We start from the raw sequence: 69,571 nt of genomic DNA, 5'->3' as shown, positions 1-69,571 counted from the left end.
CTGTCAGAACTGCTGCTGCACCTTCTGACCAATCAGAATCCAGAACTCAAGCGCACTCTGGTTAAGTCTGTCTTATTATTCAGTGCATGTCTCATTAATATTTTCACAGCTGCAGCAGAGAATACATCAAATCCTGAACCTGAGGGGCGGCTCGGTTAAGATGGTGCGGCACATCATGAGAGGTGAGTTAGTGTCGATCAGCATCCTCTTCACTCCTCAGCATTGGTGATCCTTGATCTCTGGTCAGGGTCAGTCCTCACTGCACGTTTTTGTGTCGTCCTGATTCACACACAAGCCTCACAGCTGGTCACGATTCAGCATGAATCAGATACTGCGAATAATCACAGCAGTCGTGCCATTTCAAGTAATTAAGCCCCCCATTTGAGCACGTGTCCTCAGAAGCCCTGATCTTTCTGCAGCGAGCGCTCAGACAGGCTGGTCATAAATGATTAATCACACCACAAAGCTCACATCTGGGTGTTTTGACTCGGCAGAGAAGGCCAGCTAAATGTCCCCGTCTTTCCCGCTACGAATACGAGCCGTCTCATTAGCATAAACTCCGAGCACCTTTTGAAGTGAACTGCATTATTCATTAATACCCCAGAAATATTTTTTTAAGGCAAATTTTAAACCACAGACCATCAGTTTCCATATTCAGTTGCACGTGTTATACGACAGAGTAATTTTTTTCGCTTCATTTTTGCTCATGTATATAAACTGGACTGAACAGCATGAACAGTCTTCAAATATTTGGAGTTTCCAGATAAGTTCCTGAATTCTTGTCACATAATTACTTAAGTTTCTTAATGTGTAAGATGTGACTGTGCCAAACGTCACACCTCTGTTATGTAACGTCCCAAATACTGTAGGTCACAGCACAAATTAGACCTTTTGGAACCAGGTTTGGACCGTAAGAGTCTCAGGTTTGGACCGTAAGGGTCTCGGCCCGTTTTGCACCGTATGTTGTTCTGAGCCCATTTTTGAACATTGTCTGGTTGCAGCCTGTTTCGGACCATAAGTTTTGTCTCTGCCTGTTTTGTATTCTAGGTCTGAGCTTTAGACCGTAGGCTGTTCTGGGCCCTTTAGTTCTGGTTCCTGTTCTAGTCTGGTCTGATGTTTGCAGTTAGATTCACCTTAATGTTTTTTTCAGACCGGGGTCCATTCTGGGTACAGAATGCTGTGGTGCTGTGACTCACCTGGTACCAGTCAAATGGGAGTCATACCCGTCAACGTTCGACATCAGATTAGACCGTACCTTTGAATCTTAACACTTTAAAGTGTATTTTCACGTTTCCTCCCGTCATCAAACCCGGCAAACGGAGAGAGGGATTAAAAAACAAAAACGATCCTCAACTTTAAGCTCAGAATTCTATCATTTTATTTTGACCTTGTCCGTTAGTGACGGAAGCCACGATGGATTAAAACATGTCCTTTATATTATACACCTTCATTGTCTTTGTACCGTCGGTAGATTCCAGATCTACTAATATTTTTTTTTAAAGGTGCAATTTTTATAAAACTGTCAAGAACATTTTAATAAACACTCTTTAGTGAATGCAAAAGGCATCTCTTTTTCCTCCCTTTCTTTCGGGGAGCAGCTTGCGTGTGGGAGGCTCGCCGTGGAATCGCTGCCACCTCTGTGATAAATTGAAATTTTCTGCTGCGGGTTTGTAGCAGCTGTGGCCTTGAGCAGGCCTGTGGAGAGAAAGCACTGCCAGGACCACACAGCACAGAGGTACCGTAGAGCAGCGGTACTGCTGGCACTTTGCCCTCACTGTCGAGTTAAGAGTAGCAGCAGGGTGCATTTATAGTCAATGGTATACTTCAACCAAATGTGCTAACAGTGAAAGGAAGTCATTAAAGGACAATTAGTGTTGCTCTGATTCGGGCAGGCTAAAAGGAAACAGGGTCATAGTGGAGTTTCTTATTCGTATGTATTCAGTCGTCAGACGTTTTTAACCTGAAGTGACTCTCAAGCTGATGGAACACGACGCAAGCGCACAACCAAGTAATTAAGGGTTAAAAGCCTTTGCTGAAGGTTCACAGATTTTCTGTCTGTCCTAAAACTGATTTCTGATCATTAGCACACACAAAAAAATAGTATTAAAGCCACAGGTTCTGGTAAATGTGTGAAAGAAAGCCACTGGTTTAACTGGTTTAACCCACATTTCAGTTATAAATACTGAAAACTCTCACAAAGATGCATTTCCTTTGAGCGCTTAAGGGTTAAGATACACTCTTAAGGGTTCTTCAGTTGTCCTTCTGGAGAAGTCTCAAAGGGTCTATGTACAGTAGCAGTATGTCCTCAACAGAAAGGGTTCAAATATAATACAATTCAGAAGCTAATGACCCCTTAACTGACCAGTAAAACCTAAAGAACCCTTGAAGAAACCTTTCATTTTCTAAAAGAGTCTGATGGTGCTTCTGGTTCTCCAGTTGACATTCCATGCAAAGATTCCACAGTCCATTTCACGATTCCATGGTTCCTTATTCCACTTACAGATTCATAGCAAGGTTCCATTTGATGGTCATGTCATCGGTTCAGTTCAGCTGTTCCCTACTATACCAAAGTTCCTTTTGACAAAGGCTTCATACCAAATGTGTATTTGATGGTTCCTGTGGAAATCTTCCAGGGTTTCACACCAAGGGTCCTTTTGACGGTTCTCCACAAGGTTCCATGTGATGGTTCCAGTGGAAATCTTCCAGGGTTTCACACCAAGGGTCCTTTTGACGGTTCTCCACAAGGTTCCATGTGATAGTTCCATACTGAGGATACCGAGGCTTTTTGTTTGTTCCTCTGTTATGAGTGCTGATTGCAGGCGCACTATTCCTCTGGTCAGCATGCTGTCAGTGTGATTGGGTTTTTCTTTTTTCTTTTTTTTTTTCTTCCCAGGCAGGATTTCATCAAGCAGCATGTCGTGGGTCAAGTGTGCAGCTCCAGCCACTGACCCATCAAATACACCCGCTGATTTATTTTTTTCCTTTCTTTCTCCTTTTGTTCCATCGTCTGCTGTCTCTGGCTCTGATCCTGTTCACACGCTGCTCGATCCCTGAGCTTCTCTTCTACTAAGTGTTCTAGATGATTGAGATTCCAGTCTGAGCTTTGTTAATGTACAGTTGTGCTCAAGTTCGCAAATCTTGGGAGAATTTGCAAGATGTCTACCTTTATTTAAAAAAAAAAAAAAGAGTGAGAAGGCAAAACTAACTTATTCTATTTCTTATAGGACTCGAGTTAATATGGGGTTTTGCCCCCTTTAGCATCAATGTTAGTATGCAGTCTTCTGTAATAATTGTGCATGAGCTCCGTAATTCTCTCAGGTGGTAGAGCTGCCCATTCTTCTTGGCAAAAGTTTTTTGGTTGTCTTGCACAAACTACACATTTGAGATCTTCCCAAAGTGGCTCAGTGATCTTGAGGTCAGGAGACTGTGACGACCTCCAGAACCTTCACTTCACTTTTCCTGCTTTTTCCATCGGAGGTTCAACCTTGCCTTTTGCTTCGTTGGAACATCCGAGATCGTCTCGCGCGCAGCTTTCGTGTTGAAGAATGCAAATTGTCTGCCAGCATTTGCGCTCACACGGTCCCAAACCATCAGAGATCCACCACCATGCTTTACAGTGAGGATGGTGTACTTTTCACAGCAGGAATTGTTGACTTCTCTCCAAACAAACATAGTGTTTACGGTTGTGGTCTCATCGCTCCACATGACGCTGCTCCAGAAGCTGAGAGTTCTGTCTGGTGTACTGAAGAAGGGTCTTATTGTGGCATGGACACAGTAACGACTTTCTCCTGACGACTCGACCATCCAGGTCATTTGTGTTCAAGTCCCTCTTTATTGTGCTCCTTGAAACAACAACCCCTTTTTTTTTTCCCCCAGAGCAGCTTGTATTTCTCTCAAAGCTGTTTGTGGGTTTTTCTTAAAGTTAAAGTGACGTGACATATGGCTAAGTACGGTGACCCATACTCAGAATTCGTTCTCTGCATTTAACCCATCCAAAGTGCATCCAATTTAACCCATCGGTGCCTTGCTCAAGGGCACCTCAGTCGTGGTATTGCCGGCCCGAGACTCGAACCCACAACCTTAGGGTTAGGAGTCAGACACTCTAACCATTAGGCCACGACTTCCCCCGCTTTGTATCCTGAACAATTCTTCTGGCAGTAGTGGGTGAAATCTTTCTCGGTCTACCTGACCGTGGCTTAGTATCAACTTTATTTTCTGAGTTTGAATAGAACTGACTGGCATTTTTAAGTGTTGAGATCTTTTTATATCCTGCTTTATAAAGTTCCTCTACCTTTATTACGCAGGTCCATTGGCAGTTCTTTCATCTTCCCCATGGTGCAGTATCCAGCCAAGTCATTGCATCACCTCATGAGCTGAGAAACTCACTGACTATTTATGTTCAGACACTAATTACAATCACAGCGAGTCACAGGTGTGGAAACGTCCCTTTAATAGCCAGTTAAACCCTCTGTGTGTCGACCCACGTGTTTATAACGAGGCCAAACATTCATTAAGTTTTATAAAGGATTCAAACAACTACGTGATAATTAACGACTTCACGCCACCACGATCCTTAAGTTAGAAAAAAAATGATTTTGCATTATCAGTTGTTTTCCATATAAATATCAATGTTTAACAATTTCTCTCAGCGTATTGTTTTGAGCACAACTTTACATGTATATGTTCGTATATTCGCCCTAAATTAAAATGCAAGCGAGCTGAGATCGTTTAGAGTCTTTGCAGCTTTATAAAACCCAGCCAGCGCTTATTACAACAAATTTATTGTTAATCAAGTCATCAGTCCTGTTGTACTTCCTCTGTGTAATCAAATGTGTAACTAGGACAAAAGAGGAATCGCACCACGCCGTTGCTGCAGAGATTAGGAATTTAATTAGCTAGTGGTGAAGCAAAAGTCTCCGGTCTTTTCGGCTCATTTTCGAACAGATTCACAGCAGGAGGTTCGCTGCCTGGCTCGGGCTTCCTGCATCAATGAGCGAGCTCGCCCTTGATAAGAGTTTCACGTACACTGACATTCGGCTGTTCCTCACCGTGATCTGCCTGTGTAATTGTGTGTGTGTGTGTGTGTGTGTGTGTGTGTGTGTGTGTCAGAGAGACAGAATATGGGATATGTAAGTTTGCAGTACCTTTTAGCTCAAGCAGGGATTATCCTCCTCACCGCTATTTATGCCGTATGCAAATATGCATCTGATTCAAGTCGGTGTTTCTGTGAAAGAGACAGACACCGCAAGTGAGAGAGAGAGAGAGAGAGAGAGAGAGTCGTGCTCTTTAGCATGCCTGACTTTTTTCTTTTTAACTCTTACTTCTTTTTTAAGCAGGTTTGAAGCTAGTTGTGATTGGGCTAAGAGAATAATTTGTGTGTGTGTGGAGGTGTGGCCTGTCTGCCTATCAGAAGGAGGTGTGGCCTCTGTATGTCAATCACACATAGTGAAGGAGACATTTTCATACCTTAGTGTTTATATATATATATATATATATAATTTATTATTATTTTTTTTTAATCATTTAGTCCAGCAACTCCGTCCAGGGTGTATCCTGCCTTGATGCCCGATGACACCTGAGATAGGCACAGGCTCCCCGTGACCCGAGGTAGTTCGGATAAGCGGTAGAAGATGAATGAATGAATTTAGTCCAGCACTTACACCTGCATTTGTGGAAATGTGTACACACACACACACACACACACACACACACCCCTAGAAAGTGCCTTGGTGAAGGAATAAGAACAGAGAAAGCGGTAAGTGGACATTGTGCTGAGTGTGTGTCAGAGAGAACACAGCATTAATAGTGTTCAGATAGAGAAGGTGAAGTGGTGTGTGTGTGTGAGTGTGTGTGTGTGTGTGTGTTCACAGGTACAGATTTAAGTGCTGCAGCTCTTAATCGTATTTGGCCTTTTAAAGCAGAGCTCTTAGTCTCCACTCGTCCTGTCTGTGTGAAACTGCAGACTAAAGCATTTTGTGTGTGTGTGTGTGTGTGTGCACTTGTATGCACCTAAACTCTGACAGCTTGAACATAACTGTGCATATTTCAAATGATGGACTACGCCGTGCTCAGTCACTCACTGCACCGAGTGCTTTTACTCCATTTTAAATAATAAATAAATAATAAGCGTTGTACTTTCAGCCCGTGCGTCACTTTATAGTAACACACTGCTCCTATACCAAGCTCATGAAACGGCCAATTACGTGATACATCGGTGTCGCAGCACATCTCAGAGCTCGAAATCAAGCACTTCTTGTTTGGAAAACGCAGATTGTATCACATTTGTTTGGTGTTTTGCAGAATACGCAGAGAGCATCGGCGACGGCAAGAACGAGGAGTACAGGCTGAGCGAGCAGAAAAGGATTATGGAGCTTCTGGAGGACTTCTGAATCTCCAAAAAGGATCACAGATCTGACCAAAAGTGACTGATTTCTGATTTGTCTGTAAATATCCTGTTTGATCAGCTGACGTCGTGACCCACGGCTCGTGTTTCTGGCAGCACGAGTGTCACGAAGGTCGACGCCGCACCGTGTTTCTGCCGTTTATGTGCTTTTTGTACATTTTGTACACGAGTCATTTTTAAACTGAAAACTGTAAGAAGAACAAGGGACATGATGTAATTAAAATATCTTTAACATGTCAGAGTGACTAAGTGTTAATGCCTGTGTTGGTGTGATGATGTAGGCAGCCATCTTTAAACTGCGTTCGGTTCCACGTTCGATACCAAGCGATAACTAAATAAAAAAAATCCTCATGTCGCTAACACGTGACCTCGAACTGATGTGAACGGATAAGACGAGAAACCTCAAACAACTGGTGGAGTGAACAAACAAACACACACACACACACTCGTTTCACTTCACGCTTCCTGGAAATCTCCTGGTAACCTTCCTGGTCTCTGTTTCCATGGAGACTCCACAAAGTGTTTATTATTTCCAATTGATTTACTAATAATACCTTCTGTAAATGGCATCCTTAAAAATAAACTACCGTCATGTCTTTGTTAACACATTTATAAGGCCTTTGTTAGATGTAATTATTTAGAGGTATGAATTACGATGTAAACACTGTGTTGGAAATCTTTCCGGATGGTCGTCATCATCATCATCATCATCAGAAGAAGAAAAATGACCGAAGAATCAGGGTACTGAGAGCCAGATTATAATGTGGTAAAGGCTTTTATACTGATGTGTGTGTTTAAGAGGACTGTATTAGAAGCCCAAGGCTGAGAGAGGAGGAAAAACACGAGCAAGGGCAGAACTTGGTGGCCACGTGAACAGTTCCAGCTCTCACATTAAACTGAAATGTTCTTAATAGATAAAACAAACATAATCTCATCAATGTGCAGCATAAGCAGTGCTCATGATGACGCTTTATCGTGAACGTTTATGGCGTTTTGGCAGATGCCCTCATCCAGAGAGACTTTATCTCATTTTATACAACAGGGTTAAGGGCCTTGCTCTAGGGCCCAGCAGTGGCAGCTTGGTGGACTCGGGGTTCGAAATCACAACCCTCTGTTTGGTGTCCAACATCTTCACTAAGTTACCACATCCAGATATTATAAAACCAATGTTATGGAATCCCAGCTTATGTTTATCTCCAGTTCCTTCTGCGTCGTGAACCTTACGTCTGTGGAGTTCATCGCAATGACGTACGAAAAGTTTGGAATAAAGCCGTATGAAGGTGTTATAACGTTAGGAATGTATTCATAGGTCTTTATACACAGTGGCGGAGCCAGAGGATTGTCTGGGGTGGCATTGAACACCCCTGACATCTGATTACCCACCCCGGGTGCCACCCCGAATTTTTATTTGATAGCATTGGAAGTTTGATGGTCATTTCACCTATCAAAAGAAGTCTTCGTTTGACGTTTATAAATTCTAAAATAGATTACGAGAGATATATTCTACCTCTAATGAGCAATTATGGGATTCATCCATGCTCCTTGTTAGGGTAATTTGTGTCAGTCTGTGGACCCCCTAAAGTTGCCTTGGCCACCCCCAGATCACCCCACGTATAAAACTCTACTTCCGCCACTGACAGAAATGAGAAGCTCCACAATGTTACACGTAACTTTAAAAAGATAAAAAGTATTTCGTAATCATCGGCCGACGGTCATGAAGTTCAGGGTCGTGTGAGCGTCTCTGCTTCATCACTCCACCCTGAGGTTGATTCTTTTCCTCTAAAATCACAACAAAGTGTTTAAATCATTTATTTGTACAGTAACCCTGCTGTGCTGTGATGACCTACACGTTGATATTATTATTATTACCAAGCTGCATGTTTCCTAAAATAGAACTGAATAAAAAAAATCCACGTGTAAACCGCGGTGTCATGTGAACTCCCCGTTAGCAGTTAGCTCCCTAAACAATTTTGTATTACTAGTGTGTGCTCTTTTTCGTCTCGCTCTTTTGTTTCAGAAATTGCCTCCGGGCCCCTGGTGTGGCTTTAATGGTCAATAATTTGATGTTTGTCCAGCGGTAATGAGCCAGCAAGTCTCACTCCTACGCTAATGTCTAGCGTGCTGAGCTAGCGAGTTAGCCCGAATGCACAAAGCACCATCTCTATTCGTCTCTTGTTCTCTCACTGTTTATTGCTGTTTCCTTCTCTCTCTCTCTCTCTCTCTCTCTCTCTCTCTCTCTATTCCTCTTTCTCTCATTCACTCTCCCTGTTTGTTGGAGGTGAAACATTTAACAGTTAGCGCAACATCTGAACGGTTGAAGGTCACTGGCTTGTAAATGCAGCCAGATTTTTCTTAACGCTGTCTTTTGGGATCCTCTGGTAATGTGGTACTCCAGAAATCTGAGTGTGTCTGAAACATCTGACTAATCCCCACTCTACCTGGTGCAGGACGGTTTCCTGTGGGTGGAGTCACGCTCTTCGCCATATCCCTGGTTTGATGTCAGTCTGCAGGATGAGCTTATCATACCTCAAGAAGTTTCTCCCAGACTTGTTTCGATCGGTTCTTGGTTTCTGTGATTTGTTTAGTTTCGTTCTGTACCTATGAACGGATCAAATTTACAATTTTTTTTTATATTAACTAAAACTCCATCGCTGTGGAATGTAAAAGAGGACGTACAGTTATGGGAAAATAATCCACTTCAGGAGGAACAGTAATTAGTTTCCTGTAACAGTGTGACTCTGTGTAACTCCGTGTCTAACTGCTTCCTGTTTATCTTTTCATCCCAGTGTGTATTCTGTAAAAAGCCTTAACTTTAATTGTTTAATGCAGAACATTCTGGTTCCAAATGATGATTTTGTTTGTGTGTGTGTGTGTGTGTGTGTGTGTGTGTGTGTGTGTGCTATATAAAGTGAGAAGAGAAGAGCTTCAGACTGAACCAATGGGACAAGAAACCCATCTGTTGCTTCCAACAGGAAAGCGGTGTACGTCTTAGTGTTTACACTCGAGCCTGACTGGTATCGATGGCCCTCAGGCAAAGCACCAGATTCCAAATGCAAATGAGCGTTAAATACAGAGAGAGAGAGAGAGAGAGAGAGAGAGAGAGAGAGAGAGAGAGAAAAGGAGGATGCCAGTCACATCCCTCTGGTGTCTCGGTGCTTGTGTTGGCACAGCAGGCCTGGGGTCACCTCTTCACGAGGAGGAAACATCTGCTCCACTTGCTCCTCTTCATTCCAAACTGCACCTGTAATAAGACGAGCCCTAATCTGCATATTAAATTGGCAGGAAGTTGTGTGACTCATATCGGTGATTATGATGACAGCGACGGTGCTCCGGCTGTAATTTCACACCTCAGAGGTGCTGGAATAATTGCCTTTTCCGCCTGGCTGACTTGTAGTTCTTTGTGCAGCTAAATTGAAACAAAACGCAGACCAAAAGGACGAGTTAAAATTTCATCTCGGTTTGTTTTATGTTTTTATTTGACCACTGAGCACGTGCTCCGGGATAACCCACGTGACCCAAGTGACTTATGGCATGTACACCTTAATACAGACATTGTTTCTATCTATCTATCTATCTATCTATCTATCTATCTATCTATCTATCTATTTAAGAAGATAGCCAGGAAACATCAATATGATAATAACAACTAATATTTATTCATTTATTTAGCATAAGGAGCAATTTAGATAGATAGATAGATAGATAGATAGATAGATAGATAGATAGATAGATAGATACTGATTAGCATTATTTTGTCATGCATTTGTCTATTGATTAATTGATACATTAGTTGATTACTGAATTCACATGATATTGAAATAACAATATTTTATTCTGTCCATCCATCTGTTCTATAAAGCTTATCATACACAGGGTCACATGGAACCTGGAGTCCGGGGACTCGGTCAAAAGGCACACACACATACACACACACATACACACACACATACACACACACATACACACACACATACACACACACATACACACACACACATAACATTTCTTTGCTCTTAATGTTAGTCTAATGTGTTATAACGCTGTAACAATTTATCAATTTAATTATCTATCTATCTATCTATCTATCTATCTATCTATCTATCTATCTATCTATCTATTAAATCCCTATATTATCATGTCAGTACAGTAGATTGACAGACAGATAGACTTAGTGTTGAATATCTAAGAAGAGATCACTCCGCCTCACTCCGCCTCACTCTGCTGTATCCCTCCGCGGCGCGCGTTAGTCCGTGTCTCAGGCTCAGAGTGCAGTAACGGAGGAGCGACGGAGAGACTGCAACACACAGCTCTCTCTCTCTCTCTCTCTCTCTCTCTCTCTCTCTCTCCCCCATCATCACACCGGCACCACAGTACCTCGTTTCCCGGGTGTGGATCTATCCCTGGCTCACGGTTTGGCCGTGAATGCGAGGCGGTCGGTTCCTCTAGCAGAGGCGACATGAGCGCGTTCCGGCTCCTGCTGCGGAGTTTCCACTGTGTGGGACTCTACATCCAACTTAGTGGCTCTTTGTCATCATCCGCCCAGGTGGAGAACCGCATCTCCAGCAACGGTGAGCTATTCACACACACACACACACACACACACACACACACACATAGACACACACACACACACATAGACACACACACACACACACACACACAAACACACATAGACACTCACACACACAATCACAACCACACACACACACACACACACACATAGACACACACACACACACACACACACACACAAACACACATAGACACTCACACACACAATCACAACCACACACACACACACACACACACACACACACACATACACACACTCACACACACACACACACACACACACACACACACACACACACACACACACACACACAGCAGGTAGACTAATGGAAAGCTGCACTTACTAACTAGATGAAGGAATGATATTATTATTATTATTATTATTATTATTATTATTATTATTATTATTATTATATATCCGGTGTGTTTGTAGATGAAATGAAGGTTCACTATAACTGACTTGACTATATTCCTTACTGTGATTAAATCTAAACCTAATTCATTTTTTTATTACTTTAGATTTATTATATATACAATTATTTTGTTTTACAGGATATGTATGTGTATGATCTATAGTATAGTGTGTGTACATACATACATATATATATATACTATTATTTATTTGTTTATATTTATTTGTTTACTGCACACTTCCATTTAGTTTGATCTTATCTCTATAATATTAATTAACATTTCGCTTTATCTGATATGAGTGACTCATTTAACGGGATGGTACTGATCCGATACGGCAACAAACAGTGCATCGGATATCAGAGAAAACATTCTGAATATCGGATCATGTGACATATAAAAGGCTGAAACTGGACTTAAATGTGTCTGAACTGGAAATGTTTCCATATAAAGAGTCTTTACTGAGTTGATTATATTTATGATTCTCGTTATCTTTTTTTGTGTGAAAAGGTTTAACGGTGAAGGTCTAGCTATCATCTCTCTGAAATGTAAATAAATAACATAATAATTATATAATAATAATAATAATAATATATATTATTAAGCTTTGTTTTTATATATAAATTAATTATATATATATATATATATATATATATATATATATATATATATATATATATATAGTCTTTTTTATTTATTTATTTATTTATTTATTTATTTATTTACAAATTCATCAAGAGATCAATGCCTTTAAGCCTTTTATATATAATACGTAGTTCAAAGGTTTTTCTTCTTAAATTATTTAAACTCTGCACTCTATAAAATGAGTACTGAACAGTACCTTTCCCCGTCACCGGGTTTGGAAGACTTACGGGTTCGTCTCTTGTGCCTTCGGTGTTTATCTAGTGAAGTTTATCTTTAAATAATTACACTGAAAGCTAATTAAAGGGGCGTCAGTGAGTCTTAAGGTACTCTTAATGTGCTGCAGATCAGTTTTAAAGGTCCACTGCATTTAAACTACCACATGCAAGATATATTCTTATTTATTTATTTATTTGTTTGTTTGTTTGTTTGTTTGTTTGTTTGTCTCAAACTTTATGATTTTGAGCTGACCTTTATTTAATGATTTTTTTTTATAAATTGAGGCACTGAGTGAGTCACAGGACTTTCGGTGCCTCTAAATTAATTCAGGACTGAAGGAGTCGGTTCAGAACTCTAGACTATAGATTCTTCTATATTTTGACTGTAATGCAGTATTTTAAGAATTAAAACAAGAATGTAAGAGATAACTCAGGATTGTAAGGGTTCACTCAGGGCTGTAAGGGTTCACTCAGGAGTGTAAGGGTTCACTCAGGAGTGTAAGGGTTAATTCAGGAGTGTAAGGGTTCACTCAGGAGTGTAAGGGTTAATTCAGGAGTGTAAGGGTTCACTCAGGAGTGTAAGGGTTCACTCAGGAGTGTAAGGGTTCACTCAGGGCTGTAAGGGTTCACTCAGGAGTGTAAGGGTTCACTCAGGGCTGTAAGGGTTCACTCAGGAGTGTAAGGGTTCACTCAGGGCTGTAAGGGTTCACTCAGGAGTGTAAGGGTTAATTCAGGGCTGTAAGGGTTAATTCAGGAGTGTAAGGGTTCACTCAGGAGTGTAAGGGTTCACTCAGGGCTGTAAGGGTTCACTCAGGGCTGTAAGGGTTAATTCAGGAGTGTAAGGGTTCACTCAGGAGTGTAAGGGTTCACTCAGGAGTGTAAGGGTTAATTCAGGACTGTAAGGGTTCACTCAGGGCTGTAAGGGTTCACTCAGGAGTGTAAGGGTTAATTCAGGACTGTAAGGGTTCACTCAGGAGTGTAAGGGTTAATTCAGGAGTGTAAGGGTTCACTCAGGAGTGTAAGGGTTCACTCAGGAGTGTAATCGTTAATTCAGGACTGTAAGGGTTCACTCAGGAGTGTAAGGGTTAATTCAGGACTGTAAGGGTTCACTCAGGAGTGTAAGGGTTAATTCAGGACTGTAAGGGTTAATTCAGGACTGTAAGGGTTCATTCGGGACTGTAAGGGTTCACTCAGGTGTGTAAGGGTTAATTCAGGACTGTAAGGGTTCACTCAGGAGTGTAAGGGTTAATTCAGGACTGTAAGGGTTCACTCAGGAGTGTAAGGGTTCACTCAGGACTGTAAGGGTTAATTCAGGACTGTAAGGGTTCATTCGGGACTGTAAGGGTTCACTCAGGAGTGTAAGGGTTAATTCAGGACAGCACAAGTGAACTGAGGACTTCAGGAATGCAGTTAGGACTCGGTTAGTGCCGGTTAATTTCAGGACTGAAAGAGTGAATACAACACTGTAGGAGTTAATCCCAGAGTATTGGAGATAATTAGGTACTTTAGGAGTTCAGTACTGTAAGAGTTCATTCAGGAGTGTGAGTTTGGATTCAGGAGTGTTGGAGATTTTGCTATGTTGTTTTCAGGTTATTAAAGTTTTAATCCCAAATCCACACGGACCTGCTAATTGCTTCCTGTGCTCGAAGGATCTAAATATTATTGTGGATGAAAAAACAAGCGTGAAAGTGAACGATTCTAACGAGCCACATGTGATTATGGGAATATTGCATCCCTCGATGTCACTGCTGATTTCTCAGAGGAGCCAGGGAGATTCATGTTGTGTGTGTGTGTGTGTGTGTGTGTGTGTGTGTGTGTGTTCACTGCATCTATAAAACCTCTGCAGTTGTTTGGGAAGATAACACAGGAAATGTCTGAGGCTGTGCTCCAATAGTGCTCTTAATGCTCCCTTGATGATTCGCTGTCTGCGTCTTCACTCTGATTGGTTGGATCCCTGCCACCATTTTAAGTGCTGCTCTATTATTTAATCAGATCAAAAGAATTTGTTAGATGAGCCCTCCGAGGGCTGAAGGTGTGGACTGTCAGAAGTTACCCCGAATGCCTTGCAATCGGATACCTTTTACTTTTCAATAAAACCGACGCGATGTTCTTGTTGGTGTCAGATCCACTTACGTCAAGTAAAAGGGGCGTGGCCTTTGTTTCTGTCAATCCTGTTCTAGGAGGCGGAGTCTTTTAATGACTTCTTTAAAGATTTTTTTTGTTCTGATGTTTGTAGATTAATTGAAGGAGCTGAGAGGGATCGTCGTCATTACAGAGTCACGTGGCCTCGAGATTAGACCAGATTTTAGACCTAAGAATTTATTATTCATTATCAGCTGTTTTAAAATCTCTTTTCTTCGGTTTAACTCTTCTAAAAAAAAGAGTATCGGATTTTCTCAGGAGAGAAGAAACACACCGCCGTCAGTCATTAATCATCATATAAACCATATAAATCCCTGACTTTAGCCTGAGGTTTTAATCCAGCTCAGATGTCCCGGTTGTTGTTGAGTGTTGAGTGTTGAGTGTTGAGTATGTCACCTAACTCTATAAAGCAGAAATAGAAAGCCGCTTCGCGACACCTGCTTGTTTTGGCTCGGCCATATTTAGACTCTCGACGTGCTCGTTCCCCTCCAGTGATTTTTCTCTAATGGCTTTCTCGATTTCTCAGCTCTCAGTAATATCACGCAGCGCAGATCAATGCCATCACCTTTTATATTCCGTAGGGAATCAAAGTAACTAGCTCTATTTAATATGAAAAAAATTGTGCTTTTCCTCTCTTAATAACGCACAGGAGTGAAAAGCGTATTGTTTTGTTGAAGCTTGTGGCCAACTGGGAAGTTAATCGACCCGCAGGGAAGGTTTTTACAAAATGTCTTTTGGGATAAAGGCACACAACATGTTACGTCAGGCTTTGAAAAGATCCTGACGCGACCCACGCGGCTGTTTTCTGGTAGCTGTATGAGAACGTTGCGCAACACACAACAATTATTGTAAACGCTTTAAACCTTTATTTGTGTGTCGTTGTCAGTTCACTTTAATTCACTTTAATTCAATTCCAGATGAACGATCCGGATTTGAGAGTGGTGATGAAGAACTGTAATTCAGTTTGATTAGTTTTTATTTATATAGCTCTGTTTGTATATAAGTGTGTATCCAGTGTGTGTGTGTGTGTGTCTCAGAGGTGGAAGTAAGTCGCACATGTGCAAGTCACAAATAAGTCTCAAGTCATGAATGTCAAGTCAAAGTCTCTAGAGTCTTTTTTTAATAGTTGTCAAGCAATTCTTAAGTCTCAAATTTGTGACTTAAGTCTGACTCGAGTCAAGTCGAGTCCCCCATCTCTGAGTCATTTAACTCAAGTCTGAGTCAAGTCTCAAGTCATGAATGTCAAGTCGAGTCTTTTTTTAATATTTGTGAAGCAAGTCTCAAGTCTCAAATGTGCGACTCGAGTCAAGTCACATGACTCGAGTCCCTTAACTCCGGTGTGTGTTTACAGTATATGTCCCGGAATTTTATTTCTAAACTGTAAGAGAAACGAACGACGAATAAACGTTCATTAAAAAAACGCCTCGGTCCTGCATGTGCTAATGCTTTGAGATTAGCCTGAGACCAAACTAGCAAGGCAACAAAAACAAGAACCGAAAACTGTGTAAATGTGTGTGCAGTATGCAGCGCTGCAGTCTTTCACATCATCAATTCCTCCCTCATAATAGCAGGAATGTGAAGAATATGTGGGAGCGACAGGACCGAGAGTGAGACAAAGTGCTGCTGACAGAATGATAAAGAGGCAGAGCGAGGCTAATGTAACCACCTTAGCAAGCCTTCGCTAGTCAACCAGAATGCAAACTAGATTCAACTAGCATTTCTTTCTTCTGAGAGCTGAAATGATTACATATTGCCTTCACATGTGCTGAATTATTTTGAGTTCCTTAGAGTCAGATAATCAGAGACAGGCTTGAAATGAAATCGTCAAGCTAACGAGCCACTTAAGAAAACGGTGTTATATTTTTCACCGCGTTGTATCGAGACCTCGTGGGTCAGAAGCTTTCACACAGCTTTTCACACAGATTCAAAAGCAGCTACTTTTCTACCGTTTGATTGTTTTTCACTGAGATGTTGGCATAGATTAAGCTTTGTATGCTTTTGTGTGCGTTTGCCTGAGAGAAATAACATCACGTGTTAATATTTGGACATTGTCTTCTAGTCTGCTCCTGAACCGTTTCTTTGTTCTTTTAGCATTTTTGTATTTTTTAATCCACACCAAAAACGACGCAGGAGGAAACCTCAATGAAAGATTTCACATTATTAAACTCATCTACTGATAGAGAAACAGTACGCTAACGCTAAGTTGACGCTGTTAAGCGTTAGCATCGTCTGCATCGTCTCAGCTGATGTAAACGTGTCTCTGATTTTAAACGCCATCCTCGTCACTGATTCATTAAAAATTTTTTTGGTCATTTTTTTTACTCGGTGTGTAAGTGCTCTTCTTTGTTTTGACGATCGCGTTGCGGACATTTTGACAGTCGCGCTTGCTGAATTGTTTAGAACGATGTCAGTTTCTGTGAGAAAACTACACTTAAGTAGAAAGAGTTTAAACTTCTTCTTTAGGCTGACGGACTGTTTTTACCGCTTACTTGCTCCTTACGTACACCGATAAAACAAATCTCTCGGGTTTTCTAACGTCTCTTACGATTGTGTCTTGTCTTATAATGATTTGCACCCAACTGTCTGTCTTTTGTGCCTGTTTTAATGAGATTCCTATCTCGAAGCATTCACCTGTGATAAGTGTGTGTACAAAAACAGACATGATTACAGAATTGATTGCTTTTTAATTCTAGTCTTTATTTGGTCTGTTTCTTTTCTGAAACCCCTGACCAAAAATGATGCAGACAAACAGAAATCACACACCGAAACACTCACAAGCCGGGAAAAGAAACATGGCGGCGAAAAGCTGTTACATGACACCTTGCAACGGTCTGACAACGAGCCATCAGAGTCCCTGAGAGGCAACATGAGCAGTCAGTGGCTTTGTTTAGGCTTTACACACTGTTTCGGTCAGCTCTAATGTTGTGTATTAATAATATGTGTGTGAATTAGTTCTGAGTGAAGTATAAAAAGTGTAATATGACATTGTAGAAGGAAGCATGAGTTTGCTGGAGCTCAACCAATCAGAGTGTAGCATTTAGTCACATGATGGGCAATTTCAATTGGTTTCATGTCAATTAAGAAAATAATTGACATACAAATGAAGGAGGCATGACAATTATTCTGTCAGTAGAGGAGGCGTGGTCTCTGACTTTTAGTCTGAGTGAAGGGGGTGTGGCTTAAGTGACTTAGTCTGATAGAAGGAGGCGTGGCCTGTGAATGCTCATCAGTCACAAAGATGGCGTGTTCTCTGTGCTTATTATTCGGAAAGGAAGAGGCGAGGCTTTAGTGCTTGTCAGTCTCGGAGAAGGAGGCGTGGTTTTTCACACTTCCAATCGTAACACTCTTATGATACTGTACTGAAAATATGAAATAAAAGCTCAGGATCTTATCAAATCGAATTGTTTGCTGCATCAGATGAATCTTTCTTACTTTAGATTATTGATCATGTATTAAGATACACATTTTATCATCTCAGAAGAAGTAATACACACCCACGTTTTACACGCCCACCTGAAGCGTGTCGCTGTATCAGTGTTTCACTGCTTCCTCAATTATAGAACTGATGACAAATGATTTGAGAAGAAATGAAACCCAGCAGAATTTTTATTAAACACACTGCAACAAAATAATTGTAAATACTTCCAAAATACTCCCACGTTCTGCTTTATGTTAGTACACACTGGTTGTGGAAAGTCAGGAACACCAGACAAGCGATTAAACGGCAAAATCGTGTTCTCTGGATCATCCCATTTCTCTTCTCTTTTCTCTGGAGAGATGGAATGCTTTTCACTTCAGAAGCCAAATCTCAAGTAGCTGGGTCAAGCATTAGACAGCCAGTTCTCCCTCGTCTCTCACTGTTTTTATCTCCCTCCATCCCTCGCTCGGCAGGCCGCCCATCTTGAAGTGCTCCTGTGGAGAGCTTGTGCCTCCGAGCGCTTCTGATCTGCACTTGGCATTTTCTATTTCACGTCATGGTGCGTTTGGGAAAGAGGACGACACAATCGTGCTCAAAGATGGTAAAGAGTCTTTATTCCGAGTTGATAAAGAGTCTGAGGACCATATGGACTCCACACTTTGGTTCATTATCTATTGGATTTGTTTCAGGGTGGATATAAATATAGTCTCTTCTCTTCTGTTTGTCTCTGCTCTGTGGCATCCTGTCATGGCTGCTTTCTCTTCACAAGTCCACCATCTTCTCTTAATGTGGAAGAGACATAAATACACACACGGAGGCGGACTGATCTTCTGAAGAGCCTTGAGAGCTCCATCCCAGCAGCTTATCTCACTTTAGACACATTTCAGCCAGCCTTGGCATCCCACTCCTTCTGGGAGGCTCCTGGCAGCCACTTCTGGCAAGGAAGAGAGAGAAAAAGAGATACAGTGCTGATTCTCCTCCTTTCATCCCTCTATAAACATCTCTCGCTCCGTCTCTCTGCCTCCGAGACCGAACCACGCTGTCTCACCCCCTCTCCTCACCCATTTGTTGTTTACCTCCGAGCTCAGAAACCTCAGGAAATCCAGAATGCACTGGGAACAAGAGGGGATTCTTTTGTGTTGGTGTTGGCTAATTAGGCCATGTGGTGTCTTTTCGAGGACGGTAATGAAGATGCGCACAGCACACAGCTCTTCATATCTACTGAGTCACCTCACTGTAATGTGCTGTAATGTACTGACAGCACTGACCATGCTAACACATTCTTCTTTCTCTCTCTCTGCTACTCACACATGTATTATGAAATAACGAGCTGGCAGGTTAAGTCAAAATTCACAGCTATCTAGCTAACATGAGCGAACCTGACAGGATTTTTTCCCCCATCTTACTTAGAAGCAGTGATAATCTGCACTAATGTTAATGTTAGCAAGTTAGCAAACATGAGTTAACCTCACTGGATTTCTAAGAAGAGTTTATATTAAATAATGCAAGAAATTTACTACACGCAAGACATGCTAACATACCAAGTGAAAAGTATAAACATTTCTGACTACAAATCCTCAAATATCCTGTCAGAATAACTTGTTTTAGCTAACCTGCTAGCATCAACATTACAGAATATAACCAACTACTTAAAATCCTCCTTTAAATCCTCACATAAATTCCATCAGGTTATATTTGACCTCATGATGCCTAAATGTAGATTATGACCACTTATTAAGGTCTTTAAATCCTCTCAGAATTCCTTATCCTTATAACAATAAGCTTATTGTTGCTAGCCTGCACATTAGCTTGTTTTTAGCCTATTGTAAAGGGTAATAGATTACGTCTATCCAGTTATTTTAATTCCTCTCAGAAACTAGCTCATGCTAGTAATAACTTTTAACATTTATGAATATAAATTAAAATTTGATTAAAAAATTCTGCCGGGGATTTTCATTTAATCTGTCTATAAAACGTTAGAGGTGAAAATTATGAACATTTATGAACGTGACTAAAAATATTCTCAGACATCCTGTCAGGTTAGCAGCACTGACATCGTGCATTCAATTCAGTTTAATTCAATTCAGTTTTATTTAATTCAGTTTTATTTAATTCAATTTTGTTTGTATAGCGCTTTTATTGACAATTGACATTGTCTCAGAGCAGCTTTACAGAACATAAGTATATAGAAATATAGTACAGAAAGTTTAATATTATACAAAAGTTCAAGATTAATATTAGACTTATATTTAAATGTGTTTGTCTTTATCTCTAATAAACAAGCTTGAGGTGACTGAGGTGACTGAGGTGAGGGAAAACTCCCTTAGATGGAAGAGGAAGAAACTTTGAGAGGAACCAGACACAAAAGTGAACCTCATCCTCATTTGGGTGACTCTGGAGAGTGTGATTATAAACTGTTATAAACACCAGAGAGTGTTATTATGAATAATGTCCTTTCTACAGTCAGATACAGTCTGATAATTGTGTATTGATGAGGAGGTTGTTGTCCTGAAAGACCACATGGAGTTGGCATCTTCTCACTGAAGGTCTGAAATCTTAATGAAGTGGAACACAACTGGAGCTGGAACATCTCTGGATGCCTCGGGATGGGTAGAAAAAGAGAAGCCAATGGAGAGGAATTAGCATAGATGCTGTTCATAATATTAACCATCTCTAGATAATAATGTGCATTGTGACTGTTTATAAATATACTGACAGAGAAAACATTGAAAATATTGAAAAAATATCTGGTATTAGAGGCAAATGTAAGAATAATTATGAATACCATTTAAAATCCTGGCAGGTTAACTCATATTAGCTCACAATTTTACCGAATAAATTAATTGTATTGACATTTATAGTCCTTTATAATCCTAGTTAGCTTAGAAAAAAAAAGCTTAGCTCAGTATTAGCTTGGGCTCAAATCTCAGTGCTCCCTGAATGTGACTCTTATTTTTTGGATTGTTTATTTTTTTCTTCCTTTGAGGGGTTTTTGGATGATTGTCCTCACACGCTCACCAACTCCAATAACACCGAGCTCAGAGCATGTAGCATTAAGCAGCATCGTTACGACCTCCTGAGCCTCAAAGCTCTGAGCCGCTGCTGCCAAACACGCTTTAGTCCATCTTGTGTTTCTTGGTCATTCATCAAAGTCCAGTAGAAAAAAAAAATCTTGGGCAACGTGGATGAAAGCTGTTTAGAAATTGCATCTAATTTGAAATCCTTAATGCACTTACAAATTCGAGGGGGAAAAAAAAAATCAGGCTGCATGACTGCGTAATCATCTTTTATAGAACAGCTGTGTCGAGTCCTGGAGATCCGTCTTCCTACGGAGATTAATACTGTCTCAGGGGTCTCCAGCGCACCTGGTCCACCTCCTCGGCTCATCGTCAGGCCCTTCACGAGCGCCATCGGGTGTGTGTTAAAGCAGGCAAACTGTACCGCCAGAGAATTACCAGGACGTAATGCAAGCAACCTTGAACGTTGACCTTTAGCCTGTAACCCTAAATAGTTAATTTCCTGCTATTTTCCCATTCATTCTGTATGTGATGAATATATGAAGTAATGAATGAAACACTGTGGGACATGTTGTTAGAGGAAACTAATCAACAACAGCTACACCGGATAAACCCGTGACTTCCGCAGACTAGCTGGGCTCCTCTGTAGACGTCTGTAATCTCTTCTCAGTCTGTGGTATCATTGATTACAGTATAGTCCTGTGCTGAGTGTCACAGGAGGACACGATAAGCTCTGCTGTGTGTAGATTATGTAAAAGACATATGGTGTAATTAAGAATATAACGACATATAATCACGCCGCAGAACATCGCTGTGCTTTTACTGGTGAGAATTTCAGCTCTTACGGAAAGCTTTAATGAGGACGAGAAGGAAAAGTAGAAGAATGTGAATTTATTAAATCTTTTATGTTAAGTTTGCGGATTGGACCGACAAGAAAAAGAGTTTTTTTTTTGGTATACTGATATTTATATGATACAGTTATCTGAGTGCGTGTGTGTGTGTGTGTGTGTGTGTGTGTGTGAGCTGCTGAAGCATGTCTTCTGGGTTTTGAGGAAATTGAGCTGAAATTCTACTAAAGAAATGAATTTAATTCTAGAAATATTAGGGAACTGCATGTGAAGATTTGAATATGGAACGATTTTAATATTAATATTTAAACTTTAATAAACAATCACAATCTAAATATATGATATTTCACATGTAGCATATTTAGAACTCTATAGCATATATAGAGGCTCTGATATCACGCTGGCCTGTGAGACAGTGACCTTCTCCTCCTTCTCCTCCTCCTCCTCCTCCTGACGTCCCGTTACTAAAGATGGCCAGCAGTTATGGTTATAGCTGTGATATAAAGCTCATGGTCTTTTGTCTCAGCCGTTTTCTCGTCACATTAATCTATAGATTGGGATTTATGAAGCGTTGTGTGTTGGTAATGTCACGTCATATTGTGTGTGTTTGGAGTGGAGAAATGTCTCAATGTGAGCGAGTGTGTCTCGGCATACGGACAGCGGTCGATAGCGCAGCGCTGTGGGCAGGTGTCATAATCAACAAGCCGTGTTTACAGCCTCCCGTACTTTCTAAAGCTCTTTAAGCAGCTTGCTGCAGTGACTCTTTCCACACAGCGTGGCATCGATCGCCACTTGTACAGAAGACGTACAACGCTTAAGTGGCTTCGTACGCAGCAGATCTTGTGGGATCACTGGTTAATGCGAGGTGATGCAAATTCTGGGATGTGCTGCAGGAATTGTCAGGGAGAGTGATGGGAATCTGGAGTAAAGTCACAGTCACAGGGTCTGAAGGAGTCTCCAGTAGGAAGGAGTCTCCAGTGTCAGAGGTGAAGTAGGAACCGAGACCTTCAGTATAAAAGAGTTAGATGCTAACAGACTGTTGGATCAAAAAAAAAAGTGTAAATGGATCAAAAAATTGGTACATGTGATTTAATACTGAAAGTAAAACGCTGTTATTATTGGACACTTCACATCGTGCTGTTGGAGAATTATTGATAATAATGTGGAAAGTGAGGAGTTTAGGAAGAGCGGATTTGGCTTCACGCTGGAGGAGGATTAATTGGAGTACAGAGAGTTTGTGTTAAAGTCTCCAAGACTGCAGACAAATAGGAAGCAAACTATCAAAGACAGCGGTTAATTTCTATCCTTCATAAACGTGTGTGTGTGTGGGTGGGTGTGTGTGTATGTGTGCGTATGTGGGGGTATGTGTTTGTGTGTGTTTGTATGTGTGTGTGGGGTGTGTGTTTGTGTGTGTTTGTGTGTGTATGTGTGTGTGGGGGGGTGTTTGTGTGTGTGTGCATATGTGTGTGTGGGTGGGTGTGTGTGTATGTGTGTGTGTGGGGGGGTGTTTGTGTGTGTTTGTGTGTGTTTGTGTGTGTGTGTGGGGTGTGTGCGTTGGGGGGTGTTTGTGTGTGTATGTGTGTGTGGGGGTGTTTGTGTGTGTGCATATGTGTGTGTGGGGGGGTGTTTGTGTCTGCGTATGTATGTGTGTGTGTGGGGGGTTTGTTTGTGTGTGTGTGGGGTGTTTGTGTGTGTTTGTGTGTGGGGGGGGTGTTTGTGTGTGTTTGTGTGTGTCTGGGGGTGTTTGTGTGTGGGGGGGGTTTGTGTGTGTTTGTGTGTGTGTGGTGAGGTGAGTGTGTGTGTGGTGAGGTGAGTGTGTGTGTGGTTGCTGATTAAACGTGGCACACTTCTATCCTCTGTTATTCTTTAAAGCCCAAACAGTTTGATTACTCCAAACGTCTTTCAGGCTGTTTATTGGGATCTCTATGTGTGTGTATTCTACACTCTCCTCCTCCTCCTCCTCCTCGTCACTCGTCTGGTAGATGATAGTGTGTGTCGTCACTGTGGGTTTTTCTGGCTGATGGATGGAATTTCGGGTCGTTTCTCGGCTGCTTCTTCCGTAGTTCTGATCCATTCAAAATGTTTTACACTGTTAAGGATTTAAGGCTTGAATCTTAATCCCAAACAGAATGACCAGAAATGCTGAAGGAAATCCAACTTCCTGCAATTTCACGTCTTAAATCTTTATGTAAGTGACATGAAGTTGGTTTGGTTGAGAAAAATAAGTCCTGCTGAGCTGCAGTCATGAAATTACTGTGTAAATATGTTGATATGCTAGAGAAAGATGATTCTACAGAGTCCAGATAAACGAATGAACAAATATAAACAAACGAACAAATATATATATATATGTGTGTGTGTGTGTGTGTGTGTGTGTGTGTGTGTGTGTGTGTGTGTGTGTGTGTGTATATAATTTCTTCCTATATTGTATTCAGCTGTGGCTTTTATTTGTGTAGGTGACAAAATTTGAATTTATTTATGCTGCCGTGAGTCTGATTGCTCACACATTGCTTCCACCAGTAACTAGTGTATTGTTTCTATAGTAACAGAAAACGTATTAAATGAAGAAATTTTGATATATTATATATTTTTTTGTTATGAAGGAGTCTCCGGTGTCAGTCATGACGCGCTTCGTTACATTACGTTTCTCAGTTGAATGACAAGCTGAGGTTTTTAATGAGAGAGAGAGAGCGAGACAGAGACACACTCACACACACACTCACACACACACACACTCACACACACACTCACACTCACACACACACACACCCTCTCAAACACCCATAACCTAGAGAGTATGTGAGAGTGTGTGTGTATGTGTGTGAGAGAGAGTGTGTGAGAGTGTGTGTGTGTGTGTGTGTGTGTGTGTGTAAGCAGGGTGAGGTTAATTGCTCTACAGTGTCCTCTGTCATTTCTTACCCAAGTGAACATGAAATGTTGTAATTTGTATCTGGGTGTTTTTGCTCCTCGTGCCTTTTAACACTGTGTGTCTTTATTAATTCTTTAAAGCGGTCGGATGTGTAACGTTGACATGTCAGTAATTTGCTGCTGCATTATGGGTAAATTAGCTGTCTTTCCACATTTGGGGTTTATTTTTGCCGAGCGTTCTATCTTAACCTTCTGATCTTATTCAGTTCATTTCTTTTCTTCCTGTCGTCTGATTTCTCTTCATCTTCCTCCAGCTGTAGATGTGTGCTGATGTGACGGAGCGTGTAGTTAAATACGTGCTAAAAAAAACAAAAACAGCAAGCGTGCTTCAGAAGGAAGGGGCGGAGCTTGTGTCTCCTGCGGTGTTGTTCCGATATCAGCGTTGTAGCTGATAATAAACTGTTTAGCGCTTGTTAGTAGCTGCTGTAGTGTAATTAAGAACAGGAGCTCATTGCGTCACTGACAGTTCACATGAAATGTAACTAGAAATGGATAAAAAGTTACAGCTGAAAAATGTCCTGTGCTGTAAGAGGTGTGAAACATGCAGTGTTGGACTGGACACAGGAAACTAATCAGCACTGTGATAAAGCTTCTGTTAACACTAAGGACATGTTGTGTTTTTTTAGCCATTTTGAGTTTTATATATATATAAAAAAAACCTCTGCTCTTAAAAACGTCACAGCGTTACTGTCATTAAAGTGCTGACACTGTTACTATGGAAACGTTAACACATTAATATAAAGCTGTGATTAGTAGCTGATCTGCTGTTCTAGAAAACTAATCAACACAATTGACCAATCACAATCTAGTATTCAGTCGGTACGGCAAAGCATTGGCTAATTTAGGCGGATCTAAACTTCAGGATTAATACACGGCCGTGTGACTCACTCTCTCTGCTCTCTCTCCACTCTCTCTCCGCTCTCTGCTCTCTCTCCGCTCTCTCTCTGCTCTCTTTACTCTCTCGTTCTCCGCTCTCTCCACTCTCTCTTTCTCCACTCTCTCTGCTCTCTCTTTCTCTGCACTCTCCACTCTCTCTGCTCTCTGCTCTCTCTCCGCTCTCTGCTCTCTCTCCGCTCTCTCTCTGCTCTCTTTACTCTCTCGTTCTCCGCTCTCTCCACTCTCTCTGCTCTCTCTTTCTCCACTCTCTCTGCTCTCTCTTTCTCTGCACTCTCCACTCTCTCCGCTCTCTCTGCTCTCTTTACTCTCTCGTTCTCTGCTCTCTCCACTCTCTCTGCTCTCTCTTTCTCTGCACTCTCCACTCTCTGCTCTCTCTTTCTCCACTTCTCTCTTTCGCTGCACTCTCCACTCTCTCTGCTCTCTCTTTCTCCACTCTCTCTGCTCTCTCTTTCTCCACTCTCTCTGCTCTCTCTTTCTCCACTCTCTCTGCTCTCTCTTTCGCTGCACTCTCCACTCTCTCTGCTCTCTCTTTCTCCACTTCTCTCTTTCTCTCTTTCTCTCCACTCTCTCTGCTCTCTCTTTCTCTGCTCTCTCCACCCTCTCTGCTTTATCCACTCTCTCTTTCTTCACTCTCTCCACTCTCTCCACTCTCTCTGCTTTATCCACTCTCTCTTTCTCCGCTCTCTCCGCTCTCTTCACTCTCTCCGCTCTCTTCTTCTGTTTCCTGTCTCTCCTGTGCCTATTTCCGTCCCTCCTTTATTTAGACACCTTTGACATCTCCAAGCACACCTCCTCCTTCCTCCCACTCTCGTTTCTATCTATTTCTTTGTGTTTTTTTTATTTTTCCTGTCTTTTCTGAAGCCTGGCCCGTGCCTGAGCTTGAGGATCGGCTGGAATGTATTTCAGCTCAGCTGCCACCTGCAGCGCTTAACTCTGACTCTCATGAGGTGACACACAACACCGCTATGATTCATATCCACAGATTCACCGCAGATAAAATAACGCTATAATCTGAAAGAGCAGCAGCACATTCATCATGTTGTGAGGTGTGTGTGTGGGGGTGTGTGTGTGTGTGTGGGTGTGTGTGTGTGTGTGTGGGTGTGTGTGTGTGTGTGTGTGTGTGTGTGTGGGTGTGTGTGTGTGTGTGTGTGTGTGTGTGTGTGTGTGTGTGTGTGTGTGTGTGTGTGTGTGTGTGTGTGTGTGTGTGTGTGTGTGTGTGTGTGTGTGTGTGGGTGTGTGTGTGTGTGGGTGTGGGTGTGTGTGGGTGTATGTGTTGTGTGTGTGTGGGTGTGTGTGGGTGTGTGTGTGGGTGTGTGTGTGTGTGGGTGTGTGTGTGTGCATGTCATCCTACCAAAGCTGCAGCAATCCAAATTTATTATACTCCTTCAGCTCTATTCATTTGGCTCGATTCTCATTATTCTGCTTCTTCATCCTGCTCTAGTCATCAAACCTACTCAGTATATGCTAATTATATAAACTTAGCAACAGAGCTTCATTTAATTTCTGCAAATTTTTTCACCATGTTCTTTAGACTGTAGTTAGTACTAGCTAGTTGCATCACTCACTCACTCATCTTCTACCGCTTATCCGAACTAGCTCGGGTCACGGGGAGCCTGTGGGATCTCAGGCGTCATCGGGCATCAAGGCAGGATACACCCTGGACGGAGTGCCAACCCATCACAGGGCGCACACACACTCTCATTCACTCACACACTCACACACTACGGACAATTTTCCAGAGATGCCAATCAACCTACCATGCATGTCTTTGGACCGGGGGAGGAAACCGGAGTACCCGGAGGAAACCCCCGAGGCACGGGGAGAACATGCAAACTCCACACACACAAGGTGGAGGCGGGAATCGAACCCCCAACCCTGGAGGTGTGAGGAGAACGTGCTAACCACTAAGCCACTGTGCCCCCCTGTAGCATCATATATGTACTATAAATAATCAGATATTTAAATAATTTCCACAAACAAAGGTAAAGTGTACGACAAAGCTTTAGTTCACTATTTCTCTGCTCCAGCATGACAATGTCCCCGTGCACAAAGCCCCGGATCTCCATTAAGACATAGAGTGGAGGTGACTCTGACTCAACCCCACTGAACACGGGACGGACCGGAACCAGAGTCTCCTCAACATCCTGCTATCAGAGTCTGATCTCAGCACCTAGCTGAATGAACACAAATCCACACACCTCAGACGCAACATCTAGTGGGAAACCTTCCAGTAGAGAAGAGAAGAAAAGAGAAGAGAAGAAAAGAGAGGAGAAATATAGAGAACAAAAGAGAAGTAAAGTGAAGAATAAATCTGGAGTGAGATGTTCAACATGTGGGTGTAATTGTCGGGGTGCACAAACTTGTGAACATATGGTGTATATATTGCAAAGACTAGTAGAGGGAAAGACGGATTATGGAGTGGATTAGAAAAGCTGAGAAAACCAAAGTTGTTAGTTTGGGGCTGGAGATTTGGCCAAAAACCCGACAGACTCATCTGATGTCTTCATCGATGTTCCTCCTGAAACCAGGTAAATGTTCCAGATGAGTTAGACTTCACTCCAGATGAGTTAGACTTCACTCCAGATGAGTTAGACTTCACTCCAGATGAGTTAGACTTCACTCCAGATGAGTTAGACTTCACTCCAGATGTGCGTCTGCTGTGCTCCGACCCGTTTACTCCGTTCTGTCCACATTAACGTCGTCTTTTCTCTTCCACTTCCCCGAGGCTCTTTCGCTCCACCCGGATGCTGGAACCCGTGTGTTTGTTCTCGCTCTCGCCGTGTCCCCATCTGCAGCTCTCAAAATGGGATCCTGTACGACGGCCCACCTCCGGTTTCCAGGGGCAACAGTGACACTCGGCTCGTGTGTTATATTAAGTATTCATGGCAGCAGGAGAGAGGAGGTTGGAGATGTTTGTGAAAATTTCAAGTGCTGCCCTTCCTGTCACGCTCGACGGCGCTCGACGCTCGACAGACAGTCAGCGGCGCTTACGGAGAGTGAGAGGCCAAAAATAATAATCACAGATAAAGCGCGTTAAATTTATTCCCCAACAGAGTTAATCAGGATGCAGTCACATCTGTGGAGTCTGTGGAGCTTTACTGTCGTCCCCATGAGCTTTGATCCTGAAGGTTTCACCGTTAGATTCGAGTGTTTTACATACTGATTAGCTCATATATTCACTGGAACGTACTGACGCACACTCAGCACTCAGCACTCAGACATGCGCTGTTACATGCATGGATCATATTTATACCCTGAGCTTTGACTCAAAATATTTCTAAACGCTGGATGTAGAAGAGATTTAGCTTTTTACTGTTGATCTGAAAACAAAACACCTACAGATCAGTTGGGTGAAGAAAGAGAGAGAATGATCAGGATGGATTGCCTGATGATGATGATTATATTGATGATGATGATGATGATGATGATGATGGTGATGACGATGAAGAGGACTATGGTGATTGTGATGATGACGATGATGATAAAAATGATGATGGTGATGATAATAGTGATGATGAAGATGATGATAATGATGATGATAATAGTGATGATGGTCATGATGATTATGGTGATGATGATGGTGATTATGAAGATGATGGTCATGATGATGATGATGATGGTGATAGTGATGATGAAGATGATGATAATGGTGATGATGGTCATGATGATTATGGTGATGATGACGTATTATGATAATGATGATGATGATGATGATAGTGATGATGATGATAATGGTCATGATGATGATGGTGATGATCATGGATTATGATGATGATGATGATGGTGATGATGATGATGATAATGATGATGATAATGGTGATGATGGTCATGATGATGATGATGGTGATGATTATGATGATGATGATGATGATGGTGATTATGAAGATGATGATGGTCATGATGATGATGATGGTGATGATGATGATAGTGATGATGAAGATGATGATAATGTGATGATGAAGATGATGGTCATGATGATGATGGTGATGATGATGGATTATGATGATGATGATTATTATGAAGATGATGATGATGATGGTCATGATGATGATGATGATGATGATGGTGATGATGATGAAGATGATGATAATGTGATGATGAAGATGATGGTCATGATGATGATGGTGATGATGATGGATTATGATGATGATGATTATTATGAAGATGATGATGATGATGGTCATGATGATGATGATGATGATGATGGTGATGATGATGAAGATGATGATAATGTGATGATGAAGATGATGGTCATGATGATGATGGTGATGATGGATTATGATGATGATGATGGTCATTATGAAGAAGATGATGATGGTACTGATGATGGTGATGGTGGCTTGGTGGTGAGCATGTTTCCCTCACAGCGTTAAGGTTGTGATTCCTGGTTCCTGTGTCTGTTATTTAAAGCTCTCTGTGTGCTTCAGGGGTTTCCTCTGGGTTTCCTCCCTATGTGTTATAGGATGATTAGTTTCTCTACATTTACTGTAGTGTGTGTGAGTGTGTGTGATTGTCCTCTGGGATAGACTACAGGATCATGTATAGGTTAAGCAAAATGGATGATGATGATGATGATGATGATGATGATGATGATGATCCTCAGCTTTGTTTTTGTCCCTGTAGATAAAAAAGGCTGGTGATAGAATAAGTGTAGGTTTTTACAGTTGCGGTAATGTGAGTTTAAAGCTACGTTCTACTGTTCAGTCCCTGCATATTCAAGTCACCTGTAGGCATCCCCGCTACTGGTTGCCATAGTAACAAGGTTCATCAGCATCTCACATCAATAATTAGAATCTGTGTGTGATGTCATAGCGCACTGCTGTGTATGCTGGGTAAAATTCCAGCACCCCAAAGCGAGTGTGGAACTGAACCCCACAGCATTCGGATCACGCAGCCGGTCTGAGGAGAATCTCAGCTCACAGCAGAACGTGAAGTCGTCGCAGTGTCACTCGTGAGTGTGAACATGAAGTTGCAGTCAGTTTCATCCTCACCGTTAACGTCCTGACGAACACATTTACTCAAACGTGTAAAGATTGGACAGGTAACGCTCCTGATCCTGGATCTTACTTTTTAAATAATAAATATGGAGTGTTTAAATAATAAATATGGAGGCACGAGTGAGAGGGCGAGGGAGAAGACAGGCATGTTGACAGACCTCAGAATCGCTCTACTTCAGGCCTTCTTTTGTTTGAGTTGTCAAGTGGTCCATTTCCTCTCCCTCTGTCTCTCCCTCTCGCTCTCTCTCTCTGTCTCTCTCTCTCTCTCTCTCTCTCTCTCTCTCTGTCTCTCTCTCTCTCTCTCTCTCTCTCTCCTGGCCTTTCTTGAAGGCTCGATTGAGTTCAAACTGAAGGCCAGCGCTCAGACATATGCTCTGTTTGCGCAGCCCAGGATGATCCTTTGCTTAGGGATTGTTCACACACTTGTACTCAGCATCGTCCTTGGAAAGTTGGCTGGTCATGTTTTAACACCAGGGCTTGCTCTCTCTCTCTCTCTCTCTCTCTCTCTCTCTCTCTCTCATCCTCTTTCTTTCTCGAATGGGCGTTTCCTGAAATTCTATATCTAGCTCCATTTTTAGTATTTTAGTACAAAAGAGATAGGATAAGATTCTTCTGCTCTCTCTCTCTCTCTTTCTGCCTCTCTCTTTCTTTCTCTCTCTCGCTCTCTCTCTTTCTCTCTCGCTCTTTCTCTCGCTCTCTCTCTCTCACTCTCTCTCTCTCTCGCTCGCTCTCTCTTTCTCTCTCCCTTTCTCTCTCTCTTTCTCTCACTCTCTCTTGCTCTCTCTCTCTCTCTTTCTCTCACTCTCTCTCTCTCTCTCTTGCTCTCTCTCTCTTTCTCTCACTCTCTCTCTCTCTCTCTCTTTCTCTCTCTCGCTCTCTCTCTCTTTCTCTCTCTCTCTTTCTCTCTCTCTCTCTCTGTTTCTCTCTCTCTCACTCTCTCTCTCTCGGCTATTGTGAACCCACAGCTCTCTGATTTGATCGACTGATTTTGCTTTCACTGAAAACGCAGCTTGTCCGATCATATCTCATAGAAATAATGATGTCTCCTTTCTCATATCACTTACAAAGTCCTTTGAGGCCTCCAATTACAATACGATGGCGCTACAATAATTACACTCTCCGCTCTTTCTGCTGCTCGCTGACGGAGAGAGAGAGAGAGAGAGAGAGAGAGAGAGAGAGAGAGGAGTGGAGGCTCTGCGAATGTGTGGGGTTTGATATGAATGCAGGCTGCTCGTACACCCCATTTTAATCACACACCTGTTGTTAAGGTTCACTCTCTCATCTCTTTCGAAGGGGTTTCAGGCTCCGTAACCGAGCCGACACCAGGCCGCCTTTTGATCCTCCCTCCTTCAGCACACCTGATTGACCTGATCAGCTAATGAGCAACCTCTTTATGAAGTTAACGAGGCATGCTTGAGCAGTCAGAAACCTTTTTTGTGCAGGTGCTTCGTCATCTGAGCTTTCAATTACGGAAATAAGAGGATATGATGTGGTGAGTGGCACAAGAAATTCCAGCTGAGGTAACACTTCAGAGATAAGTGCAGGGTCTATTTAGTTATTAATGTCCTGCTAGAAAGCACACAGATGATCTAGAGCTGAGAATCGAACACACCACTGCTCCTGTTCATCACACCAGCGTGAACTGAACGTCCCAAAGTGTCTTTTTCTTTACATATCGAACGCTAGCCTGCTATCTGCTTTTGCAAATTGGCAAAATTTGACCTAGATGCAAAGATCGGTGTTTTTTAAACGTTAAAGTTTTTCTCCACGGTGACGTGACACACACACACACCGGCTTCTTGTGTGGACGTGTTAACATTAAAAAAAAAAACAACCGACAACACTTTTCTGCTTTATAAGCTTTGATTTATGTTAATTGACCATGAAAGTGTGCAGCTTGATTGCAAAGGAAACTTTGTATGTGGACTTTCTGTCAGAATCTCAACTTTAGATTGAATTTATCTACAGTGGGGTGGAAATATTGACCCCAGAGTTGGTGCAACTGCTGCGTTTGATTTACCTCAGAAGTCGAAAGCCAGAGCTAGAAATTATGTCACTTTTTTATTTTAAGCTTGAAACTGTGAAGCTTTGTGATCGTCTTTTGTGAGACACACGCTAAGCTAAGTGCTACTTAAAACAATGTGTAGTGTTATAGTGTTATAGATCTATAGTGAACTGTGTAGTGATATAGTGTTATAGTGTTATAGTGTTATAGATCTATAGTGAACTATGTAGTGGTATAGTGTTATAGTGTTATAGATCTATAATGAACTGTGTAGTGGTATAGTGTTATAGTGTTATAGATCTATAGTGAACTGTGTAGTGGTATAGTGTTATAGTGTTATAGATCTATAGTGAACTATGTATGTGGTATAGTGTTATAGTGTTATAGATCTATAGTGAACTGTGTAGTGGTATAGTGTTATAGTGTTATAGATCTATAGTGAACGGTGTAGTGATATAGTGTTATAGTGTTATAGATCTATAGTGAACTGTGTAGTGATATAGTGTTATAGTGTTATAGATCTATAGTGAACTATGTAGTGGTATAGTGTTATAGTGTTATAGATCTATAGTGAACTGTGTAGTGGTATAGTGTTATAGTGTTATAGATCTATAGTGAACGGTGTAGTGATATAGTGTTATAGTGTTATAGATCTATAGTGAACTGTGTAGTGATATAGTGTTATAGTGTTATAGATCTATAGTGAACTATGTAGTGGTATAGTGTTATAGTGTTATAGATCTATAGTGAACTGTGTAGTGGTATAGTGTTATAGTGTTATAGCTCTATAGTGAACTGTGTACTGATATAGTGTTATAGTGTTATAGATCTATAGTGAACTATGTAGTGGTATAGTGTTATAGTGTTATAGATCTATAGTGAACTGTGTAGTGGTATAGTGTTATAGTGTTATAGATCTATAGTGAACTGTGTAGTGGTATAGTGTTATAGTGTTATAGATCTATAGTGAACTATGTATGTGGTATAGTGTTATAGTGTTATAGATCTATAGTGAACTGTGTAGTGGTATAGTGTTATAGTGTTATAGATCTATAGTGAACGGTGTAGTGATATAGTGTTATAGTGTTATAGATCTATAGTGAACTGTGTAGTGATATAGTGTTATAGTGTTATAGATCTATAGTGAACTATGTAGTGGTATAGTGTTATAGTGTTATAGATCTATAGTGAACTGTGTAGTGGTATAGTGTTATAGTGTTATAGCTCTATAGTGAACTGTGTACTGATATAGTGTTATAGTGTTATAGATCTATAGTGAACTATGTAGTGGTATAGTGTTATAGTGTTATAGATCTATAGTGAACTGTGTAGTGGTATAGTGTTATAGTGTTATAGATCTATAGTGAACTGTGTAGTGGTATAGTGTTATAGTGTTATAGATCTATAGTGAACTGTGTAGTGATATAGTGTTATAGTGTTATAGATCTATAGTGAACTATGTATGTGGTATAGTGTTATAGTGTTATAGATCTATAGTGAACTGTGTAGTGGTATAGTGTTATAGTGTTATAGATCTATAGTGAACGGTGTAGTGATATAGTGTTATAGTGTTATAGATCTATAGTGAACTGTGTAGTGGTATAGTGATATAGTGTTATAGATCTATAGTGAACTGGGTAGTGTTATAGTGTTATAGATCTATAGTGAACTGTGTAGTGATATAGTGTTATAGTGTTATAGATCTATAGTGAACTGTGTAGTGGTATAGTGTTATAGTGTTATAGATCTATAGTGAACTGGGTAGTGTTATAGTGTTATAGATCTATAGTGAACTGTGTAGTATTATAGTGTTATAGATCTATAGTGAACTGTGTAGTGTTATAGTGTTATAGATCTATAGTGAACTCTGTAGTGGAATAGATTTATATTGGTATGTCGGTATGTTTTTACTGTAGACGTTTGTGTTGCTGTGTTTACTGTCTACTGTTAAATATTTTGATGCGCTGAAGTTGAGGAAAATGTCCCAATTTGCCATCTCAGCAATTTTTGACCATTAAAAGATACAAGCTTTTGACTTATAATCAGGGGCGTGGTCAGGGGTGGAGCAACAATCTCTTCATCTTTATGTAACAAATCGATGCATCGGTTTTGCATATTTTCTCATGAAATACATAATGGGATCTGATCAATTTGCTTCAGCGCCACTCCTGGATCTGGCACGGACCGTACTGCCGCTGTGTTATTCTCCTCCATACAGAAAGCCCTCCATACTGATTTTTGTTTAAAAGCTATTAACGTCAAGGCCGCCGAGAAGCCGAATAGTGAATAGCGGTGAATGGATTCAGAGAGTTACTCTGCCAGCCGTGACTTAACAATGGACAAAGCTGTACAGCGGTTGAAGGCTAATAATGAGACTGAACTATTGGAATGATTTTCAGGAGCACAATCTGGAATGTGGCTTTTCTTTTCTTTTTTTTGTCGTAAGAACAAATGCGTGGTCGGTTTCAAGTAAATCAGTGGCGGTTGGAGGAAAATTGGGTTTGTTTCAAATTACAGACAAGTGAGTGAAGTGAAGGTAGAGAATATTTTCGACAGCAGTATCAGCATTTTTTTTTAAAGCTGGCTCTTTTTTAATGGATGTCCCTGCAGTTCTCCCAGCGGCCCTGAACACTGAGGCTTGTTTAAACTCAGCGTGACGTTTGGCCTTTCTAAAATGGCCAGCTGCCACAGAGCTTTTGTATTCTGTCACTTACTATCAGCACCACTACCTTTCCAGTAATCGCTTTTTATGACCATTTTGGATTTGAATGCCTTTTAAAGACGATTCAGCAGAAGCGATGACAACCTTACAACCGAGGAGGCAGAAATCCGTCGACAGTCGACGCGTTTCTCTCTCTTTTTTTTTTCCAGACAGATTACTTTAGATGTGTGTTTGTTAATGATTTATATATTTGTAAGCTGTTTAGATTTTTAATGATGAATGAAAATAAAACCCTTTTTTTAATCCAAAATGCACAATGGAAAAGTCCTCTCCAGACCACAAGAGGGCAACATCACTCGTGCTAAAACGTGCTGATGTCGTTGTCTTTTTTATAAGAAGTGAGGTAATTTCTGTGAAATTTTCTAGCTTTGCATCTGCTTGTTACCTTTGCCTTTATTTCTTTGCTATTTTTTTCCTGTCAGGTTTGTATTCGTCTCAGACTGATGCTTATTTACACAGAAATTACGAGGCTATGAAATTATTTTCATTCTTAATCTTTTTTGTAAGAATGAAATATTTCCAATTTATAATGAGTTATAACTACTAACAATCAAGTTCTGATTGTTGCCTCCATTTATCTCAGACACTTTCTTTCAAATCATTACACTCTAACGGCTAATATGAAATGGAGGGAAGGTGAAAGGGGCGGGGCTTCTTTGAGTGTAAGTTAATAGCTGAGAGTTTAGAAAGACTTTCGCAACCATCAATCATAACAGATGATTGTTTACATATGGAGGGATATTAGACTGCATCGACTTGCTGATGATAATCTTATTCCCGGGAGACGCACAAAGACGTGAGGGGATTTAGCATTAGCTAGTAGCTCTGAAATGGACGTGTGAATATTCCAAACTTTCTCAGGGAGCAGCCGGAAGTCTCCCCGGACACCCTGAGGGCAGTCTCCAGTCTTCAGAAGGGATTCTGAGGGTAATTAAAAGCCTTCTGCGGGGAGCAGTTAAGAGGATTGGGCTAAAGTTAATAGCCATATGAGTTGGATCAGCTAGATTGAGATCTTCTTTGTGCATGCGGCTCATTTGACACCACATGCCAGGAAATCCCGGATTAGCATGTCTGAATATGCTCAAGAGTTTAGTCACTTACTTGATTTTCAGACATTGTCTTCTAACATGTCGGCTTTTCTTTATCTCATGTTAATAGAAATTTGAAGGTAGTGTTAGTGATTTAGTGAAATTCATCCTAAAGAAGTGACAGGAATTTGAATTCGTCTTCTCAGCATTCTCAGGATCCTAATCAGAAACCTGTATTAACATCTTTACTTTATTTGTCCTGTTTGTAAGTAAACATGTTTGCTAGCTAGTAATGTTGAGAAAGCATTATTAACTGTTTAGCTAACTGAGCAACCTCGAAACTATACATGCACTTTACATCTGTTACACTTATTAGCTTGTATAGCTAACAACATCCAGGTCTGGTTAGACGTTTGATGGAGCTAATGCTATGTAGCTGCTTATTTTCCTTTCTCACCTGAGTACTGGACTATAAAGCGGTGATTTGTAGCTGCGGTACCATCAGGGCCGCTCTGAGAGAAAGTTAATTGGTAAGCAATCAGAATGGAGGATTAAATCAAAATAAAAAACAATATAACAACCGTGTCCACTTTCAAAGCATTTTCCCCACATATCCTGTTGCTTTTTTGGTTTCAGTGCATCACATTCCTCACTTCACGCCTCCTCCGGCTCGGTTCAGGACATTATACGCAGCAGCATTAGACACCGACGCCGTCTCATGTTGAGGGTTTGAAAGTGAGGTGCGAGCGATCTGTACAGAGCTGAATCGCTTGCTTTGAAGTCCACCGGGCTGCCTGCTGGCTGCCAGGAGTGTGTGTGTGTGTGTGTGCGGTCCGATAAGGAGTCTTGGGTTTCGCTTATTCTCACACTGAATAGCAACTGGCCCTTTCATGTCCGTCTTTGGAGATCGGTTTCTCTGAAATGTTCCGTTTGTGACTGAAAACTGAATTAGATCAAGAGGAAGAAGAAAGTGTTTATTGGTCTTCACATGTGTTAGGAAGCTGGAGCGGCGTGTGGATAGGGTTTATAGGGTGGATATGGTGGATAGGTGTTGATATGGTGGATAGGGTTTATAGGGTTGATAGGGTTGATAGGATGGATAGGTGTTGATAGGGGGGTTGATAGGGTGGATAGGTGTTGATAGGTGTTGATAGGGTTGATAGGGTGGATAGGTGTTGATAGGGTTGATAGGGGGGTTGATAGGGTGGATAGGTGTTGATAGGGTGGATAGGGTTGATAGGGTGGATAGGGTTGATAGGTGTTGATAGGTGTTGATAGGGTGGATAGGGTTGATAGGGTGGATAGGGTTGATAGGGTTGATAGGGTGGATAGGGTTGATAGGGTGGATAGGTGTTGATAGGGTTGATGGGGGGTTGATAGGGTGGATAGGTGTTGATAGGGTGGATAGGGTTGATAGGTGTTGATAGGTGTTGATAGGGTTGATAGGGTTGATAGGGTGGATAGGTGTTGATAGGGTTGATGGGGGGTTGATAGGGTGGATAGGTGTTGATAGGGTGGATAGGGTTGATAGGTGTTGATAGGTGTTGATAGGGTTGATAGGGTGGATAGGGTTGATAGGGTTGATAGGGTGGATAGGGTGGATAGGTGTTGATAGGGTTGATAGGGGGGTTGATAGGGTGGATAGGTGTTGATAGGGTGGATAGGGTTGATAGGTGTTGATAGGGTGGATAGGTGTTGATAGGGTTGATAGGGTGGATAGGGTTGATAGGGTTGATAGGGTTGATAGGATGGATAGGGTGGATATGGTTGATAGGTGTTGATAGGGTTGATAGGTGTTGTGGTTTTGTTAGAGTGGGAATGGGGATGTTGGGGTTTGAGGGAGTGGTGATAGGGCTCTTGGGGTTTGGTTAAAGTGCTGATGGGGCTGTTGGGGTTTGGGGATATTTGGGGGTGTATTGTTGTGATGGGGTTTGATTGGAGTGGTGGTGAGGGGGATTGTTGGATGTGGCACTAAAATGAAAACAACCTATTTTTGTCTAACATGATGAGAGGGAATTCAGTCTAGTCTGAAATGTGCTGAATATGCTGTCGAGCTCCGCCTGAAAGTCTCAGGAGCGCCGATAAAAATAAACTTTGGCCACTCAGCTTGGATTTGTTTTAAAGGCTGGGAAAAGATCAAAAAAAGGTTCTCTTACTAACAGTAGTGCTGGATGTTTTCCAGCTACTACAGTGTGACTGGAAGCTGTAAATTTGTTCAGGGTCGTGACATCACAAGCATCAGGAAATGTAAACGCTAGCAGCAGCTAACATCATTTGTGGATCGTTCTCACTTTAATTCTCTCGCTCTTTTTTCTTATGATGATGCTTTTAAAATAATGCACATAATGCTTAAATAACCAGATTGAACCAGAAAAGCTTCCCTTATAGTGCTTCTGTAGTCTCTCTTCCTTCCTCTTGTCTTTTAAGTGTCAAATAATGGCCTTTTAAAGACTCTCTCTCTCACTCCCTCTCTCTCTCCCTCTCCCTCTCCCTCTCTCTCTCTCATCAGCTCTCTTCACAGAGGTCCCTCATGACATGACGGCACACAGCGGGCAGGATGTGGAGATGGCCTGTTCGTTTCGGGGATCAGGCTCCACTTCTTATTCTCTGGAGATCCAGTGGTGGTACATCAGGAACCACAAAGAGTGGACAGACAAGGAGACGTGGACCACCAACCAGGTGACCGATGGTGATGCTAATCCGTCCTGTCTGTCCTGTAGTGAGTCGTCTAGTTCGAGCTGCCTTCTCCATTCAGTTTTCAGCAAAGTTTTTATAGATACATTCCTACACATATTTTGGCAGAACGTACGACGATGTGTAGATTTCAATGTTTTTTATAAAGGGGTGTAACCGAGGCCTGAATTTTGCTTATTTGTAAGATGGCGTGAAGCTACATGTCACATAAGATTAGTATTTTGATACTGGTGGTCAGTAGTAAGGTGCATCATGGGAAAAACATGGAGCTCGCCAAAAACTTTAAAAAAAACCTATAAATATACCAAATTTATTCACTAACACACAGTGAATAAAAACAGACAGTAGTAGGGCTGGGCGATAAAACGATAACGATATGTATCGCGATAGACCCGTGATCGATATCAATAAAAAATGTGTTCGATATTTTTTATTCTTTGTCGGAAGAAAACAGAGGTTGCGAAGCAAGTTTGGTTGCATTAATAAAGGCACTCGCTCTCTGGTAACCTAGCAACGCAGGGAGTGACACGCTAACAGCCAATCATGTAACAGTATCACATTTGGTTGCTTCGTATCGTCGTCTCGTGCCGGTCTGCTGGATTCCTCTTCAGTAACCGGCGACTGATGAGCAGAAAATGAGCCTCAGCGAGTGAGGAAATTGTAAATAAAAGAAGAAACGTCAGTGCACCAGTACGGCAGTTTTTTGGATATTATAAGTCTGACCGTAGTCACCAGAAGGTGAACAGCTAGTGAACTTTCTAGCACTAAACTTGCACTAAATTCTCAGGTTTCTCTGTTTATATTTAACACTTCGCACTATTTTATTACATTTTATTAAGCATTTCTTACATTTTCTTTCATTTTGCACCTTGTGTTCATTGTGACTTTAGACTTATGTTTACATTATAATTATTAGAGTTTTCCTGCTTGTTGACATTTCTGTCTTAATAACTGAGGGGATTACGATCAGAGGAAGGTTAAGTTTAAAATAAAAATGTTTAAATGTAATATATTTATCTCCTGGTCCTTATTTTAAATGGGTCATAAAAAATATCAATAATTATCGATATCGACCGATATGAAACACTGATATCGTGATACAGTTTTCAGCCATATCGCCCAGCCCTAGTTAGTAGAATCTAAGGTTCGTGTGAAAAGGTCCTGCCCTTTTCCACCGAGGCAGTTTGAGTGCTGGTTCGGAGCCTAATTTAGAACCAGTTCTTTCTTTTTCGACAGCCAAAGCACCGGCTCTGAACCAGGAAAAGTGGTTCTTAAGTAGCACCAAAACGTTGCTGGTCTACACTTAATAACTGCTTGTGTCAGGGGCTGTGGGCGGGTCTGGGGGCGGGGCTACTGTTAGCGCATTTGATAATATACCAATGTTTAATACACTTTTACTTTACCGCAATATGATTAATTATCAGCAGACATGATAGTAGGTAGCTACATGCTAAGGCTAACTTTTATCTGTGTTACAAATTACATGGAGCTGCACGTAAGTTCACAAAACGTAGGTTCACAAAGCCATGAGCATTAACAGTAAAGCAACATCCGCCATTGTTGTTGTGTTTGTGTTTGTCGCTGCTGCGCTAACGTTGCTGTGTAACGTGACACGTATACAGTGACGTCACACTTGCATCTGTGATGCTCTCTAACCGATGGAAAGGAAAACCAGTTCTTAGAAGGTTCACAAGTGGAACAACTTTGAACCAGCACCAGGACTAGCTCTGAACCAGCACCCGGTTCTTTTTGGTGGAAAACGGGTAATGATGGAATCACCAACTGAGGAAGAAAACAGGTCTGATTTGAGCCCAGAGCCAAACAGGCCACCTATAAACAGCAGATTATTACAGACCTGGAAACTGTTATAAAAAACTGCAGAGTGGAGTTTGATAAATCTTCCTTTTCTTTATAGTGTATTTATATTCCTTCACTCATCACCTTTCTTTCAGATGTTTTCAGATGTTTGGTGGAAAAGAGAAATAAGTGACAAACATTACTGGAGAATCAGACAAGATATATTTTTTGTTGGTTTTATAGGAGATTTTTTATTAACAAGAAATTTACATATATTTAGTATGCGCTTGAGGCTTCGACTAATTAAATACGCATCAATTTGCATTTGTAATAAAACCAAAAAAATCTACTCTGTGGTTGTTATTGCAAGTACAAAAATATTTTTCACTCTAACCGCTCACAAGAGAAAGACTTTATTTTCTTTAAGACACGATTCTTTCTTTATTGTTTTAATCTAGAAGACAGCAGCTTGTGTTATAGAGGAAATATATAACGAGTCAGTAAACTCACTCCCTGTTCCATCCGTCACAGAGATCTCATCTTCCTGAAAATTCCCAAGAATTCTAGCACTAATCCGACGTGTCGTCAGATCTAACGGTTCATTATGGTACATGAACATTAACCAGAAGGAAGATAAGTAATACGGGGCAAAGGAACGAGGCTGTGAGAAGGGAAGGGATACGGAGATGCTCTGAGGGGGAGAAGTGTGTGCAGGAAACCTTATCTCCACATTAATCACTGAGGTAGAAATAGCATCAGGTTCCCCAGGCACTTAGACAGGGAGGAGAAGGAGTGCGTGTGTGTGTGTGTGTGTGTGTGTGTGTGCGTGTGTGGGGGGGCGGGAGGGCAGGCACCGGAGAGGAAAAGGAGGAAAGATTGAGAGGTGCTGAGGAATAATTTTCCAGGGGGTGAAGGGTTCAGCGACGGAGAGGAAAAGTTTGCGCGACTTCGTGCTGCGGCGCTGCGAATGCTTTCTAATTGGAGGGAGAGAGGGAGGGAGGGAGGGAGGGAGAGAGGGAGGGAGGTAAAGAAACTCTCACTAACCTCCTCACCAACATCCATTATTCATCCTGGGCCACTGAGGTGGGAGCAGGCAGCTACCAGATCTCTTCTCACTTCTTACTTCTTACTTCTTGTCCACTTCTTACACACACACACACACACAGATATATAAAGGCATTATCACACACACACACAAACACACACACACAGACACACACTCATACATAAAGCCATTATCTCACACACACACACACATACATACGTAAAGGCATTATCACACACACACACACTCATACACACACATACACACATACATACGTAAAGGCATTATCACACACACACACACTCATACACACACATACACACATACATACGTAAAGGCATTATCACGCACACACACACACTCATACACACATACACACACATACACAGAGATACAAAGGCATTATCTCACACACACACACACATACATACGTAAAGGCATTATCACACACACACACACACTCATACACACATACACACATACATACGTAAAGGCATTATCACGCACACACACACTCATACACACATACACACACATACACAGAGATACAAAGGCATTATCTCACACACACACACACACACACACATACATACGTAAAGGCATTATCACACACACACTCGTACACACACATACACACACAGATACAAAGGCATTATCACACACACACACACTCATACATAAAGCCATTATCTCACACTCAAACACTCACACAGATACATAAAGGCATCACACACACACACACACACACACATACATACGTAAAGGCATTATCACACACACACACACTCATACACACACAGATACAAAGGCATTATCACACACACACTCATACATAAAGCCATTATCTCACACACACACTCACACACTCACACAGATAAATAAAGGCATCACACACACATACACACACAGAAACATAAAGGCATTATCTCACACACACACACACACACACACACACACACACACCACAAACCAACTGCTGCTCTGCTCCGCACCTTTACACACTCTGCATGCAGCATGTTCCACCCTCACTGAGACAAAACTACAGCCGTCCTCGTCCATTCTGATAAGCCTGTGTTCCTGAATCATTATCTCTCTCTCATCAAGCGCTCTAACGATCACTTCTAAGTCACAATGTACCATAAAACATCTGTACAAATCTGACTCACCTCCTGTGAGTCCTGTATTCATAAAGCATCATGAATGACATGTAGTTGTGAATCATTATAACCGCTCATAGGATTCTTCAGCACATGCATTAACACTGCAATAATCCTGTGAGTCCTGTATTATTCATTCGTCATGTTTCACGATTATATAGCATACATAGTGTTACACATTCTTAAAGCGCTATAACTGCTCTTAGAGTCTTCGGTGCTTATAAACATGTCATAACGCAGCGTAGTCACTTCTAAACCGCGACGTAACGTTTCACGGCCGTACAAATCGGAACGTTACCGGTTAACTGTTTAACACTTCCTGTGAATCCTGTATTCATGTCTTATAAACACTTATAACACGTAAACATAAATATTTAAAACTGCTTTAAGAATTCTTTTTAGCTAATCTAAAATAATTGCAGTTTAAAGAAATAAATCCCTGCCATTTTCTTTAAAGAAGATTCTACAATTTTTCTGATTCTTAGTTTTAAGGATATGTTTTTTGTCTTAATTAAAAAAAAAAGATATTAAATCTGAAGCTTTCCAGGAGACAAACGGTGGAAGGTTTCTGACTTTCAGCACAAATTTGATAAATGTCATTGGATCGACCTTTGATTTGACCTTTTTTTCCCCCCAGACTGTATGGAACTTTGATCCAAGAGATAAAGGACAAAATGCAAATCAGGTGAGGTGTCGTGTTGAATATTTCACACTCTTCTCTGACGCAGCTGGTGTGTTTTATGTGTTTTGCCCTGTAGGTGGCGCCTCAGGAGGAGATGTCAAAGGACGCTACGAAAATCAGTGTAAGTTACATCCTGTCCTGTTCAGACAGACAGACAGACAGACAGACAGACAGACCGGTCTATAATGTACCTGATTGTCGTCTTGTGTTAATGTGAATCATTCATTCATTCATTCATCTTCTACCGCTTATCCGAACTACCTCGGGTCACGGGGAGCCTGTGCCTATCTCAGGCGTCATCGGGCATCAAGGCAGGATACACCCTGGACGGAGTGCCAACCCATCACAGGGCACACACACACACTCTCATTCACTCACACAATCACACACTAGGGACAATTTTCCAGAGATGCCAATCAACCTACCATGCATGTCTTTGGACCAGGGGAGGAAACCGGAGTACCCGGAGGAAACCCCCGAGGCACGGGGAGAACATGCAAACTCCACACACAAGGTGGAGGCGGGAATCAAACCCCCTACCCTGGAGGTGTGAGGCGTACGTGTTAACCACTAAGTCACCGTGACCCCTTAATGTGAATCATTTACAAATAAATTCTTTCGTCTTTAAGGGCGAGGTTTTGGAAGCAATTGTAGAAAGTCCAGTGAAATCTCTTAACGTGAAGAGCTTCTGTCGCGTCTCCTGCCGTTTCCTATAAAATCAATTCTCTTCCGTGTTCTTGCGAATTTGAATGATTATGCTCATATTCATCACAGAACACACACATCACTCCTTCTAAAGCAATTAGTGTCACTGTAATGGAATGTAAAGTCACACTTAGTGTTCCTGTTAGGACGAGTACGAGAAGAAGGACCGCATTCAAACACATCCGATGTCTTTTCTGATGGCTGCTGTGATCTGTAGTTAGATGTGTGTGTGTGTGTGTGTGTGTGTGGCTATACTGGATAGCTCAGTGTGCTTGTGTGTATGCAGTTAGTCACAGAGTTACTGGGGTGAAAAATCCCTCCGGTAAAACACTAGGTGATGCATCACTGTGTAAAACAGAGTCCCAGAGGAACAATAAGAAAAAAACAGTTTCCGTCCTCATAAAACAACACACACACACACACACACACACACACACACATCATGCCTTAAATCTGTCTCAAATTACACACCATGCATTTCTATACATCTCCATGTAGTACATCACGTCACATCCCTTTAAAATCCCTTTTAAATCTGCTGCAGTCCGTACCTGAGGCACAGGTCTCTGATAGCTCCGCCCCTTTTGCTACATGAGGGATGTAAGTGAGAGCCGGGCTTTGTGTTTATAGCGCTGACTTTGATTCTTGATGTTTTTTAATTGAATGAAATTCAATACCAAACAACAGATAAGCCCACTAACCCAAACCCCTACCCCCTTAACCCTACCTGCTAACCCATAACCACTAACCCCTAATCTTAACTCTAACCCTAATCACTAACCCTAACCCTTAACCACTTACTCTAACCCTTAACCCTACCCACTAACCCATAAACACTAACCACTATCCCTAACCCAGACCCCTAACATCTAACCCTAACCTTAACCCCTAACCACTAATCTTAACTCTGACCCTAACCCTAAGATTAACCCTAACCACTAAATCTAACCCTAAGCCCTAACAACTAACCCTAACTCCTAATCTTAACTCTAACCATAATCACTAACCCTAACCCTTAACTCTAACCCTTAACCCTACCCATAACCACTAACCACTATCCCTAACCCAGACCCCTAACCACTAACCCATGACCCCTAACCCTAAACACTATACCTAATCCAGACCCCTAACCTCAAGCCCTAGCCATATGCCACGTCACGTCATGTCACTTAATCACTAACCCTAACCCCTAATCTTAACTCTGACCCTAATCACTAACCCTAAGCCCTAATCTTAACTCTGACCCTAATCACTAACCCTAAGCCCTAATCTTAACTCTGACCCTAATCACTAACCCTAACCCCTAATCTTAACTCTGACCCTAATCACTAACCCTAAGCCCTAATCTTAACTCTGACCCTAATCATTAACCCTAAGCCCTAATCTTAACTCTGACCCTAATCACTAACCCTAAGCCCTAATCTTAACCCTGACCCTAATCACTAACACTAACCCCTAATCTTAACTCTGACCCTAATCACTAACACTAACCCCTAATCTTAACTCTGACCCTAATCACTAACCCTAAGCCCTAATCTTAACTCTGACCCTAATCACTAACCCTAAGCCCTAATCTTAACTCTGACCCTAATCATTAACCCTAAGCCCTAATCTTAACTCTGACCCTAATCACTAACCCTAAGCCCTAATCTTAACTCTGACCCTAATCACTAACACTAATCCCTAATCTTAACTCTGACCCTAATCACTAACCCTAACCCCTAATCTTAACTCTGACCCTAATCACTAACCCTAACCCCTAATCTTAACTCTGACCCTAATCACTAACCCTAAGCCCTAATCTTAACCCTGACCCTAATCACTAACACTAACCATTAATCTTAACTCTGACCCTAATCACTAACACTAACCCCTAATCTTAACTCTGACCCTAATCACTAACCCTAAGCCCTAATCTTAACTCTGACCCTAATCACTAACCCTAACCCCTAATCTTAACTCTGACCCTAATCACTAACCCTAAGCCCTAATCTTAACTCTGACCCTAATCACTAACCCTAAGCCCTAATCTTAACTCTGACCCTAATCACTAACCCTAAGCCCTAATCTTAACTCTGACCCTAATCACTAACCCTAAGCCCTAATCTTAACTCTGACCCTAATCACTAACACTAACCCCTAATCTTAACTCTGACCCTAATCACTAACCCTAACCCCTAATCTTAACTCTGACCCTAATCACTAACCCTAACCCCTAATCTTAACTCTGACCCTAATCACTAACCCTAACCCCTAATCTTAACTCTGACCCTAATCACTAACCCTAAGCCCTAATCTTAACTCTGACCCTAATCACTAACCCTAAGCCCTAATCTTAACTCTGACCCTAATCACTAACCCTAAGCCCTAATCTTAACTCTGACCCTAATCACTAACACTAACCCCTAATCTTAACTCTGACCCTAATCACTAACCCTAACCCCTAATCTTAACTCTGACCCTAATCACTAACCCTAACCCCTAATCTTAACTCTGACCCTAATCACTAACCCTAACCCCTAATCTTAACTCTGACCCTAATCACTAACCCTAAGCCCTAATCTTAACTCTGACCCTAATCACTAACCCTAAGCCCTAATCTTAACTCTGACCCTAATCACTAACCCTAAGCCCTAATCTTAACTCTGACCCTAATCACTAACCCTAACCCCTAATCTTAACCCTGACCCTAATCACTAACACTAACCCCTAATCTTAACTCTGACCCTAATCACTAACACTAACCCCTAATCTTAACTCTGACCCTAATCACTAACCCTAAGCCCTAATCTTAACCCTGACCCTAATCACTAACACTAACCCCTAATCTTAACTCTGACCCTAATCACTAACACTAACCCCTAATCTTAACTCTGACCCTAATCACTAACCCTAAGCCCTAATCTTAACTCTGACCCTAATCACTAACCCTAAGCCCTAATCTTAACTCTGACCCTAATCACTAACCCTAAGCCCTAATCTTAACTCTGACCCTAACCCCTAACCCAAGCAGCTGGACTGGAAATGTGGTCTGATTGGTTAGAGTGGATTGGAGAGGGAATTACGGTCTGATCTGCATTTACATCCTGTTGCCATTGGTAACAACAAACCGGCAATCCAGTAACTGTGTAAGTTTTAATTCTGGTTTGAATCGATAGCTGAGTCAGTAACAGGAGGAGATGAGGAAAGACAGGATAGAAGGAGACGAAGAATGAAGAGATGAATACAAAATGACAGGCGAGGAAAAGGAAAGAATAGGTGGAGACAAGAAAAATGGACTTGAAAGAAGAGGCGGGAGAAAAGGAGATGTAAGAAAAGGCTGAGACGAGAAAGATGGAGGAAACGATAGACTGCAGGTGGAAGAAAAGAGAGAAGAGAGAGATGGGAGACCGACTGGGAGAGGAGAAGAGTTAACACAAGAGCATGAATCTTCATATTTTATTCATGTGGCTTCAGCATGAGGAATAAATGATAAAGAGGCTTTGTGTGTGTATGTGTGTGTGTCTGTGAGTGTGTGTGTGTGTGTGTCTGTGAGTGTGTGTGTGTGAGATTAGGTTTCAAACTCGCTAAAATTGGGTATGTGGACAGAAACAGAGCGGCGCCAGTGAACACAGCACAGGGTTTGGTGAAGGTGTATGAGAGCAAACGAGAGCAAGTGTGTGTGTGTGTGCGAGGGTGTGTGTGTGTGTGTACACGAGGGTGTGTGAGTATCCATCTATGTTGGCACTCAATATGTTTCCCTGGCAGACGGCTTTATTGAGCGATTGGACTCATACACGAGTCACTCTGAGAGAGTGAGTGAGCGAGAGAGAGAGAGAGAGAGAGAGAGAGAGAGAGAGAGAGAGAGAAATAGACGAAAGGTGGGGGGAGATGAAACGAGGGGCAGAGAGCTAAATAAAATAAAATCATTACCAATATGGCAACGAATGAATAAAATGTAGAGATGAAACAAAGGAAGAGAGACGGAGTGAAATAGAGACAAAAATAAAAGGAGAACGATGTAAAAGAGAAGGAGGGATAGGGAGAGAAAGAGAGACAAAGGAAGAGAAGGATCAAAAACAGAGCAAGAGACACATAAAAGGTATAAAGTGAGGGGGAAAAAACACTAACCTTTATGAGAAAGCTGGTGAATGAGAGCAAAGAGAGAAATGTAGAGGGAGCCATAAAAGGAGAGAGAGAGACAGAGACAGGCAGAAAAGAGAAAGAACGAGAGTCGGAGACTAACAAAGAAAAAGCAAGATCGATATAAAAAGGAGATTAAAAAACATCTTTTATGGGGATACTGGTGTATGAGAGAGAGAGAGAGAGAGAGAGAACAGCAAGAGAGCTATAAAAGGATATAAAGAAAGGATAAATGGAGAAAAAACAGACAGAGGTCTTAGTTGAAGGAGAGAGAAAAAAGGGACAGCAATACTGAAAGAAATATTTTATTCAGAATGAAGACAGAGGCATAAAGTGAACTAGAGAGAGAGAAATAATGATATATATAAATAACACGAGGCAAACTGAGAGAAAGACAGAATATGGAAGTGTGTGTGTGTGTGTGTGTGTGTGTTGGGTCAAGGATTGTGTCTCGTTACAGTGTTGGTCCTGATGAATCCTCCCCACTTCCTGTCCCTCGCATCCCCATGACGGCTGTTTACTGCCATCACACAGATCAAGCGTGCAGGAAACTAGACGCTCACAAGGAACACACGCACTCACACACACACACACACACACACACACACACACACACACACACACACACACACACACGTGCTCTTCCAGTTTCCATCTTTCTCTTCATTAACCTCGTGTTATTTATCGGTATCATTTTTGGTTTTTCGATAAGAGAAAAAGTCTGAGGCTGTGAATGTGTGAGCTGATTGTTTTATACGTAGGTTCCACATGTGGAGCTGGAATATTTTCATATATAAGAATAAAGGTTCTACCTGCTGACTGTCCCTGTGTCTCCTGCAGGTGGTGAAAGTGGCCGGCAGCAACATCTCCCACAAGCTGCGTCTGTCCAGCGTCAAGCCTTCTGACGAGGGCACGTACGAGTGTCGCGTCATCGACTTCAGTGACAGCCGACCTCGGCACCACCGCGTGCGCGCCTACCTGCAGGTGGAAGGTGACGGAAGTGCTGCTGCACCTCCGCACCACCGGGGGGAAGCAGAGTCTCAGAAACACCAACCAACAGCACACCATGGGCATAAATCCGGCAGGGAGCTCAGGAAGAGGGCTGCTGATGACACCAACACTGACTGCACAGAGAGCTGTGCACTTTAGGGCCTAAACACACACACACACACACCATGGACTACGGTCCTACACCCTAATCTGTTCTCCTATAGCTTTCCTCCTCAAGATCTTAATAAACAGTGTATATTATTGTAAATGTTCTCTCAGACGAGCCGCTGCATGTCGCGAAATGTTTCTTACGACGTTATCGCTTTAAAACTCGAAGGACACAAAGAGACCGAACAGATCGGGATCGTGGATGTTTTGCTGTTTCGTTCTGCTTCACTTTTTAAAAAAAAAAATTCTTTCATTCACAGCGCGGGTGGGAAAAAAGTGCTGAGATAATGACAGACTTTTACAAACGTCTTCATACGAGCGGGTTTTCAGAATGGTGCGGTCGGATCATCGCACGTCTCAGCAGGTGACGATATCTCGGACCTGACAGGATTTATCAAATACGAATCAACTCGGAGATTCTATCCTTTGAGATATTCGTTTTCTTCTTCGGTAATTAACGCGGAAAAATTAGCGAAAAGATTTCCGAAACGATTTCGAGCTGGAAACGATTCAAATACGTAACCAGCACATTTCTTATAAAAGAACATTCTGGACACATTAGACTGTGTTTAAATATATTGTCACTTGCTAAGATGTCAGGGGGGTTAGTAAAAGAAAAAAGACTGTTGATCAGAATTGTTTATTGCCCCACAGTGTATCTGTGGAAGTGGGTGTGGATATCCAGTAACTCCATAACCTCAGCTGTACTGTATGTACGAGGGCTTTATTTTATCTAGCAAACCGTTATTTTTGTTTTTACCTGCAAATATTGTTGGTTTGCAAACTACAAAAAAAAAAAAAACAGTATCCTATTTCAGTACAGTAATCTATTTAAACTGGTCTACAAAACCCAGTACCCTATTTAAACTGGTTAACAAAAACCCAGTACCCTATTTAAACTGGTTAACAAAAACCCAGTACCCTATTTAAACTGGTTAACAAAAAACCCAGTACCCTATTTAAACTGGTTAACAAAAATCCCAGTACCCTATTTAAACTGGTCTACATAAACCAGTTCCTTAAATTTGTATTTTTAATTTTTTTTTTTTACTTTTTTTTTTGGAGATTTCAGTCCTCGTCTCAACCAGATGGAAGAGAACGGAGAGGTTCGTCTCTTACTCGTCGGTCTGTATTTGTATTTGTCTGGAACGTGTTGACTGTTCAATCCAAATGACAACAACACAACACTTGGGAATGTGGAGTTACAGGGATTTAATCCACAGTGATTTAAAGAGTGAGGAGAAGCAGAGAAACTGCTGAGGAACGAACGAACGAAACGGAAGACTAAGTTTTATACCAACAAAGAACACCAGTGTAGACAGTGTACCTAATAAAATGGCAGTGAGTGTATCCCTCACATCTCTACTTATATAATCCCACTCACACTGCTGATAGATTAAACCGTAAAGTCACTCGTTCATACGATAGATAATCATTATTTTTATTGGATTTTTCTCATTGTTTATTCTCTGGATGTATATTTAAACTTTTCCACACTGGAATTTGAAAATCGAAGTGAATGTGCCCTTAAAAAAAGAAAGAAAGAAAGAAAAAAAAAGAAAGAAAAGAAAGGTGACCTGAGGTGGCTCACCCGCACCAACCTTTATATCGTGTCCTGTTTTATTCACAGTGTAAATATGACATGGGTCAGAGGGGGGCCAAAACTTTCTTCGCTGTCACTTTATTAGCCGCACTTTTATGAACACGTCTCCAATGAACCCAAATCATCCATTTAGACGATCAATAAATTAGAGTTTTTAATGATTAAAGCCTTTCGGCGAGGCCTCGGACGCCGGGGGCTTCCTGGACGGATGTGGACGTTCGGGACACTGTTATATATCACTATCATTTTTTTCCGTAATTTGTCCATGATTAAAACATAAGCTCTATATGAAGCCCTCATTTCTGGATTGTTTTTCTTTTCTTTCTTTCTTTTTTTTTTTTAATGCTTTTTGTTTTTGTAAGAGCTAAATGTAAAAAAGTACATGTTTGAATATTCTCCAAAGTGTTGGTCTCATCTTAAATGTATGCTTTTATCAAATAAAAAAAAACAACACTGAGTTATACACTGACTTTCTGCGTTCATTCGTTATTTCTCAGGCACGTTTGAACGAATAAATACTTAAAAATCAGACGTAAATAATAAAAAGAAAACAGAACGGTCTGAACACACAAAAATTAGCTAGCTGAAGATCGCTATACACTGTAAAGAGGTGCCGATATTTACGCTTTCTCGTGTAAAGCAGTGGTCAAATAAATAAAACACTCACTGAAAGGGAAATGATGCTAGAAATGGCTGGTTAGCATTGTTAGCATACCTTTGTAACTCAAGCTACAAGCTAGGTGTTCCTTAAACAGCGAATAAAACAGCTAAGCTACAGCTAAACATCCCTGCTCATGAAGCGGCTAGCTTAACTTAACGCTAACAAGAAGTCACTGAGTTAATAACTTAACTAAAGCTACTTTGTCAAACTGAAGATGTTCAATAGCGGGATTGTCTTTGTAGCATGCTGCTAATTTGGAGAATGGTTCATAAAGAGATTTAAAAGAGAATGTTGTTTCTGGAGATATCTAACTAGCTAATTCTAGCCATTTCCTGTAGCTAGCTACTCATTCAACAATACTGAACACACAGGCTTTTGTGTAAATCGCTAATCGTAACAACACAGAAGTCTTGTTAAAAAGGATTAGCATTTCAAAACAGCTAAGATTCGAATTAACCAGACACTCGTGCTACGACCAGACCACAGGCTTCATTTACTAGCTGTTAGCAGCGAGTGTACGGAATTAATGGCCGACTCTACTGGCTCTGATGCTCCTGTAGACCTTAATCAGATGGATCAATTAAGATGGATTAGAGCTCGTATTGTATCTCCAGGAGCAGAGAATGTGCTTAATCTGCCTTCATACTGCTAAAACATCCTTCTGGGGCCTCATTTATTTTAGCCTGAGTGTGTTTGGGGAAATAAAAACATGGTGAGGAAACTACTGGTACTTTAATCCCAGAACAAACGTACTGTACATGATGAAATATCGGATTAGAGACCGAATTTAAAGTGAGCCCTTAATTACGGTTACTGTTAGCGCTCCGAAGTTGTTCGCATGGACTAGTTTGTTTAATGTTTACAGAAACCCAGCAGTACAGAGTGACACTGCGCTAATCATATGCTCATGATCCTCACCACCTGCTCCATCAACACCACTTTCCTCCGTCATCCTGCCACTGCAGCTGTTTTGTTGTCCTTAATGGCTGCTAATCAGTCACATGACTGCCATGCCACCGCGCAGAACCCCTGTGTAATGAAACTAGCGAGCTGGTTTATCAGTCACGCTCGAGAGGAATGCGCAAGCCTGACCGGCCCTTTATGAGTAATGGTCGAGCCGTTCGGGTTTGGCAGCAGGATAAATAGCGGCAGATAAAGCGTTAGCACGCTAACACAAAGTGCACGAGGCAGGCGTCTTTGCCTGTGGCTGAAACATGCATTAAGATGTCAGGAGGCGACGCCTCAGAGCCCACACGGGTGTCGAGCGCGGTCACAGAACACGACTGGTCGCTCTGAACACTGACAGTGAGGCGGTGTAACAAATAAATAACACGAAACAAAGAATTCACGTTTATTATAAAACGTACAAGCAGTCGGACAAAATATTAGCATTTATACATTGAAAATACCGTCTCCCAGGGCTAATGGCTGAACCCAAAGTCCTTCCCAGGCAAACACTATGTAGGGTACATAGAGTCTATGTACTGCACTTATGGAGTGACCTGAAATACGGCTAATATCATTGTCAGTAACAGATAGTCGTTAGCTTTCTCAGCAGACTCATTATTAGCCACATTAGCAGGAGACAGCATTCTTAGAAATGACGGCGCTTTTTTCTCGCTTCAGCTCGTTATTTTTATCTGATGTTAAAGACATATGTGTTTATTGCCCTGTGCTGCCTGATTCTGATTGGTCAGAAGATGTTAATTTAGATTTTATTGTCTATAAGGACAGAACAGCGTACACAGGTTTATGGTGAGTCTCCAGTGTCAGTTTCAAGTCTTCATGAGTTTATAACTGTAAAGGGATCAATAGTACAGAGCTGTTAATCAGTGCTGGTGTGAGGATTCTGCTCTTCCCGTGACGGCTGGAGTTCACGCAGCAGTTTGAGGACGTTGTGTGTGTATTCGCTCTTCGCTCGGCTCGTCCCGCTCAGCTTCACGGGGAACAGCAGCGTGTGAGGTGGCTCATACGCCTCGGGACAGCAGAGCTCGCTCAGGGAGAACCAGCACGCGTCCGGGTCCAGCTGCATCACGTGACGGAAAACACTGAGGGGGGAAAAGCAATCAGCACAAACCCAACAAATTTGAAGATGAAGGAAATCAGTTTGTCAAATACCTGTATGATAAAAAAAGTCAAAGTAAACCTTTTAATTAGACCACGTCACGTTTTATAGCATTCCAGGATTAACATTAAAATCCACAAACAGTAATATATCATACACGTGAACACTGGCCGAGACGCCGAACACTGGCCGAGACGCCGAACACTGGCCGAGACGCCGAACACTGGCCGAGACGCCGAACACCGGCCGAGAAGCGACCCGTCAATCGGGTAAAATTAATCAATACGACAGAGCTGAATAAAGGCGCTTGAGGTAACGGATATCAGGACGCATAAAACCCAGAACGGCACAGAGGCAGTGACGGAATCTCAACAGGAATCTAGTTCATCTCTCTCTCACACACACACACACACACACACACACAAGTACACAAATACACAAACACAGCAGTTTGACTTAAACAGGTTACCTTAGGCAAGCTTCCTGTAATCTGATTGGCTGTCTGCAGCTCAGGTAGGGTAGACAGGCTTCTGAGATACGGTCCAGATCCGAGTCCACTGCTCTCACACACACACACACGCACACACAATAACAGAAACACAATCAGATTAATAACAGTTAATTATCGGTGATAAACCTACACCAGCTTCTACTGAGACCCAGACTTCTCCTCCTGTGTGCAGTTGCTAGTTAATATTACTACTTCTACTTTTAGCTTTCCCCTTTAGGGGGCGCCACAGCGAATCATCTGTTTCCACCTAACTCTATCCTCAGCATCCTCGACTCTCGCACCAATTAACTTCATGTCCTCATTTAACACGTCCATATATCTCCTCTTTGTCCTTCCTCTTGACCTCTTACCTTCAGCTCCATCTCCAACATCCTTTCAGTTCTTTATGTACATGTCCAAACCATCTCAATCGAGTCTCTCTGTCCTTGTCCCCAAAACAGCCAACCTGAGCCGTCCCTCTGATGTCCCTCTCGTTCCTAATCCTGTCCATCCTCGTCACTCCTAAAGAGAACCTCAACATCCTCATCTCTGCTACCTCCATCGCTGCTCTCACTACCGTCTTCTGCACCTTTCCTTACTTAATGTTACTACTATGTAATAAAGGCTTCACCGTGCCGTCATCAGCGAGGCGTGAGACCGCTCTGTCCCAAAGAGAAGTTTCTCATTAATCTCTGGCTTAGATAATGAGTCTGCTAATCATTGGGTCAAATTTAATTAGAGATTGTCGTATCCCAGATCACCAGGCCTGTGCTGGATCACGTTGTCATATCATGATCATTGCTTAATGGCTTCAAACAGCTGTCCAACTTAACTCTCGCTGCCTTCCACCAGAGTCATGATGAAAAAAAAAATCATGATTACAGAAAAGTGGGTGTGTTTGGGGTTGGGCTCAGTTACAGCTTGTGCAACATGACAAAAATATGGTATCACAATATTATATAACACAACATATCTAACGGATCATCGTAACTCGTAACCTCATACAGACTCGCACCTGAAACGTCACTATGTCTCACTATGTCATACGCATTACGACTGTCATACGCATTACGACTGTCATACGCATTACGACCGGAAAGCGAAACGTCTCTAATGGACGATATTTTATGCTGACGGAAACATTGTGTGCTTTTTTTTGTTGGAATCGTTCTATTCCTTTAAACCTCCCACACTGTGTGTGTGTGTCTAACCTTTCAGGATGCTCTGAGCTGAGTCTCGGCATTATGAGCTGCGACTGTGAACATCCTAGCATACACACAAACACACACACACACGCCTCCCACGTTTTCTGGTGGTCTGCTTCCCCTCAGCTCATTTCAGCCACTCATTAAGGTGCGTTTTAACACCTTCCCGCCTTCCTTTCCTCCAGCAAAACAAAGCAGTGAAACAGCGCTGATGTCTCCAGAGGTCAGGAATTAAAATTCATTACGGACTGTTCCAGTAAACATCTCATTCCTCCGCTGGCTCCAGGCCATTTCAGTGAGACACTCACTTTCAAGAGCCTTCTGATCATCTACTTCTAATCTCTCTCACTCTTATCTTTCTCACACATCAAACTGTGTGTGTGTGTGTGTTGAGGTGTGTGAGCTTCTGATGTCTGTGCTCCAGAGTGAGGAGACACCCAAGGGACGAGAGTGTGTGTGTGTGTGTGTGTGTGTTGTACTTCACATTGAGATGCACAGGCAGCGTTCACTGCAGCTGTGCTGGTGTTTGCCTCAGCAGTGATACGAGTCTGTCATCTAGTGGACCAACAATGTCACTGCAGCACGGTACATAAACTATAGAAATCCATTGTACATATAGGCCACACCTCTGTCTACCTCAAAGAGACCACACCTCCTTCACCAGGACTGACCTTCAGTTAGGACACGCCTACTTTTTCTACAAAAAGATTCAGAAGCCATGCCTCTTGTCCTTCACTAAGACTGACATTCATTAAGGTCACGCTTCCTTTTCCTTCGCTAGCACTGACGTTCAGTTAGGACACGCCTCCTTCTTCTTCACCATGACTGACATTCACAGGGGCCACGCCTCCTTTTCCACGCCTTACCCAGGTCGAGGCGCACACACAGAGGTCCGAGTCCCTGTAGCACGGCGAGCTGCAGCTTGTACGCGAGTGTGTGCGTGTACGTCGGACCGGAGCGAGCGCTCGTCTCTGCCTGACGTGAAAGTGACGACGTGAGCCGAGGCAGGACCTCTTTAGACACTCGCTTCCTCAGAAAGTCTCCACATGTCTCACCCAAGACACACAACACCTGCAGAGAGACAGAGATGAGTGTATAGATACAGAACACACCACACACACACACACACACACACACATTCCCGCACCCTGTAAGCTCGGGGTATTGCGAGCGGGTCATCATTGGTGAGGCGCTGAAGAAGTGCTGGCCAGCAGCGGTGCACCATGGGTAAGAGCTCGTTCTCCATCTCAGACAGCACATTCACACACATCTCAACAATGTCCAACACCTGCACACACACACACAAATAATTACAGTTTTTATATATTAAAGAGCAACCGATCATATTTTTGTATTTAGCATCTGTGGTGCTTTTATAAAAAAAATTAACCAACATCTTCTGACCAATCAGAAGTTCTGTAGGCTACCTGCAGTCGTATTCCCAGGCTGGGGTGAGACAGCAGGTGAACGCAGCGCTCCATCACATCCTTGGCGAGAGACACGTGTAAGGGCAATTCTGGTTTCGTGTCAGGGCCTTCCTCGTCCTCTTCCTCTTCCTCTTTTACCTCAGGAGGTGCTTCAGTAAACCAAGGAACACAAATGTCGAAATGTTACTATTAAAAATTTCCCTCAAATCTATCTATCATTTATCTAAACAAAACCTGACTGTAAACAAGACAAAATAAACAAGAAAATAAGATAAACACGATTATCAACAAAACTAAACGAAAACAAATTGATGAATAGATAAAGAGATACATGAAAAAATAATAAACATAAAATAAATACAAGATAAACAGCAATATTAGATTCACAGGTAAAAAGAATAATGAATAAACAAACAAAAAACATTGAATGAATCAATAATATAACTAAAATAAGATAAATATGAGAAACTGTTTTAGATTAGCAGATAAATCGCTCTCACCTTCATCCCCTGACTCTTCCTCCTCTTCCTCCTCGGCACCGATCCCCTCAGCCAACTCCTTCTGCTTTTTGTAATCCAACAGAAACTGGCGCAGGTTTAGAGTCTGGAGATCCTGGGTGTGTGTGCTGGCTGTGGAGGTCCGGCCGAGGTCTGTAGCGCTGCTGTTAAACCACCTCGCTGCGGTAAAAAGACGTCAGATATCAGGTGATTTGTAGGTGGGAACACGTGTATGTTACAGGTAGATGAGGTTAAAAGTGTCAGGATGTTTGTAAGATAAGACTCACTCAGCGCCTTCATTAGCGAATGAAGGACTGCACAGAACTGCCGCGATCTCTGGTCGTAGCTCAGATCCAGAGCCGTGAGAACGTCCTGCACCACGTCGGCCACCAGAGGCAGCAGAGCAGCGTCGGAGTGAGCGAACATGACGGCGAGGACACGTGGGGCGTGAGGGTGAACGCTGGGTCTGCTCAGATTCAGGGAAACGTCGTTCAGCAGGTAGTCTGCATTGCTGATCACCAGCTCCTTGGGCGAGCTGTAACTACAAGCCACACAAAGGTCGTGCATGGCACTCAAAGCCGATTGGCTGATCAGCAGCGAAGTATCCCCTGCCTTCTCCAGCACTGGGTAGAGCGAAGTCATCAGAAGCAGGCGGAAATCAGAACCCAGAGCTAAAGCGAAGGAGCCGATCCCTTCCAGCTGGATGCAGATCTGCCAAATGTTGCTGTTCAGCTGATGGAGTGTCGGAGTTTTAGGACTGAACGTTGGCATGAGTTGGTGCGCGCTTCCATCAACTCGGCTTAAAATAGAGCGGAGCGGTGAATGACGTTTCTCCTGCTTGTCACCATCCAGGTCTTCCATTACAGTCGTGAGATGCCAGTTATTCAAACTGATGTATTCTTCAATAATGGAATTGACTGCACATTTTAGGTCCTCGGGACTTATTTTGGAAATCTCTGAATTCTCTGTTTCCCTCCCAACTCCTGCTGCCCCGCAGATGACCTCGTTGAGCACCAGAGCAGCTTGTTTGCGATAAACCGCTGACTCCTTGTAGAGCTCCAAGAAGTGGTCCACCAGTAAATAAAGATTTCCATAGTGCCCCAGCATCCGGCAGATCTGCTTCAACGCGAAGAAGATCTTGTCGTCTGTAAAATAAAGAAAGTACTTCCTCTGGCGCTGCACCTCGCTGGCATCCGGTGCAAAGTCGGCGCATAATGGTGCAAACCTTCTTTCCTCTACGATCCTAACGTCTGTGACATCCAACTCGAGCACCTGCATTAACGCTTTGGAGATACGCTGAAGGTGAACCGCTGATGTCAAGACCAAATCTACTTGAGGACCGAGAATCTTCAGGTAACCCAGAAAGACAGTGAGAACAAAGAGTTTACGCTTGTCGTCCGTCGTTCTCATGAGTCGAGGTAGAGAAGACGCCAAGCCGTGCAAGTTTTCAGACAGGATGTCGGTTAAAGCTTGATCTCCTGAAGCTTGGTTTCTTCTAGATACCTCAGCCAGAACTGCTGAGCACCGCTCCTTAACCCGAGGTTCCTCATCATTGACAGCACCAACTAAAGCCTCTAGAAGTGGACCAATGCATTCGGTTAATGATTTGCTGCACTGGGTAAGAAGATGATCTGACAAATTGACCAGTTCCAATCGTACTCTCCAATGTTGGTGCGCTGTGGTAGAAGATATCACTTTCTGCAACGCCAACGCAAGTCTCTGAGACGTGGACTTGCTCCAAGATGGAGACCTTTTCACCACCAGCTCTCCGATCCTACCCAACCCGGGTGATTCCTCACTCACTGTGCTGTCGTTCCGAAGCTGTTTGTCTGCCATAACCAGGCCCACTGTGGTGTACCAAACCCTCATGGCTTTCACTATAACCTCATGCCCTTGTCTCATGTCTCCGCTAATCACATGGCTCAAGGCTCGAGTGATCCCTGGTAGGAATGAGGCCAGCGTACTTCCAAGCAACTTTCTTTCCTCTTCATCTGGTTCTATGTGCGTTTGTTGGCAGTCGCACTGCATGAACAGAGACAAGAGACACTTCAACGCTGCTGCCTGCACTCCTCTTGCTTTCTCTTGCTCTGCCAAAGCCAAGAACAGCGACACCGCGGATCCCAGTCCGGGAAGCATCGCAGGCTCGTACAGCCTGAAAGCCACATCTCCGTACGCAGAATGCATGAGAGCATCCAGACATCGTAGCACTGCTAACTTCAGCTCCTCTGATGATGGAGCTGGCTTTCCAGGATCTTTTGGACAGCAGAGGCAAAGGCAAAGCTCAGAAAAGAGGTCACGTAGAGATTCCCAGTTCTGGATACAAGTCTTTTCCAGAACGTAAGTCATAGCGTCCATGACAGCTTGCACAACACCCTCACGCTTGGCACCAGGGGTCTTGAGGACAAAGCGGAGAGGGAAGAGGACATAATCCTGAAGGAGTTGGAGGACTCCATCGCTAACACCACGCAGGTGGCCATTCACAGCCTCTATATTGGACAGCGTAGACTCTTTGGTCAGCAGGACACAGGAGGGACGCAGGTAAGCAAACGCGATCTTTGGGTCATCGATCTGATAATCAGCCATGAGTGAAGAGATTATATCTAAGAGCTGATGAATCGACCGCCTGAAACTGTACAACACAATTTTAAGACAGACGATGTATAAGTGCATTACATGGTAATTGCTTGTGATATAAAGTGCTCCATCTTTAGATAAAGGGCAAGTGAAGTGCTTAAAGGGCAACAATTTGAAAGTGAAAAGTGAAAGTGATGTGACATACAGCTTCTGCATCCAAAGTGTACACACACAGCAGTGAACACACACACACACACACACACACACCGTGAACACACCCGGAGCAGTTGGCAGCCATTTGGCACTGTGGCATCCGGGGAGCAGTTGGGGGGGTTCGGTGCCTTGTTCAATGGCACCTCGCTCGTGGTATTGCCGGCCCGAGATTCGAACCCACAACCTTAGGGTTAGGAGTCAAACTCTCTAACCATTGGGCCATGACTTCCCCAATTTGGTTTTGTAGTAAAAGGACACCCCAGAATTTCATTGGATGGACACAAGACGAGTCCAGGAAGAGTCACACACACACACACACACACACACATATATACATGTTCACTCTGAAACCCCCATTTTAGTTTTAGGGTCACTTTAAACTCAGTGACGTCATTAAACCACATTTCACTGTGTCTCATATGATGGGACACTAAGATTGAGATCTAACACTAATCTGCACCTTCACTGTAGTTAAACAACGAGGAAACTCAACACCACGCTTTACCTTTAGTCCGACATGTCGATGAAAACATCACAATTCAATGACGATAACAAAAAACAAACAAACAAACAAACAGGAACACAAACACAACCACACGTTTCAAATCCAGGTCTGTATATTATAGCGTCGCGTGGACGTCGACGTCATCGAGACGCGACGGAGTCCGTGTGTTTGTTTACCCAGCGAGTAAAGCGTTCGCGACATAAACATGCGTTGTCCTGCTGAATAAACGCGTCAGCCACACGTTATAGGACGCTTTAAAGGATTCGTACGATTCTGCATTAGTTCGTGACAACGTTTGAAGCTTGTGAAGTAGAAAGATCAAACTTTAAACAGTTTTTCCTGCTCGAAGTGGACAAACCGGCCATCTTTGCTAACTTAGCTTAGCTTTCTCTGCTCTCCTGGAGTGAAAAAACAAACTTTCCTGGACTTCCATTAAAGAAAAAAGGTTTGTTAGTATGAAAAATTCACTGATATATATTTCACATGTTGAAGCTGTGCATGATGTGGAATGTTTTGCCAGCTAACAAGGCGAATGTCAAAATGTGCATCACACGTTACTTTGGGCTGAATCCCAAATCACGTACATTAGAGCTCATAAGGGCACTAGATAGGGCGTAGAAAGGGTCCTGTGTAGTGCACGTATACAGGGAATAGGGAGGGATTTTGGATTGAGCCGCTCTTTAATCCTTATCAGTAATCCTTTTTAATGACACTTCACAATTCCTTTTTAAACATGACTATAATGTGGTGTTGTTTTTTTTTTATTCCAGACTAAACCTTCCTCCAGCTCTTCAAGCAAAGCTCAAGCTTCATTCATTCATTCATCCAGCCAGGACATGTATTATTAACACAGCCGGTCTGCAGTCAGACCCAGAAATCCCCCCCTGGTTGTATTTGTTTTTTATTTTTTTTATTTTTTGGTTTATCACTTCACGTCATCATGTCATCGTTTTCTGAGTCAGCGTTGGAGAAGAAGCTGTCAGAACTGAGTAGCTCGCAGCAGAGCGTTCAGACGTTGTCGCTGTGGATCATACACCACCGCAAGCATTCGGGAACCATCGTCCGTGTGTGGCATAAAGAGCTGAAGAAAGGTAAGGGTCAGTACTAGTACCGTCTCATAAACTGCACTTACATAAAGTTTACTGATGCTTTGATACATCTAAAGATTCTGACAATACTAAAATACTTTTGTATTTTTCTTGAAGGAAATAATTTAATTAAATGTAAACCTGTCGTTTTAGAATTCTGTTCTGTTCTGTTTTTTTTTTTTTTTTTTTTTTACGTGTTTCTCAGCCAAAAGTAGCCGGAAGTTGACCTTCCTTTACCTCGCCAATGATGTCATTCAGAACAGCAAAAAGAAAGGACCCGAGTTCACGCGGGATTTTGAAGGTGTCCTCGTTGATGCCTGCTCTCATGTAGCGAGGTTAGTGTGTCCTGGTGTTTGTGGGAAGGAAAGTCTCTTTACTATTCACTGTTTCTCTCTTTCTCTCAGATCTGTCAATCTTTCACTATCCAATCGCTATCCTTTTTCCTCAATTCTGTTTGTGTCTCTGTATGTGTGTGTATGCGTGTGTGTGTATGCGTGTGTGTGTATGTGTGTGTGCGTGTGTGTGTATGCGTGTGTGTGTGTGTGTGTGTGTGTGTGTGTGCGCGTGTGTGTGTATAGAGAAACAGATGACGGCTGCAAGAAGCACATTGAGAGGTTGTTGAACATCTGGCAGGAACGCAGTCTCTACCGCTCTGATTTCATCCAGCAGCTCAAGCTGTCCATCGAGGACTCCAACAGCCCCAGGGTCAAAGCAGCAGGTTGGTTCACACACTCATGCTGTATGTACTGTTCTGTGTATCATCTGTGACTGACCAATGTGAGAATTATGTTGGTGTTAAGCTAATGTAAGCTTCTAGCTTATTAATACCCAGCAGTCTGGTTTGAGTGTTCAAAATGTGTCCTTTCTCTGGGACAGACAGACAGGCCACGCCTCCTTTCACTGTTACAGACACACAGGCCACGCCTCCTTTCACTGGGACAGACAGACATAGGCCACGCCTTCTTTCACTGGGACAAACAGACATAGGCCATGCCCCCTTTCACTGTTACAGACAGACATAGGCCACGCCTCCTTTCACTGGGACAAACAGACATAGACCACGCCTCCTTTCACTGGGACAAACAGACATAGACCACGCCTCCTTTCACTGGGACAAACAGACATAGACCACGCCTTCTTTCACTGGGACAGACACACATAGGCCACACCTGCTTTCACTGGGACAAACAGACATAGACCACGCCTCCTTTCACTGGGACAGACACACATAGGCCACACCTGCTTTCACTGGGACAAACAGACATAGACCACGCCTCCTTTCACTGGGACAGACACACATAGGCCACACCTGCTTTCACTGGGACAAACAGACATAGACCACGCCTCCTTTCACTGGGACAGACACACATAGGTCACGCCTCCTTTCACTGGGACAAACAGACATAGACCACGCCTCCTTTCACTGGGACAGACACACATAGGTCACGCCTCCTTTCACTGGGACAAACAGACATAGGCCACGCCTCCTTTCACTGGGACAGACACACATAGGTCACGCCTCCTTTCACTGGGACAGACACACATAGGTCACGCCTTCTTTCACTGGGACAGACATACATAGGCCACGCCTCATTTCACTGGGACAGACACACATAGGCCACGCCTCGTTTCACTGGGACAGACACACATAGGCCACACCTGCTTTCACTGGGACAAACAGACATAGGCCACGCCTCCTTTCACTGTTTGTGAATGTTATTAATTGTGCCTCATGTTGCGTTTTTCAGCAGATGACGGCTTGAAGAAGGGCTTGAAAAGAACGTTCCAGAAGGTTCAGGAAGAGGAAGAGGAAGATGACGACGATGATTACAGGGCCCAGTATTCTCCTCATGAGACAGACGCCATCGGCCCACAGCTGGTATAAACACGTCATTTTGACCAAAACTTTGATGCACAAACTTTTCAACTTATTACACATGAGATCAGACAGAATCTTTAGTGTCTGGTGTTTAGCGTTTGCTACAAGACAACAAAAAAATCACCAAAAAACATAAATACATCAATTTAATCTGCTTTTAATCTCATTATTTTCTTCAATATACAATTCTGAAGTGGGAGGAACAACATCAGGAGGCAGAGCTTAGGATGTTATATTAAGAAAATAATTGACTTTGGTTAACTAAACTGGAATAAAATGAAATGCAGGTTTTTTTTGGTTTTTTTTACTGATAACAGTAAATGAAACTGCGTCCGCCGTCTTATATGGAAATATTTGGGTTGGTTAATTACTTAACCTCTGTTTGGTGTCTCCTCACATGCCTGGTTTGATTAAAGTAACAAATGAAATAACAGCTGAACGGTTGCTTTGGGACAGACGGAGGAGCTGATTAAAGCTCTTCAGGACCTGGAGAACGCTGCGTCCGGAGACGCCACCGTGCGCCAGAAGATCGCCTCTCTGCCTCAAGAAGTGCAGGACGTCTCTCTGCTCGAGAAGATCACAGGTCAGGCTCAAGGATAAGACTGTAGTCGGACACCGATCCGTACACACGCAGCTAACTTCTCGCTGTAAGTATTGGTTTTTTGATGTGCAGATAAGGAAGCAGCAGATAAGCTGTCCAAGACGGTGGACGAAGCATGTCTCCTGCTGGCGGAGTATAACGGGAGACTGGCGGCTGAGCTGGAGGACCGCAGGCAGCTGGCACGCATACTGACAGAGTACATCAACAGCCAGAAGGAGGCGCTGAGCGAAAGGGAGAAAAAACTCGAGGTACAGGGTCTTGTCAGGCTGCGATTTATATAACACACACACACACACACTCTCTCTCTCTAAACAGGGGTTTGAACAGCAGCCTGTTCAATACGGCTACCATCAAGCGCTCACTTCGTACAGCAATCGTTTATTTCTCTTTGTTACAAGATTCATTTTAAGAAGTAGCGACGTAGTGAAGTAAAAACCCATAATGAAGCAATCGATGAGTTAATTGATTTAATTCAGAATCAGAGTCGAGGTTAAATTTCTACTACACCAGCGTGACGTTATGTAGAACACCAGGAAGACGGCATGCTGCCGAAGGCAAGCGATGCGCTTTTTTATTAGTGCTGAGGAACATCTGCAAAACATCTGAAACACATGACCTCCTGTAAACGTTCATCACTATCAGCTGTTGCTATGGAAACTGTGGATCAAGGCAGTTTGTTACCATCTTCCGTCTGATCCACGAATTTGTGTGGTGTTTGTGGTGTTTCAGGAGTACAAGCAGAAGCTGGCGCGAGTCACTCAGGTGCGCAAAGAGCTGAAGTCTCACATCCAGAGCCTGCCAGACCTCTCGCTCCTGCCCAACGTCACCGGAGGACTGGCGCCTCTACCCTCGGCTGGAGATCTCTTCTCCACTGACTGACCGGTTCTCCTTTCTTCATCCCTCCATCCTCAGTCTGGACTCCACTGATTCCACCGTCACCAGCCGGTCAGCTGATATCAGGCCAAACCCTCACGCTCTGGCCTTGTGTTCAGGTTTTAGAAGGAAAAAAAAATTCATCAAACAGCGAACGTGACTGTGACTTTGCTGTCTCATCATTATTAGTGGATTTTTTTTTTTTGTTTGTTTTTTTTGGAGGTTTTACTGCTTTATTTGCTTATTAATAATCAAAAAAGGAGTCTGTGTGACCTGCTTTTGTTCTTTATCTGCTCAGTTATAAAGACTAGGTAGCGAAAATAAATGAAATACACAGCTAAGTGACCGACCCTCAGCTTCATCATCATCATCATCATCATCATCATGAGGATGGAGCGTCTCCGTTAAAGGCTGGGCGATATACCGAGTGTGGTGTTATCTCCAACATTCTGTAGAGAAATCGATGTTCAAGTGAAAGTTTTGTGTTGAAGAAACAGAAATAGTTCAGGAAAAAAAAAGCTTCCAAATGTAGCCAATCAGCTGAGATTTACTTATTACAGTAAATAAGTCATCTGTTTCAGCCAAAAATATTTCCCCAAACCATGACAGCGTGACTTCTGTCATTCTTTAGGCTCCGCCTTCCAAGGTAAAAAGATGGATAAACTTAAAATTTAGAAGTTATGTTGATGACTTTTTAACAGATTGACGTTTGATGGAAACATTATCCTTCAAGTGGCACCAAATATCATGAAATATCATCCCTCCTGAAATCTCTATACGAACTATGTTTTGCCTCTAACTTTGTCGGGAACAGGTAAGAAAACGATGATACTTTCGCTCGTATCGCCCAGCCCTTGGTGTACGCTACTGACTCCCCACTGTGGTTAATGTTCACGTGAGCACGTGTGTCTACTGTACGTAGGTTTTTCTCTTTCTGAAAGCCGGTATGTTTTATAGGAAATTGCCGAAAACTCTTCCACGTAGTGGCTAAACTGAAAGCAGTCCAAATTTGAGCTGACGGTTCATGACATGTCGGAATGAACATTAACAGCAGGTTTTCACTAAAGAGTCTGTCTCTGTTCTTTTTCTTTTTTTTTCCCTCCAAATTATGTTTGAATGGAAAAACAACAGCCTGATTTTCACAAACTGGGATCTGTTTCTTGTATTTGAATCTCAGAAACGTTCACAAATATTTTCCTCTACAGTGAAAGCAATCGATCGACAGACGCCTTTTTTCCATCTTCACTCCTTCCATTTTGTGATTAAAGGTGTCCTCTGAAGCTACAGTCAGCGCTTAGGAAGAAGGAAGAAAGTTTAAAGGTGCGGTCGGTGATATTTCAAGTTCCAAACGTTCTTTAGGCAATGCAGGAGTACACTGTTTAAAAAGAAAAAGCTTCATTGTCATTGCTTTGCATTTCTTCCTAACCTAAGAAATAAGACTTAATAATCCTGAGGTCATTTTGAGCAAAAAGAATAAAATCAGCTGCTAAATGCGACGATTTCTTAGTTACTCGCAAGTAACCGCAATGTAACGATCGCTTGTTGTGGCTATAAGACGACGTCGTTTCCTCAACAGCCTCTCATTGTTTCTCTCTTGTCCTCGATAGGACAAAACTAACGTAGCTTTTCATGTTACAGAGAAACTGCGAAGTGTGAACTCGTCTGTCTGTCCAGTCGCACCGAGTGAATGTGAAGCAGTTTGGTCAGCACCAAACGAAGCGTTTATTCGTCGATGGTTATATTACTGTATCCGTGCACGTTGCTCAGTTTATCGGAGGAGAAGTTTATCACTAGTTTCCGTTTTCCTGGAGCTGTAGGTGTGAACTCGAATTCAGCAGTAGCGAGGTCCTCAGGGTCGACTGTCCCAACTCTGAGCAGGAAAACACAGATAAATTGGTAACATTACAAGGAAATTTCGCAGTAGTTTGCTTGGCCAGAGGTTTGCAAATTTACTGATTTCATTACTGGTGTCATCGGTGTACAATTGAACCGTTTCTATTTCAAACAGTCCTATTAAAGCTATAAAGTACCATGTTCAAAAAACCCCTAATTTGACCCCCTAACTATGGGCAATCTCTGGCACATAATGCGAGAGTTGTTCATGTCGGCGTGTTTCGACCTACTCTTTGGTGATGGCCGTGCCGTCCGTCAGGTTGGCTCCGTGTAAAGAGAAGACGCAGTTTTCCAGCGATTCAGGCAGAGGATTTTGCAGGATCACATTAACCAAAACAGGAAGACCTACTTTAGGATCCCTTAGAACCTTCAAAGGAATCAGATTCACATTATTTCCTTAATGTACATTAATTTAGCACATCAAATCTCAGAAACAACAGAATGTGTTGTCCGTACCAGGATGATAACGGAAGGGTTTTCCAGTACTATGGTCTTTGCTGCTCTTTGTAACTCCTTGGTCTCCAAGTCGATAAGCAGAGCAACCAGTTTGATCATTCGGTCTTGAGTTATAGCTCTTCTATACCCTGAATATTTTAGGCAAAGTGTTGCTTTACTTCCTGAAATGCAGTATGGTAACAGACAGAATTGCGTTACATTATTGAGCTTGTATTAACTATATCGCATTGCAATGTGAAAGGAAACGTTCTGGAAAGACAGCCTTGATAGGTACCTAGGACCTAAATTGGAGGATATAGACAATGAGATCAAGGGATACTACAATCAAACGATCTGGCTTCTAATGAATATGCTGCCAGAGTGATTCTTTTATGAAGGTAATAATCTTAATCTGGCCTTTTGCACTTACTGTACATTCAAATCAGTGTTACTTTAGCAGGTTGATCGATAAGGTGAAATAGTCGGCTCTTACCCTCTGCCGGGGCCAGGTTAACCTCGCTGAGCTCCGTCAGGCCGCACGTCTCCCCGAGTTTGCCGTTGTATGACACAGCCTGGGCGTAAAACATCAGACGGCAGTTCTTTGGGGTGTCCGTGTTGTTTAGGACCCGTGCGTAGACTTCAAAGTCTGAACCCACCATCATAGCAGGGCTCAGTTTTATCTTGACGTGCAGGCCGGGCACTTCCTCGTTTCGAATTAGTCGGTTTATGTGGTTGGCCGTCTCAAACACCCGTCTCTCCTCTTTGGAACCTGAAAAGGATCAATGCTTTTCATTTTCCCAAAGTACAATAGTGGTAGTCTTGGGATTTTAAAATTACTTCCACTTTAAAATATGCACTATAGAATGTCCGCTTTACCTTCAGGGTATTTGTAGTGATGCGTGATGTCCTCTCTCTCGTCTGTGCCCACTGCTTTGGTGCTGATGCACTGGCCCACTTGAGTAGCCGATCCTCCTACTTTTACCACTTGGTCATCACTCAGGCTTATGTATTCCACCACATCTGCATTTACCTCGGCGTAAACAAATGCGGCGTCGTAGTTTGCACTCAGGTCACCTTCCTTCACTGCTCTAACAGGGACTGGACCACAGCAATGCATGCCTGATTGAACAATGAGAAAAGGAACCAGTTTTATTTAGTATATTCTTTGTGTTCGCGGGTCGATTCTGACCTCCAGTTACTGTCAGTGCAGTGTTTCCCATATTCTCCCAGTATCTGCATGGAATAGCTCCAGGTGTCCCAAGTTTCCTCCCACCTCCCAAAAAAACTTTTGATTTGCAGCTCTAACTTGCCCCTAGGGTAGGTGTGAATGTAGGAACATGGTATGTGCATGGTTCTTTATGATGGACTGTCTCATTCAGAATGTATTCCTGCCTCAAGCCAGGTTATTTGTCTACTCCTGAAGATGAACAAATGTTCATTCATTCATTCATTTTCTACCGCTTTATCCGAACTACCTCGGGTCACGGGGAGCCTGTGCCTATCTCAGGTGTCATCGGGCATCAAGGCAGGATACACCCTGGACGGAGTGCCAACCCATCGCAGGGCACACACACACTCTCATTCACTCACGCAATCACACACTACGGACAATTTTCCAGAGATGCCAATCAACCTACCATGCATGTTTTTGGACCGGGGGAGGAAACCAGAGTACCCGGAGGAAACCCCCGAGGCACGGGGAGAACATGCAAACTCCACACACACAAGGCGGAGGCGGGAATCAAACCCCCAACCCTGGAGGTCTGAGGCAAACGTGCTAACCACTAAGCCACCATGCCACCGCTATGAACAAATGTTCATTTATTTTATTTAACTCAGGATCTCTACCATCACTTGTTCCTTGTGGTGTGGGATCACTGGCCTGCCAACCCTCGTACCCGAGCCTAAGGTCAGGACGAGTCATCCAACTCTCTACCCATACATGGTAGTTCCT

General features: G+C 42.5%; 5 protein-coding genes across 9 annotated transcripts in view; 3 read left to right on the top strand and 2 right to left on the bottom strand.

The window, feature by feature from the left end:
• Positions 1-6,642, top strand: part of ctnnbl1 (catenin, beta like 1) — a 28,185-nt gene extending 21,543 nt beyond the window's left edge. The window contains exons 15-16 of the mRNA XM_060894417.1: positions 110-182; positions 6,301-6,642. Coding sequence (XP_060750400.1) covers positions 110-182; positions 6,301-6,389 — 162 coding nt within the window. The 3' untranslated portion in view covers positions 6,390-6,642. The remainder of the gene's footprint in view (positions 1-109; positions 183-6,300) is intronic.
• A 4,047-nt stretch (positions 6,643-10,689) lies between these two features.
• On the top strand, positions 10,690-51,680 carry LOC132862755 (V-set and transmembrane domain-containing protein 2-like protein). Of its 2 annotated transcripts, XM_060894972.1 has the most exons (4): positions 10,690-10,971; positions 38,758-38,927; positions 43,700-43,744; positions 49,291-51,680. In XM_060894972.1, the coding sequence occupies exons 1-4, from the start codon at positions 10,860-10,862 to the stop codon at positions 49,597-49,599; spliced, it is 636 nt and encodes a 211-aa protein (XP_060750955.1). In that variant the 5' UTR covers positions 10,690-10,859; the 3' UTR covers positions 49,600-51,680. The 2 variants fall into 2 exon arrangements, with proteins under 2 accessions (XP_060750955.1, XP_060750956.1); XM_060894973.1 differs by lacking the exon at positions 43,700-43,744.
• Positions 51,681-53,209: 1,529 nt separating this feature from the next.
• Positions 53,210-61,000, bottom strand: tti1 (TELO2 interacting protein 1). The gene is made up of 8 exons (XM_060893381.1): positions 60,849-61,000; positions 57,844-60,185; positions 57,560-57,736; positions 57,060-57,208; positions 56,780-56,920; positions 56,499-56,703; positions 54,407-54,494; positions 53,210-53,920 (listed from the first exon to the last, which is right to left on the bottom strand). The coding sequence occupies exons 2-8, from the start codon at positions 60,137-60,139 to the stop codon at positions 53,698-53,700; spliced, it is 3,279 nt and encodes a 1,092-aa protein (XP_060749364.1). The 5' UTR covers positions 60,140-60,185; positions 60,849-61,000; the 3' UTR covers positions 53,210-53,697.
• A 45-nt stretch (positions 61,001-61,045) lies between these two features.
• On the top strand, positions 61,046-66,355 carry rprd1b (regulation of nuclear pre-mRNA domain containing 1B). Of its 4 annotated transcripts, none has more exons than XM_060893385.1 (8): positions 61,046-61,293; positions 61,619-61,939; positions 62,142-62,271; positions 62,515-62,654; positions 63,688-63,815; positions 64,272-64,398; positions 64,489-64,664; positions 65,146-66,355. In XM_060893385.1, the coding sequence occupies exons 2-8, from the start codon at positions 61,789-61,791 to the stop codon at positions 65,293-65,295; spliced, it is 1,002 nt and encodes a 333-aa protein (XP_060749368.1). In that variant the 5' UTR covers positions 61,046-61,293; positions 61,619-61,788; the 3' UTR covers positions 65,296-66,355. The 4 variants fall into 4 exon arrangements, with proteins under 4 accessions (XP_060749368.1, XP_060749367.1, XP_060749366.1 ...); XM_060893384.1 differs by having other exon boundaries at positions 63,685-63,815; XM_060893383.1 differs by having other exon boundaries at positions 61,619-61,945.
• A 287-nt stretch (positions 66,356-66,642) lies between these two features.
• The window catches only part of tgm2a (transglutaminase 2, C polypeptide A), an 8,309-nt gene continuing 5,380 nt past the window's right edge, over positions 66,643-69,571 (bottom strand). The window contains exons 8-13 of the mRNA XM_060894609.1: positions 69,466-69,569; positions 68,494-68,736; positions 68,111-68,386; positions 67,639-67,799; positions 67,413-67,549; positions 66,643-67,159 (exon numbers count right to left, since the gene is read on the bottom strand). Of these exons, the coding sequence (XP_060750592.1) occupies positions 67,012-67,159; positions 67,413-67,549; positions 67,639-67,799; positions 68,111-68,386; positions 68,494-68,736; positions 69,466-69,569 (1,069 nt within the window). The 3' untranslated portion in view covers positions 66,643-67,011. The remainder of the gene's footprint in view (positions 67,160-67,412; positions 67,550-67,638; positions 67,800-68,110; positions 68,387-68,493; positions 68,737-69,465; positions 69,570-69,571) is intronic.

Source organism: Tachysurus vachellii, chromosome 19, assembly GCF_030014155.1.
Source record: "Tachysurus vachellii isolate PV-2020 chromosome 19, HZAU_Pvac_v1, whole genome shotgun sequence".
NCBI lineage: Eukaryota > Metazoa > Chordata > Actinopteri > Siluriformes > Bagridae > Tachysurus > Tachysurus vachellii.
The sequence above is the reverse complement of the archived record's forward strand: the minus strand, read 5'-3'. Positions and strand labels throughout refer to the sequence as shown.

Coding starts and splice junctions, on each gene's coding strand:
- rprd1b (XM_060893382.1), top strand. CDS start 61,789: ATGTCATCGTTTTCTGAGTCAGCGTTGGAGAAGAAGCTGTCAGAACTG. Junction 61,946..62,141: donor AGAGCTGAAGAAAGGTAAGG/GTCAGTACTAGT, acceptor CGTGTTTCTCAG/CCAAAAGTAGCCGGAAGTTG. Junction 64,399..64,488: donor TCTGCTCGAGAAGATCACAG/GTCAGGCTCAAG, acceptor TTTGATGTGCAG/ATAAGGAAGCAGCAGATAAG.
- LOC132862755 (XM_060894972.1), top strand. CDS start 10,860: ATGAGCGCGTTCCGGCTCCTGCTGCGGAGTTTCCACTGTGTGGGACTC. Junction 38,928..43,699: donor AGACGTGGACCACCAACCAG/GTGACCGATGGT, acceptor TTTGCCCTGTAG/GTGGCGCCTCAGGAGGAGAT. Junction 43,745..49,290: donor AGGACGCTACGAAAATCAGT/GTAAGTTACATC, acceptor TGTCTCCTGCAG/GTGGTGAAAGTGGCCGGCAG.
- tti1 (XM_060893381.1), bottom strand. CDS start 60,139: ATGGCTGATTATCAGATCGATGACCCAAAGATCGCGTTTGCTTACCTG. Junction 54,495..56,498: donor GTGTGTGCGCCTCGACCTGG/GTAAGGCGTGGA, acceptor GTGTGAGAGCAG/TGGACTCGGATCTGGACCGT. Junction 53,921..54,406: donor TTACAGGAAGCTTGCCTAAG/GTAACCTGTTTA, acceptor TTCCCCCCTCAG/TGTTTTCCGTCACGTGATGC.